At 41.5% G+C, this 72,089-nt stretch overlaps 1 protein-coding gene and 1 long non-coding RNA gene across 4 annotated transcripts; one reads left to right on the top strand and one right to left on the bottom strand.

The window, feature by feature from the left end:
• Window positions 1-11,975: 11,975 nt before the first annotated feature.
• Window positions 11,976-24,337, bottom strand: LOC129653952 (uncharacterized). Of its 3 annotated transcripts, none has more exons than XR_008715308.1 (3): window positions 23,671-24,337; window positions 14,137-14,354; window positions 11,976-12,092 (listed from the first exon to the last, which is right to left on the bottom strand). It is a non-coding gene; the product is annotated as an uncharacterized LOC129653952 (long non-coding RNA). The 3 variants fall into 3 exon arrangements; XR_008715309.1 differs by having other exon boundaries at window positions 14,137-14,264; XR_008715310.1 differs by lacking the exon at window positions 23,671-24,337 and adding an exon at window positions 16,231-16,542 and having other exon boundaries at window positions 14,137-14,264.
• A 562-nt stretch (window positions 24,338-24,899) lies between these two features.
• LOC129654258 (uncharacterized) lies at window positions 24,900-58,122 on the top strand. The gene is made up of 8 exons (XM_055583765.1): window positions 24,900-25,589; window positions 49,223-49,348; window positions 51,890-51,960; window positions 52,413-52,437; window positions 54,078-54,148; window positions 54,583-54,607; window positions 57,187-57,258; window positions 58,097-58,122. The coding sequence occupies exons 1-8, from the start codon at window positions 25,355-25,357 to the stop codon at window positions 58,120-58,122; spliced, it is 651 nt and encodes a 216-aa protein (XP_055439740.1). The 5' UTR covers window positions 24,900-25,354.
• The last annotated feature ends 13,967 nt before the right edge of the window (window positions 58,123-72,089 follow it).

The following is a 72,089-nucleotide window of genomic DNA, read 5'->3' as shown; positions in this document are numbered from 1 at the left end:
ATGACTGAAGAATTCATATTCTAAAGAAAACTATGATTCTTACACAGAAGTCAGCCACGTAAAATTGTTTATCTGTGTAAAGAAGACTAGACACAGTATGATGAGCTGTTTTTATAGAACAGCAATGTAATAGGACACATTTAATTTTAAGAGGAACAACCATCTTTTATGTCCATTGGGATGCACCAAACATAGATTTCTAGTTTACTTTCATAAAGCCTTCATACTTTTTAAAAAATTGGTTTCTACAACTTGCATCATTGTCAAACAAGGAAACGTCAAGTTTAAATTTTTGTGTTCTGATTTAGGTTTTCAAAACCATTCCATTGATGTCTTTCAAATATTAATAGGAGGGGTATCAACAAGCAGTACTTCAAATTTCAAAATACGCTATACTTCCAGGAGAATCTATTTTTTTAAATATGAGAGAACTGGATATATTCCAATCTAGTTTATTTCATGCCAGCAATGCTTTTTCTTTCCTAAGATCTAAAGTTGTTTCAAGCAACATACTTGGAGGGGGGAAAAAACAAACAAACAAACAGCTTATTATTTATTTTTTAAATCAAAGCTGAGTTTCCTCTCAACAGTCCTGAGCCTTGGTGTTGCAGATGCTGTTTTTTTGACTGGGCTCGCTGTTGGGTAGGTAAGCCAGTGGATCTGGTTGGATTAAGTATCTAGTAAAAGAAAGCAAATGACTGCAGTAACAACTAAAGGCAACGCTCATCCACCTGACGCTCTGGACTGTTACTTAAAGTTTATTTGTTTAGTGTTTATGGTTATCAACACTTGTTTCTATATAATGTTGGTGGAAGGACTTGCTGATTATTTGGTCTGTGAAGTTTTGCAGGGCTTGTATTATTTCTATATCTAAAAATGTTGTGAAGATGAATATGGATGAATGATGAATCATTATCGTTCAATTACAATCCATCACCATGTTCACCTTATCAAGCATTTATGTTTTATTCTAGTATTTTGTTGATCTATTATTCTTTTTTTTTTCTTTTGAACTTTTTATTTTGTATTGTGGTATAGTCAATTAACAACGTTGTGATAGTTTCGAGTGAACAACAAAGGGACTCAGTCATACATATCCTATTCTCCCCGAAACCCAGCTGCCACCCAGGCGGCCACATAACACTGAGCAGAGTTCCATGTGCTATACACTAGGTCCTTGTTGGCTGTCCATTTTAAATATATTGATTTATTATTCTTTATTTTGGCTATTTTTCTATCAAGGAGACCTAAATTCTAGCCATGGATATATCACTTGATTGTTCTTAGTTTTATCATTCATAACTATTAATAATTTGATCAAATTATTTCTACAGTCTTTTAATTTAAATATTCTATGATTCTAAAAAAAATTAATGATTTGAGAAATGCTATGAAGAACATTGTGCATAGATACCAGTTTAAATTAATTAACCTAATATTCAGGTTGTGCTATATTAAGCAATTAGACAAAAACATTATCCTTAATTCACTCTATCAATAAATAGGTAAATGTTCATCTGCCAAGCTTACACATTTCCATGTTAGAATTTGTTTCAAGAAGGATGGTTTACTTCAGACTGCCTAATGATATGAGTGTCTGTTTCTTGAGCTTCTCTAGACTACAAGCTGGATCTGGGAATATGAAAAGCCATACTCTCTGACCCCTGCAGAGGATTTAATTTATGAAGCAGATAAAAGCATGAAAAAGAAATTCCAAACACCACAGAAAGATGAAAAGAAAAGCAGAAAATGAGGGAATGTTTTATTGAGGGGCTTAGGTTGATGTCTCTCCAGGTAGAAGTGGAGTGGAAATACGACTGAAAAAAAAAAAATTCCATCCCAGGGATGGCCTTGGCATGTTCAGAAAATGAGTTTGACTTCAGAGGACTGGTTAGACCAGGAAACAACAGGAGATAAATTCATAAAAGAACCTAGAAAGATGCTAATGAAGGACTTTCAGCTTCAGGATAAGTTTCCATTCCTGTTCTAGAGGCAGTGGGAAGCCATGAGCACTTGGAAGTGAGGTGGAAAGTGAATACATGTAACACAGCTCCTAAAATGTCTTGTTCAGATGCAAATGCAATGAGTATTTCATCACTTTGTAATAATGTTACGAGTCACACAAATACATGGAGAAACTGGGAGCTAAATTGAAGATTTTTTCTTCTCTTAAAGACCAAAAGGAAGATATTCATAAATATGTCCGAATTTACATCCTGGGCCATAAAGCTAGCCTTGGTAAATTCAAAAAAATAGAAATCATTCCAAGCATCTTTTCTGACCACAATGCAGTAAGATTAGATCTCAATTACAGGAGAAAAACTATTAAAAAATCCAACATATGGAGGCTGAACAACACGCTGCTGAATAACCAACAAATCACAGAAGAAATCAAAAAAGAAATCAAAATTTGCATAGAAACGAATGAAAATGAAAACACAACAACCCAAAACCTGTGGGACACGGTAAAAGCAGTCCTAAGGGGAAAGTTCATAGCAATACAGGCACACCTCAAGAAACAAGAAAAAAGTCAAATAAATAACCTAACTCTACACCTAAAGCAACTAGAAAAGGAAGAAATGAAGAACCCCAGGGTTAGTAGAAGGAAAGAAATCTTAAAAATTAGAGCAGAAATAAATGCAAAAGAAACAAAAGAGACCATAGCAAAAATCAACAAAACCAAAAGCTGGTTCTTTGAAAGGATAAATAAAATTGACAAACCATTAGCCAGACTCATCAAGAAACAAAGGGAGAAAAATCAAATCAATAAAATTAGAAATGAAAATGGAGAGATCACAACAGACAACACAGAAATACAAAGGATCATAAGAGACTACTATCAACAATTATATGCCAATAAAATGGACAACGAGGAAGAAATGGACAAATTCTTAGAAAAGTACAACTTTCCAAAACTCAACCAGGAAGAAATAGAAAATCTTAACAGACCCATCACAAGCACGGAAATTGAAACTGTAATCAAAAATCTTCCGGCAAACAAAAGCCCAGGTCCAGAAGGCTTCACAGCTGAATTCTACCAAAAATTTAGAGAAGAGCTAACACCTATCCTGCTCAAACTCTTCCAGAAAATTGCAGAGGATGGTAAACTTCCAAGCTCATTCTATGAGGCCACCATCACCCTAATACCAAAACCTGACAAAGATCCCACAAAAAAAGAAAACTACAGGCCAATATCACTGATGAACATAGATGCAAAAATCCTTAACAAAATTCTAGCAATCAGAATCCAACAACACATTAAAAAGATCATACACCATGACCAAGTGGGCTTTATCCCACGGATGCAAGGATTCTTCAATATCCGCAAATCAATCAATGTAATACACCACATTAACAAATTGAAAAATAAAAACCATATGATTATCTCAATAGATGCAGAGAAAGCCTTTGACAAAATTCAACATCCATTTATGATAAAAACTCTCCAGGAAGCAGGAATAGAAGGAACATACCTCAACATAATAAAAGCTATATATGACAAACCCACAGCAAACATTATCCTCAATGGTGAAAAATTGAAAGCATTTCCTCTAAAGTCAGGAACAAGACAAGGGTGCCCACTTTCACCATTACTATTCAACATAGTTTTGGAAGTTTTGGCCACAGCAATCAGAACAGAAAAAGAAATAAAAGGAATCCAAATTGGAAAAGAAGAAGTAAAGCTCTCACTGTTTGCAGATGACATGATCCTCTACATAGAAAACCCTAAAGACTCCACCAGAAAATTACTAGAGCTAATCAATGACTATAGTAAAGTTTCAGGATATAAAATCAACACACAGAAATCCCTTGCATTCCTATACACTAATAATGAGAAAACAGAAAGAGAAATTAAGGAAACAATTCCATTCACCATTGCAACGCAAAGAATAAAATACTTAGGAATATATCTACCTAAAGAATCTAAAGACCTATATATAGAAAACTATAAAACACTGGTGAAAGAAATCAAAGAGGACACTAACAGATGGAGAAATATACCATGTTCATGGATTGGAAGAATCAATATAGTGAAAATGAGTATACTACCCAAAGCAATCTATAGATTCAATGCAATCCCTATCAAGCTACCAACAGCATTCTTCACAGAGCTAGAACAAATAATTTCACAATTTGTATGGAAAAACAAAAAACCTCGAATAGCCAAAGCGATCTTGAGAAAGAAGAATGGAACCGGAGGAATCAACCTACCTGACTTCAGGCTCTACTACAAAGCCACAGTTATCAAGACAGTATGGTACTGGCACAAAGACAGAAATATAGATCAATGGAACAAAATAGAAAGCCCAGAGATAAATCCACGCACATATGGACACCTTATCTTTGACAAAGGAGGCAAGAATATACAATGGATTAAAGACAATCTCTTTAACAAGTGGTGCTGGGAACTCTGGTCAACCACTTGTAAAAGAATGAAACTAGAACACTTTCTAACACCATACACAAAAATAAACTCAAAATGGATTAAAGATCTAAACGTAAGACCAGAAACTATAAAACTCCTAGAGGAGAACATAGGCAAAACACTCTCTGACATACATCACAGCAGGATCCTCTATGACCCACCTCCCAGAATATTGGAAATAAAAGCAAAAATAAACAAATGGGACCTAATTAACCTTAAAAGCTTCTGCACATCAAAGGAAACTATTAGCAAGGTGAAAAGACAGCCTTCAGAATGGGAGAAGATAATAGCAAATGAAGCAACTGACAAACAACTAATCTCGAGAATATACAAGCAACTCCTACAGCTCAACTCCAGAAAAATAAATGACCCAATCAAAAACTGGGCCAAAGAACTAAATAGACATTTCTCCAAAGAAGACATACAGATGGCTAACAAACACATGAAAAGATGCTCAACATCACTCATTATCAGAGAAATGCAAATCAAAACCACTATGAGGTACCATTTCACACCAGTCAGAATGGCTGCGATCCAAAAGTCTACAAGCAATAAATGCTGGAGAGGGTGTGGAGAAAAGGGAACCCTCTTACACTGTTGCTGGGAATGCAAACTAGTACAGCCACTATGGAGAACAGTGTGGAGATTCCTTAAAAAACTGGAAATAGACCTGCCTTATGATCCAGCAATCCCACTGCTGGGCATACACACTGAGGAAACCAGAAGGGAAAGAGACACGAGTACCCCAATGTTCATCGCAGCACTGTTTATAATAGCCAGGACATGGAAGCAACCTAGATGTCCATCAGCAGATGAATGGATAAGAAAGCTGTGGTACATATACACAATGGAGTATTATTCAGCCATTAAAAAGAATACATTTGAATCAGTTCTAATGAGGTGGATGAAACTGGAGCCTATTATACAGAGTGAAGTAAGCCAGAAAGAAAAACACCAATACAGTATACTAACAATACATGGAATTTAGAAAGATGGTAACAATAACCCTGTGTACGAGACAGCAAAAGAGACATTGATGTATAGAACAGTCTTATGGACTCTGTGAGAGAGGGAGAGGGTGGGAAGATTTGGGAGAATGGCATTGAAACATGTAAAATATCATGTATGAAACGAGTACCAGTCCAGGTTCGATGCGCGATACTGGATGCGTGGGGCTGGTGCACTGGGACGACCCAGAGGGATGGAATGGGGAGGGAGGAGGGAGGAGGGTTCAGGATGGGGAACCCATGTATACCTGTGGCGGATTCATTTTGATATTTGGCAAAACTAATACAGTTATGTAAAGTCTAAAAATAAAATAAAATTAAAAAAAATGTCCGAATTAAAGGACATATTTATTATGAATATTGGATCATAGATGTTCTCTGCTTTATTGACAAAGGCCAAAGCCTTTGACTGAGTGGACCACAACAAACTGTGAAAATTCTTAAAGAGATGGGAATACCAGACCACCTGACTTGTATTCTGAGAAATCTGCATGCAGATCAAGAAGCAACAGTTAGAACCGGGCGTGGAACAATGCACTGGCTCCAAATAGGAAAAGGAGTACGTCAAGGCTGCATATTGTCACTCTGCTTACTTAACTTATATGCAGAGAACATCATGTGAAATGCCAGACTGGATGAAGCACAAGCTGGAATCAAGATTGCCGGGAGAAATGTCAACAACCTCAGATATGCAGATGACACCACCCTCATGGCAGAAAGCAAATATGGATTAAAAAATCTCTTGATGAAGGTGAAAGAGGAGAGTGAAAAAGCTGGCTTAAAATTCAACATTCACAAAACTAAGATCATGGCATCCAGTCCCATCATTTCATGGCAAATAGACGAGGAAACAATTGAAACAGTGAGTAACTTTATTTTCTTGGGCTCCAAAATCACTGCAGATGGTGACTGCAGCCATGAAATTACAAGACGTTTCTTCCTTGGAAGAAAAGCTATGACCAACTTAGACAGCATATTAAAAAGTAAAGCCATTACTTTGCCAACAAAGGTCTGTATAGTCAAAGCTGTGGTTTTCCCAGTAGTCATGTATGAATGTGAAAGTTGGACCATAAAGAAGGCTGAGCATTGAAGAATTGATGCTTTTGAACTGTGGTGTTGGAGAAGACTCTTGCAAGTCCCTTGGACTGGAAGGGGATCAAACCAGTCAATCCTAGAGGAAATCAATCCTGAATATTCATTAGAAGGACTGATGCTGAAGCTGAAGCTCTAATATTTTGGCCACCTGTTATGAAGAACTGACTCATTGGAAAAGACCCTGAAACTGTGAAAGAAAAGATTGAAGGCAGGAGGAGAAGGGGCTTACAGAGGATGAGATGGTTGGATGGCATCACCAACTTGATGGACATGAGCTTGAGCAAGCTCCAGGAGTTGGTGATGGACAGAAAAGCCTGGCATGCTGCAGTCCATGGGGTCACAAAGAGTTGGGCAGGACTAAGCAACTGAACTGAACTGATGTCTTTTAATGAAAATGAGAAGAGCAATTTAAAGCACTGTAGTCTATGTTTTTCCATCAAATGAAAGGAAATCGGTGTCCTTGGATCTATCGACTGGATTTTGTTATCTATGTGCCTGCTTTATAATTACTGTGAATATTGATAGCATGGTAGATCAATGAAGAAAACTAATAGTGCCCATTACATTTTTTATCGCCATATCATCTAGTGATTTATTGTAATTGAATCAAATTAATATTGTGCCTTCAATTAAAATGAACTTTTGCATGCAATTCTTTAGAAAACCATGTGGGTTTTCTATTTAGAAACCATTTAGAAAAAGTTTAGGTATAATCCATTATCCCCTAAATTCATTGATTTAGCTGCAAAAGTCCCCTTCCATATTATAATCACTACTAAACTTATGAGTATAATAAAAAAATACTTCTTGAATGTCTTTTTGTACATCTTGTCATGGTAGCTTTTTTTTTTTGCTCCAGTTATACTAAAATTTAATTATCTCAATGCCCAAAATACAGAGCATAGCAAAGGAGTCTTTTTTTTTAATAGTAGTCAATTTGATGTTTTAGCTTAAAACTAATACACATAATAGTATCTAAAAGGCATAAAACCCCATGCCTATTTTTCATGTATATATTGTAACATCCATATTTTATTTTTATGTTTGAGTTTTAAAAAGTTTCAGGAATTATTTTGAGTTACAAAATCTATTTGATGGAAGGCTAGGTACATATACTCACAAGGTTAACATGATCTTACCATTTCATGAAAAATAATCATGGAAAAGAATCATATTAGTCTCAAAAAAAAACACATGATTTTTTATGAAATAAGGTACAATCAATTTAAAACTATATATAATTGAAACTTTGAAAAAGAGGCATGCAGAAGTTGGGACTACAAGGGCAGACTGGATACCTAACAGAAATTGCCTGATTTTATGGGTCAAAGGAGGAAAGATATGTGTAAATATAGACACAAGAAAAACAGAGCAGTTTTATCATATTTTAATTATATATGAAGTGCAGTCTCCAGAATGGGCAGTTGAAAGCCAGGTGTACCACAAATAAGATATTTTAATCGAACTTAAAGTGTTCCACTTCATCATCACCACTGGATATAAATTTTGACAGCTGCCTTAAGAACATTAGCAGCTGGAATTATCATCATCTGATTCCTCAAAGTTCTAACATTTTAACTCTCTGCTACTGCTGCTGCTAAGTCGCTTCAGTCGTGTCTGACTCTGTGCGACCCCATAAGATGGCAGCCCACCAGGCTCTCCCGTCCCTGGGATTCTCCAGGCAAGAACACTGGAGTGGGTTCCCATTTCCTTCTCCAATGCATGAAAGGGAAAAGTGAAAATGAAGTCACTCAGTCATGTCCGATTCTTAGCGACCCCATGGATTGCAGCCTACCAGGCTCCTCCATCCATGGGATTTTTCCAGACAAGAGTACTGGAGTTGGGTGCCATTGCCGTCTCCAATTTTAACTATCAGATGGCAAAAAAAAAAAAAAAAAAAAAAAGGCATTATTATACTTGCTAGTTGTATCTTTGATGCCTTATATAAAATCTTTTCACACTGATTTTGGGTCAGAGTTACTCCTGCTCATGTTATTTTTCTGAGGAGTGTTTGAAGAACATTCATCTTTTGGCCCTAAAACTGAGTACTACTACTCAATAGGCCAACATTCATTCTTCTACTTTTTCTTCTTTAAGTATCTTTTCTTTTAAAAAATAATTCGTTTAAGTTTCATTCATTTAAAAGATGAAAAAATAACTAATTTCTAAGTAGAACTAGCTTCTTTCCAAAGCTCAGCACTATATCCCCATAAGCTTTCTAGACATTTCCATTAGCGCATTGAACAATGTACTGAAACCCCAGCTCCTCACCTCTCTTTCCTCCCCACCCAAAGACTGCTCTTTTCTGCTTGGAAAAGTGCCTCACCTTCATGACTTGTTTCAATTAGAGAGGTGTTTTTTTTTTGTTTGTTTGTTTTTTGTAACCATAGATTTTAACTCTTAAAGCCATGTGAGAGCCATTCTTTTCCAATTCCCAGAACAAAGAACAAGTCTTACACTTGGCCTCCATAAATTTATTCCATAGGCTTTTGTCTTTACAACCCTCATCTAGATGTTATGACAGAATCTTATTTCCATCCTGCCAATCAATTCCATTCCTTCATAGACAGCTCTTTCAAAAAACTGAACCCTTTCAATCCCAGCTGAAATCTCCCAGAAAACTGGCAATATCTACAAGTAGACTTCTAATTGCTGGCATATTACTAGTATCAACTTTAGTTCTAAACAACTTGCATAGATCCACTGTATGCTCTGCATCACAGAATGTCCTCACCCTTCCGAGTCACTGGCCTTATTGCTTATTTTCCTGGTTATAGACGCACACACACATCCTGTGGACCTAACACCCACCAATTCAAGTTAATCTTTGGCATTAGTTTTATGTCACTAATACAATCTGGAGTTAACTATCTTGTGTAATCAGGCCTTGGTCTAGAAAAACCTTAGAACCATGGGTCTCGGTGGTAGCTTCTTATCGGGGTCCTGCCTTGGTTGAATCCAGGGATTCCCTCAGGATGACGGTGTCGGTGATTAGAATAGCGACAGCTTAGTTAAGTATTAACTAGAGGTATAAAGAGTGGTTAAATAGGGATAGCTCAGTGAGAAAATTCAGTGGAGCAAAGAGGCTGAATAACTTGGTTTATATGGAAAACCAATAAAACTCCAAGACAAGGAGTTTGTGTCACCTACGTAGGCCACAGGCATCCTCCCATTCTCCCAAAGGAGAGGAGACAGTATGCCCTCCCCAGTTAGATCTTAGAAGCCCAGGCAAAATTAGTAGGCTTAACGAGCCTCCTTTCTCCAGATGGGAATTCAGCCAGAAGGTGAGAGAAAGAACGACATGGGGAGACCAAGCTTCGGTGAGCAAGGCCCCTAGCTTTATTTTCAACAGGGGCTTTTATACCCTAAGTTGCACATAAAGGATAACGGGGGTATGAAATCATGCAAAGTCAGCAGTCTTTGATCCTTATCGAAACCAGGGTTTCTTTTCTGCAAACTTACCATACACAAATGGTTTAGGTGATTTACATCATCTTCTGGCCAGAAGGCCTGTTAACATTTCATGACTCTGACCAAGGTTTGTCAACCGTAAGACTTATTTTCTCTAAGAGTAATAATTTTAAAGTTTGACACCATCCTCCAAAGGTGTTAGATAAAGTTGCATTCCTATAGGGCAAAGGTGCAATGGGTTTACAACAAAGGAAAGAATTTATTACCTTAAGGGTCTAAAGTTGTTAACACCAAGGCCACTACTTATTTTTTCTACATAGCAACTATATTAATTAATACACTTCCAAGGGTACAATACAGGGGATGTGGAAACTTAGCAGCAAGCATATGCTCAACAATGAAATCTTCTACTAGTTCTATTCTGACAATTTCTAACTCTCCGAGAGGCTCTATACTATTTGAATATCTTAAACTTCCCATGCCTCTTGCGGTTGGGAGACTGTAAACAATCGTATGTGTAGCTGTAGGAGTCCGGGTAAACCTGTCAGGCAAGTTAGAGAGCCATCTGAGGGGTTTGTGAACTAAAACACTCTTGTCACGCCCAGGAACTTTATTAACTAGAGCTGTAAGTTAACTCTTTTTCAGAGGGAGAGATGGTGGTGGGGGATGGCCCCCCATAAAGTCAGAGGTGTAGGTGAGAGCACAAAGCAGTAAAGTAGGCAGACTCTGGTTTTGGGGTAGATGCTCAGGCAGGCCCAGAGGGGCACCCTTGAGATCTGGCTTGCCTTGCCCACCAAAACTCTCCCACATAACTTTGTTATGGGTCGGGACTCCCCTGCTGGCTCCCGGCAGCTTCTCATAAGGAATTTCTCTCCTAGGCTTACATCAACAGCTTCAAAACGACTTTTCTAACTTTTTGCCACTTTCTTGCTCATATATCCAAGTGCTCTTATTACCTAGAAGATTGAGCATAAATCCTTTATTTTCTAATCTAAAATCCTTCCAAAGTCAGGTTTAATATGTTTCCAATACTGCAAAGAATTAACTCATTTGAAAAGACCCTTATGGTGGGAAAGATAGAAGGCAGGAGAAGAAGGGGATGACAGAGGATGAGATGGTTGAATGGCATCACCGACTCAACAGACATGAGTTTGAGGCGGCTCTAGGATTTGGTGATGGACAGGGAAGCCTGGCATGCCGCAGTCCATGGGGTCGCAAAGAGTTGGACACAACTGAGCAACTGAACTGAACTGAATATCGTGTTTAACTAGTTATTTGCAATGCAAATGCTAACAATACAAAGCTTTTACTCTGGTCACACTAGGCTCTGTAGTATTGCCAGCTGGCACACATTATGCGATGCCTAGGTACTGCATTTTCTCAAGCCATTTCCATGTTCTGCAATGATCTCTCCTCTCCACCTGCACAAATCCTATCTACCCTAAGAGTCTAGTTCAAGTCCTCCATCTTTAGAATCAGAGTAACTCACAATGATGCCTTTTTTCCCTGAGTTTAGAAAAACACTATCTCATTTAATGCATGCTTAACTCATGTGACAGTTATGCTATAGAGACCACACTTTTAAAGCAGCACTTTAACACTTTTATGAACATGAATAATACCAATTCCTACTATAGACCCTTTCCTAATAAAGATTTTGACCCATTTACCTTGGCTTTGAAAAGTCTAAGGGATTTAGAATTAGCTAGTGTGGGATATTTTAGGTTTTCCTTTGAACTTCTTTCTTCTTTTTATTCCACAGATTTTCTATCATTTGTCCAAATGTATTTCAATATATTGAATATATTGAAATATATTGAAAACAAAATTCAAGTTGTCTTCTATACCTCTACCATCCTAGGATGCTTTTGTATAGTATGACACACAGCAATACACAATGCAGTACACAAAATGCATTTGTTTATTGAACACCAAAATTAGACTTCAATTTTATAAGTGTTTCTATCACAAAAACAATATGGGGCTTTATGGGGAAATAAAAATATAAAAATAAATAAATGTGTGGTTTTCTGAAAATACAGGCCTTATGTGAGACACATCAACTTACACAACATCATTCAGCTCCCGTGTGGTGTCTGGAGATGGGTTTATCCCCATGTAGGACAGGGTATTTTGATGATCATTCATTTCATCTACAAGATAAATAAATGCCAAGTTAGTTATATCCCTCTGGGCCTGCCTGAGCATCTACCCCAAAACCAGAGTCTGCCTACTTTACTGCTTTGTGCTCTCACCTACACCTCTGACTTTATGGGGGGCCGTCCCCCACCACCATCTCTCCCTCTGAAAAAGAGTTAACTTACAGCTCTAGTTAATAAAGTTCCTGGGCGTGACAAGAGTGTTTTAGTTCACAAACCCCTCAGATGGCTCTCTAACTTGCCTGACAGGTTTACCCGGACTCCTACAGCTACACATACGATTGTTTACAGTCTCCCAACCGCAAGAGGCGTGGGAAGTTTAAGATATTCAAATAGTATAGAGCCTCTCGGAGAGTTAGAAATTGTCAGAATAGAACTAGTAGAAGATTTCATTGTTGAGCATATGCTTGCTGCTAAGTTTGCACATCCCCTGTATTGTACCCTTGGAAGTGTATTAATTAATATAGTTGGTATGTAGAAAAAATAAAATAAAAAAATAAAAAGCAGCAGTAATTGAAATTCAATTGCAAAATGTCATATTCTGATTGTAAAATACATATACTTATCAAATTATGTAAATCTTTCTCTCCTTTACATATATTACTTCCTTTTCTCCGGATACATCTACATGTATACACTTACTTATCTCTCAGTCTCCGCCAATTCATTTAACAATTTATCTGTTATTGTGTGTAAAGCCTGGCTATTTACTGAGCAAGTAACAAAAAACAATTCATTGTGTCTTCAGCTGTAGGTTAGGTGAAAGTGTAGGATTACCCAATTGAGATATGAACCAAGTGTGGACTGTGAGGAAAGCTGAGCGCCGAATAATTGATGCTTTTGAACTGTGGTGTTGGAGAAGACTCTTGACAGTCCCTTGGACCGCAAGGAGATCCAACCAGTCCATTCTGAAGGAGATTAGCCCCGGGATTTCTTTGGAATGATGCTAAAGCTGAAACTCCTGTACTTTGGCCACTTCATGGGAAGTGCTGATTCACTGGAAAAGACTCTGATGCTGGGAGGGATTGGGGGCAGGAGAAGAAGGGGACGACAGAGGATGAGATGGCTGGTTGGCATCACTGACTCGATGGACGTGAGTCTGAGTGAACTCCGGGAGTTGGTGATGGACAGGGAGGCTTGGCGTGCTGCAGTTCATGGGGTTGCGAAGAGTCGAACATGACTGAGTGACTGAACTGAACTGAAATGAAATGAACAATTTTAGTGCTTCCCAGCTTGATGGAAAATGTGTGTGTGTGTGTGTGTGTGTGTCTGTGTGTGTGTGTGTGTATAAATAAGCAAACTGACAAATAAAAATTAAAAAAAGAATTAGGGAATCTATTTCTTTTTTAATAATATTTTTAAAGTATGTATTCAATCTGTTACAATATTGCTTAGTTGTTTTTTATGTTTTTGGATTTTTGGCTCCCAGGCATGTGGGATCTTAGTTCCCGACTAAAGACTGAACCCACAACCCACTCCCCTTACTTTGGAAGGGCAAATCCTAACCACTAGACTGCCAGGCAAATACTGCCTAGGGACTGTATTTTCAAATATATTGGAGGAATATAATTCAAAAGGGAATTGAGGACAGCAGTTCAGACACCCAATTTTGGAAGGAAATCAGAATGAAGCAGAAGACTTCCCTTCCAGTTACCACCTGAGAACTCATGGTGAACGAAGAACAAATGAGTAAATGTAGGTACAGCTCTTAGAAACATGTACGTCAGAGTGTCAGCACTATCTGATAGTTCCATTAATAAGTCTGGAAAAAATAACAGTACTTCCAGAGACAGCATCTAGAAGGCTATAGACTACGGAAGGAAGGAAAGAGATTTTAATATACATTCTGTTGTAACCTGTGAATTTTCCACAAGTGTGTTATTCTCGATGCTTTTAATATAAAATATTTTTATAAACTAAGCCCCACGTCATGGCACGTGACACCCACTTTGGTCCCAAGGTGAGGAATTCAGACAGGGTGCAGTGGGGATGGCTATTTCTGCTCTAGGATGTTGGGGTCTCAGGAGAGGAGACTCACCAGTTGGGGTTGATACTAACACTAGGGGCTGGACTCCTCTGGAGGTGACGTCACTGCCACGTCTGCAGCTGAAGCCGGGCTTGCTGGCGGAGATTCAGGAAGCCTTCCCACGAGGCCTGGGCTTCCTCCTAGAAGGCAGAACCGCCGAGTTCATTGTGGGTGGTGGACGGCTCCAGCAGGAGGTTGACCTGAGTGGCTCATGGCCTTTTCAGGCTTAACTGTGGACATTACACAGTGTTATTTCCAGGACATCTGTCAGTGGTAAGTAAGCCCTCATCACTCTGTATCAACTCTTGTTAAAAGAAAGGGCACTGGGACGACCCAGAGGGAGGGTATCCGGGGGGAGGAGGGAGGAGGGTTCAGGATGGGGAACACAGATATACCTCTGGTGATTCATTTCAATATTTGGCAAAACTAATACAATATTGTAAAGTTTAAAAATAAAATAAAATTTAAACTTCCTACTGTAAAAAAAAAAAAAAGAAAGGGCCTAGACCCACATCTAAGTGGGTGAAACATAAAAGAAATTGCATAGGTGTTAAGATTTATACCTGTACATATCAGTTTAAAAATCATAGCAACACATTAAAAGATGCTCAGCATCATTAATCATCAGGGAAATGCAGATTAAAAAAAACAACCAATGAGGTATACAAAAAACAAATGTTGGTGAGGATACTGAGAAAAGTGAACCCTCCCACACTGTTGGTGGGTATGTAAATTGCAACAGACACTACAGAAAACAGTATAAAGGTTCCTCAACAAAATAAAAATAGAGCTACCATATGATCTAGCAGTTCTACTCCTGAGTAGATATTTGAAGAAAACCAAAACCACTATTTCAAAAAAGTACATGAAGCCGACTGTTCAAAGCAGTATTATTCACAGTTGCCAAGATATGAAAGTAACCTAAGTATCCAGCAGCCAGTGAATGGATAAAGAAGATGTTATGTGTGTGTGTGTGTGTGTGTATGTGTGTGTGTGTATTCATATATATATATATATATATATATATATATCTTCACAGACATACAATAGAATACTACTCATCCATAAAAATTAAAATATGCCATTTGTAGCAACATGGATAGATTTGGAAGGTATTATGCTCAGTGAAATAAATCAGAGAAAGACATATACTGAATGATATCCCTTATGTGTGGAATATCAGTAACACAATAAACTAGTGAATGTAACAAAAAAGAAGCAGACTCATAGATAGAGAGCCCAAACTAGTGGTTACCAGTGGTTACCATTTCTTTCTCCAGGGCACCTTCCCCACCCAGGACTTGAATCCTCATCTCCTGCATTGGCAGGCAGATTCTTTACTTCAGAAGGAAAGCCCAGGGAAGCCCACAGATACGTATGAAGATATATATAGATATAGATATAGATATAGATATATAACTGAATCACTTTGCTGTATACCTGAAATTAATACAACATTGCAAATCAACTATACTTCAATCAAAGTTAAATATTAGTTCAAAAAATAAACACACTTTTAAATGGCCTACAGGTAATTTGACTCAAAGCAGAGTAAGCAATAATTTCAGTATCAGCATTTATATATCTCCACTACATAAGACTGTTCAAGTGACCCCTGCTCCCTTCCCACTGTATGCTCCTACCTCTATCTCTAGTCTCAGGCCTCACTCTGATGTCAAACACTACACGTGCACAGCTTGCATTGTGCAGTCTGGGAGAAGGAAAATCCCAGTTTCATTGTTTAATAGCCATGTGAGTGTTCTGAACTTAATATTATCATCCGACACTTATCTGTTGCAGTCTTAATTCTGTATCTACACAGAGAGAAAGCCATGAGAGAACCCTAGGAGAAGGCCGTCATCTCAAAGCCAAGGATGGACTGCTCAAGAAAATCCAACTCGACCTTAAATCCCAGCCTCCAGAACATGAGAGAATAGTGTTCGGTCTTTTAAACAACCGGGTCTGTGGTATTTTGTGATGGCAGGCCTAGTAAACTAAGATAAGACTCTAAAACATCTTTGAATCTAAATTACTTTATTTATATAGCTTGTAATTACAAGGTATTGACGAACGAGTGAAATAATCTAGAGACAATGGTGTACATACCTATGAATTTTATTTTCTCTTGGTATGTTTTTCCTGTGACTTCCAATTCCAATGACCTACTCATTGAACTCATTCTCAGGGCTTCCCTGGTGACTCAGAGGTAAAGAAACCACCTGCCAATTCAGGAGATGTGGTTTTGATCCCTGGGTTGGGAAGATCCCCTGGAGAAGGAAAAGACAACCCACGCCAGTATTCTTGCCTGGAATATCCCATGATCAGAGAGGCCTGGTGGGCTACAGTCCATGGGGTCGCAAAGACTCAGACACAACTTTGCACCTAAACAGCAAACTCAATCCCGTCAAGGTTCATGTTATACAGATAGGGGCAAAGACAATGAGAAGAGAAAAAGTTAATAGTCCAAGGCATTTAGAGAAAGTTCGCTTGCATAAAATTTACAAAATATTATTCAAATAATTTCTCGTTTTATTTTTACTTTCCTCTCATTCTGGTAATACTATTCTTCGTGAATATGTCTGTTAGAATATTATTGCTTTTCTTGAAATGAAAAATTTTGAATTGCATAACACCCTTAGAAATTCTCACAGTATTACAATGTAAGTAAATAGAAAATGAAAATGACTTCATCTTGTTGTCTAAGCAATTAATGCATTTTGGTTTCCTATTTCAATGCCAATTTGTTGGGGCTCCCAAATCTTCTGCCTGGAACTTGTGAGTCGTATTCAAGTGTGCCATCAACTCAAGAGAAGGGATCTTTCTCTGCTGCAATCTGCCTCACTTCAGAGTCCCATAGACTCCTTACAGTGTTTTCTTGACAAAAAGCTGATAATCATGATTAATCCCTCACTTTCTTTCACTTCCCATTTCACATCTGCTAGTTCAACCTTCAGACCACCTACCCAACCTCCACCTCCACCAATTCTGAATCAAATCTCCCCTTACATTAGTTCTTTCCAGTCCTTGAACCACAAACCATAAAAAGGATCAGACCTCACATCTCAACTCTCCTCCAGCAAGGGGGCTTTGCCTCACAGGGCAGTCCCACACATGCTCTTTTTCTCCATCAATTTCCCCGATCCCCATTATCTCTAATTAAAGGCAGGGAGAAGAAAGGAACTGGTATTACCTACATCTGGTGATTCTAGGCTAGCTCCCTTTTTAATTGTGTGTGTGCCCGTAGGGTCCACCTCTTTGCGGTCCCATGGAGTGTAGCCCACAAGGCTCTCCTGTCCATGGATTTCTCCAAGCAAGAATAATTCGGAGTGGGCAGTTATTTCCTTCTCCAGGGGATCTTCCCAGCCCAGGGACTGAACTTGAGTCTCTTGCTTCTTCTACATTGAAAGGCAGATTCTTTACCTCTGTACCATCTGAGAAGCCCATCTTTACATACATGACATTATTACACTCATTTCATAGACAATGAAACCAATGATTATCTGAAATATTTGTGTAGCTCTGTGAATAAGTGTCAATTTAGCTAACTAGTAGTGACACTGGGATTCAAACCCAGATAAATCTGGGGCCAATGTCCACACCCTATCTACACCATCCTGCCTTGAAGGCCTTCTTTAGCACTTCTCATTGGCCTCCCTGGGATCCTAGAAAGACTGTTTTGGCAGGTGGTAAGAGGATGTGGTTTAAGAAACAGAAAAAAAAGAATCTGAAGACCATTTCTTCACATGTAAAAGAGAGAAAATTTCTAACACGGAGAGTTATTTAATGAAATCAAAAGTGAAAGTGAAAGTGGCTCATTCATGTCAGACTCTTTGTCACCCCACGGACTATACAGACCATGGAATTCTCTAGGCCAGAACACTGGAGTGTGTAGCCTTTCCCTTCACCAGGGGATGTTCCCAACCCAGGGATTGAACCCAGGTTTCCCACATTGCAGGCAGATTCTTTACCAAATGAGCCTCAAGGGAAGTCCAAGAATACAGGGGTGGGTAGCCTATCCCTTCTCCAGCAGGTCTTCCCAACCCAGGAATGCAACTGGGGTCTCCTGCACTGCTGGTGGTTTCTTTACCAACTGAGCTCTCAGGCAACTCCAAGAATCAGATAAAGAATCTAGCACTGTTACTGCTGCTAAGCTGCTGCTGCTAAGCTGCTGTTGCTAAGTCATGTCAGTCGTGCCCAACTCTGGGCGACCCCATAGACGGCAGCCCACCAGGCTGCCGTCCCTGGGATTCTCCAGCCAACAATATTGGAGTGGGTTGCCATTTTCTTCTCCAGTGAATGAAAGTGAAAAATGAAAGTGAAGTCGCTCAGTCGAGTCCGAGTCTTCGCGACCCCATGGACTGTAGCCTACCAGGCTCCTCCGTCCATGGGATTTCCCAGGTAAGAATACTGGAGTGGCTTGTCATTGCCTTCTCCTTAGCACTGTTAGTAGGGAAGAATAAGATCACACACAGATATATACCTTGCTACTTTTCCTAACCCCTTTCTGATTAAACAGATCTAAACACACACACACACACACACACACACACACAGTAATTCAGGTCAGGCCATCTGTGTTCTTGTTGACTTCTGCAAATTCACCACCTAACACCTCAGTTTATGTCAACTTCCTTGACTTCCTCACTGTTCCTGGCAGGCACATCCACACAGGGGTGCCTTTGCTTTAGACATCTTCTCTGCCTGCCGAGTTCATCCCCAAGACTTATATCTGTCATTGAGCAAATAAAGATTTTAAAAACTAAGATCAATCTCTGGCCATTTTGTTGGCCAATTGTATCTTCTTTGTCAGTCATATTAAGAGTTTTTAATATGTCTCTGCTGATTGATCATTTGCAATAGAAGTCAAAATTGCAATTAGTTAATTCCACAGGTTGCTTTGGAGGGCAATAAAACAGAAATTTGATACTGTTTGATCTTTTTCACAGTTCTTCCTTTATGGAAGCTTACCTTTTGTAATGAAAATGTACTACTAAACCACTTTGACATTTTCCTTAATGTGCACAAAAACAGATATACACAATAGATCAGAATAGAATGGAAAACAAACTTAAAAATGTCATTGTGGAATATTGTGAAGTGCTCTGAATATTTACCATTGTAAGAAAATGTCCAAGAATAGCGTATATGGAAAGTATTTCTAAATTGTACAGAATTTATTAAAAAAAATAAACCACCATTCGCTATCGTTTGAAAAAAGAAAATATCCAAAAAGGTGTTAGTAATTTTTCTTAATCTGTTTTCAATATTGTTTGAAGCTAGGGTTTGAAAATTTAACAGAAATATAGATCAGTGGAACAAAATAGACATGCCTTATGATCCAGCAATCCCACTGCTGGGCATACACACTGAGAAAACCAGAAGGGAAAGAGACACGTGTACCCCAATGTTCATCGCAGCACTGTTTATAATAGCCAGGACATGGAAGCAACCTAGATGTCCATCAGCAGATGAATGGATAAGAAAGCTGTGGTACATATACACAATGGAGTATTATTCAGCCATTAAAAAGAATACATTTGAATCAGTTCTAATGAGGTGGATGAAACTGGAGCCTATTATACAGAGTGAAGTAAGCCAGAAAGAAAAACACCAATACAGTATACTAACGCATATATATGGAATTTAGAAATATGGTAACAATAACCCTGTGTACGAGACAGCAAAAGAGACACTGATGTATAGAACAGTCTTATGGACTCTGTGGGAGAGGGAGAGGGTGGGAAGATTTGGGAGAATGGCATTGAAACATGTAAAATATCATGTATGAAATGAGTTGCCAGTCCAGGTTTGATGCACGATACTGCATGCTTGGGGCTGGTGCACTGGGACGACCCAGAGGGATGGAATGGGGAGGGAGGAGGGAGGAGGGTTCAGGATGGGGAACACATGTATACCTGTGGTGGATTCATTTTGATATTTGGCAAATCTAATACAGTTATGTAAAGTTTAAAAATAAAATAAAATTAAAAAAAAACAAAAAAAACAAAAAAAAAAACCAAAATAGAAAGTCCAGAGATAAATCCACGCACATATGGAAACCTTATCTTTGACAAAACAGGCAAGAAGATACAATGGAGAAAAGACAATCTCTTTTTAACAAGTGGTGCTGGGAAAACTGGTCAACCACTTGTAAAAGGATGAAACTAGAACACTTTCTAACACCATACACAAAAATAAACTCAAAATGGTTTAAAGATCTAAACGTAAGACCAGAAACCAGAGGAAAACACAGGCAAAACACTCTCCAACATAAATCATAGCAGGATCCTCTATGACCCACCTCCCAGACTAATGGAAATAAAAGCAAAAATAAACAAATGGGACCTAATTAAACTTAAAAGCTTTTGTACAATGAAAGAACCTATAAGCAAAGTGAAAAGACAGCCTTCAGAATGGGAGAAAATAATAGCAAACAAAGCAACTGACAAAGAATTAATCTCAAAAATATACAAGCAACTCCTGCAGCTCAATTCCAGAACAATAAATGACCCAATCAAAAAATGGGCCAAAGAACTAAACAGTTCTCCAAAGAAGACACACAGATGACTAACAAACGCATGAAAGGATGCTCAACATCACTCATTATCAGAGAAATGCAAATCAAAACCATTATAAATTTAAAGAATAAATAAACTGGAAAGTATATCATAAAAAATAAAATTTATTATGATAAATATAATATCATTTATGAGATGGCTTTGACTTACAGACTACAAAAGTAGGTTTCACTCTATTTTATATATTAGTTTAATATTTAAAAAAAAAAAAAGAATCACTTGCCCTTTGGCTCTGACCAATCAGATAAAAAATTCTAACTTTTTTTTTAAATCTATCTAGTTTTTGTATGGTTGTATGATAGGCAAGTTTACGGGAAATATTTACCTTAAAGATATTACTGTTGTTGAAATTAACTTTTCTTAGAAATGTGTTTTTCACTGCCAAGATAAGAACCCAAAGTAGTACAGGGAATTATTATCTGATTTTTTTGTTTGTTTGTTTTTTTCCAGTGGTATTCCTCAGAATAGTTGGAAATTCCCCAGATTTATAAAATATCAATATGAAAAATATAATAACTATTCTATAAAATCTAATTGCATAGGAATTGAAAAATATCCTCTGTTTATTAAAAGGTTTTAGGAATGGAGAGTTTATAAGGGGTTCTCTCTTGAATGTGGGAGAAAAAGTATGCCCCACATTCCACAACCAAAAATAACATTATTGAAGACACACAGCATTACTCAGTGTCATGATAAGGCTGAAAATTCACAGGACAAATTCTATGAAAAAGTTAAGCCATTTATGATACTTATATATAGTAAACCTATATATGTAGTAAATATATATATAGTACAAAATCCATTAGCTCTAAAATTTGGTAGTGCCAATGAAAATTTTGACGTGATAGAAAAACTCCTAAGTATGATGTCCGTGACAAGCACAACTTAGTTCTGAGGTTTAACAATGTTTCAGAAGGGAGGTGGGGTTATTTTCTTTTTTTGCCACACCTTGTGGCTTGCAGGGTCTTAGTTTCTTGACCAAGGATCCAATCCTGGGCCTGGGCAGTGAAAGTTCAGAGTCCTAACCATTGGACCACTGAGGAAGTCCTGTAATGTCTTAACAATGCTCATATGAAACTGGCCACATTTAGGACATCTAACTACTGACAGTTCTCCCCAAATGGTCAAAGCTGTTAGACCGTTAATTTAACTGAGGTGGCAACATTTTTCAAGGCCATGAAACATAAGTCAGTTCCCTGCATAAGGGTCTTAGAGTTACTCTCCGTTAGAAAATTAAAACAGAAGACATACTGTTTGTAATAATTAAGTCTCTGAACCTTGTGTCCTCTTAGGGTCAGGCCACAGGCTATTCAGTTGTGGTAGATGAATCAGAGTACCAAGAACAATCTTCTTATATTGAAATTAAGATGCTTAGCTATGGCATCTTCCAGAGAGAATGGAAATTTTAAGATTTCATTTTATTGACTTGTTTTTTTTTTATTTTAATTTAATTGCAGGACAATTATTTTACAATATTGTATTGGTTTTGCCATACATCAACATGAATCCGCCATGGGTGTACACGTGTTCCCCATCCTGAACCCCCCTCCCATCTCCCTCCCCATACCATCCTGCTGGGTCATCCCAGTGCACCAGCCCCAAGCATCCTGTATCATGCATCGAGTTTACAGAAGATCAAGAAAGGGTCTGATATTTACAAAACTAGTTTTATATTTCTCATTTCATGTTACAATAGTGTTGTGAATTTATTGCAGAACATTTTTGGAAAATAGAAACAAAAAACCAAAAATTAAATCACTGACACATCTACTGCATTAAAACAACTACTGTTAACATTCTGTTTTATACATATTCAACATTTTGTATGCATTTTAAAATATATACTTTACTTCTTTTTGAGAATATTATTTCATTAGCATCTTGGGAACCATCTTCTCATTGTTTTTCTGCCTCACTGATTGCTATTTTTAATGTTTAAAATTTTTTTAACTTAACATGTTTATTTATTTTTTACTTTACAATATTGTATTGGTTTTGCCATACATCAACATGCATCCGCCACAGGTGTACATGTGTTCCCCATCCTGAACCCCCCTCCCACCTCCCTCCCCATACCATCCCTCTGGGTCATCCCAGTGCACCAGCCCCAAGCTCCCTGTATCCTAAATTGAACCTAGACTGGCGATACGTTTCTTATATGATAGCATACATGTTTTAATGCCATTCTCCCAAATCATCCCCCTCTCCCTCTCCCATGGAGTCCAAAACACTGTTCTATACATCTGTGTCTCTTTTGCTGTCTCGCATATAGGGTTGTCATTACCGTCTTTCTAAATTCCATATATATGCGTTACTATACTGTATTCGTCTGTTTCTTTCTGGTTGACTTCACTCTGTATAATAGGCTACAGTTTAATCCACTTCATTAGAACTGATTCAAATGTATTCTTTTTAATGGCTGAGTAATACTCCATCGTGTACATGTACCACGGCTTTCTTATTCTTAAAGAGAAATTTATTAATCAGTTGGCTCCAGATAGTCAGAGGAAACTCCTAAAACTGGCCTTTCTAGGTCCTCCTCACCATTCTATGCAAAACAAAGAACTCTGACCTGAAGAAAAAAAAATGGACAATAAGGTTGATCACACCCAGCTCCTAACTGGTCCCAGCTGGTCTCCAGAATTCCTTGCCCCAGCTGTTTAAGAAATACCTACTCCGAAGACTTCCCTGGCTTCCCTGTGGCTCAGACGGTAAAGTGTCTGCCTACAACGCAGAGGACCCGGGTTCAATCCCTGGGTCAGGAAGATCTCCTAGAGAAGGAAATGGCAACCCACTCCAGTATTCTTGCCTGGGAAATCCCATGGACAGAGAAGCCTGGTAGGGCTACAGTCCATGGGGTCACAAAGAGCTGGACATGACTGAGAGACTTCACTCACTCCAAACAACCTTGGAGAAGAACAGGCACCCGTAACAGTAGATGTCCACATATATGCCTATATATACTTACTCTTTTCTTGGGTTAGTGCAGCAGGTCATTAATCTGATGCTGCTCCTTCTTGTCTCATTAAAGGTGAATCCATTCCGTAAAGTGCCGGTCTCCTTCTTTTTCCGAACCTCGCCTCCTCTAACTCCCTTACCCTACACTGGTAAGAGCTGCCACATCAGTATTCTTAAACAGAAATCAGGAAGAACCTAAAGAAAAAGGGAATAGAGATAAGAGAAAGGCCAAAGCTCTCCTTATGGCCCTAAAGGGAGTTAACTTTAGGGCTACAAAGGTGGGAGGATACAAGCAAAAACCTGAAGTCTTTTTTTGTTGTGGCAAGAATGGACACTTTAAGAGACAATGCCCCCAAGGCAAGCAGAGGCCACCACCACGGCCCTGCCCCACTTGCAAGGGAGATCACTGGAAGAGTAATATCCCCAGGGACGTAGGTTTCAGGGGTCAGAAACTCAGACACAAGATCAAGATTCACGGGGCCCAGGGCTTCCCACTTTGGCTTCTGTCCTCATTACCACACAGGAGCCTCAGGTGACTCTAACTAGAAGAGGCCATCCTGTTAAATTCCTACTGGATACGGGAGCCACTTTCTCAACCCTCCTGTGTAATCCGGGTCCTCCTTCTACTAAGTCAGCTACTAAAGGTGGCATTTCTGGAAAGCCAATTACAAAACTCTTTACACAACGGTTGAGTTGTAACTGGGATTCTCTTTTTTCTCATGTGTATATGTGCCTGTGCTCAGTCGTGTCCACCTCTCCGACTCTACGACCCCTTGGACTGCAGCCCGCCAGACTCCTCTGTCCAAGGGATTTTCCAGGGAAGAATACAGGAGGGGGTTGCCATTTCCTCCTCCAGGGCATCTCCCCCACTCAGGGATCGAGCTTGCATCTTTTGCAATTGCCTGCATTAGCAGGCTGATTCTTTTCTACTGTGCCACCTGGGTATCCAAGTGAGCACAGGGCGCCTGGCATGCTTGGCGTGGGGTGAAGGGCCGTGGCAGCAAAACTCCACGAATTGAAGAAGGGGGAGGGTGATCAGCCGAGGCCGGGTGATCTGCTCCTCCCATGGGGAGGCCGAAGGATCCCCCACACTCCATCCACTAGGGATGCAGCATCCTTCCCCAAAGTTCTGATGGGGAGACCCTCCTCGAGGGCCCGGGCGCTGGAAGTGGGGCTAAGGACACCAGTCGGGCACATCAGGGACGGCCGTGGCCCCTCACTTCCACCCCCCCTCCCCAGGGGTGGCGGTATAGGCATGGTAGCCAGCCGGTGACCTGTGCACACTTGGACGAGCGCACCGCAGGGGGCTTCGCGCCGGGGGCTTAGGCGCTCTTCCTGGTCCAGCACGCGACAACATCAGCGGACAGAAGGAGGCAAAGGGCAATGGAGACGGGGCAAGGCGGGCCGGGGAAGCGAGAAGCACCAGGGCGCAGGCCCAGGGATCAGAGGATAGGACGAACGAGGCACAAATGGAGTGCTGCCACGTAGCCCACGTGGCATAGATGCAGCAGAGGCATAGAACCGACAGTGGAGGTGGGGTGGCCGCCAGCTACTGCGAGGGGCCCGGAAGCCATTCTGAATGACCTGGAAGCGAAGCTGCTTCTGCGTCACGCCACGGAATCTGACCGCAAGAAACCTCCAGCGCAGGAGCGCTCCCCTGGCACCCAGGATGTCTATTGCCCTTCCTGGCCCCCATGGAGCTCCCCTATCGGGGCTTGAGCCGACCACCGCCAACACCCAGAGCCACAAGTGGCCCGGGAGAGCACTCTCCAGCCATGTACCGGTGCCTCCACAGCCCTCACGTGCAACTTGTTGTGCCCAGCTTCCCCCCTCGGGGACCGAGGGCACTTCTGTGCCCGGAGACACCACCAGCCATGGAGGCCAGGGAAGGACACCACATGAGGCGAGACGGGTTAGGTCCTAAACAGGGTAAGGGGGCACTGGGCGGTCACCGGTGTGGGGCAGGCCGGGAGCGGGGAAAAGCTGGAAGTGACGGGGAAGAGCAATAAACACGCACAGGGAGGGCCGGGGGACAGGGGCACGTGCGCTGTCTGGTGATCACAAAGACTGAGTCACGGCCGGCCACCTAGTTTTCAAGTAGGAATATTGCTATTTTTAAACAAAAACACGTCCACACCTGTTAAAGGATTTTGAGAGGCAGGTTGGAACCGCTGACCCTTATGTATACTATCAGCTGATTGAGTAGAATGATTTGAATTTGTTTCATGAATATAAAGATATTTTGCTGCATTGTTTTCCAAACATATACTACAGATTTACACTCCAAATAGTAACAGAGATGAATTTCAGGTGTTTAATACATTCATCACCTTTGGGTAATTTTTTTTCTTTTTTGTTTTATTCATCCTGTTGAGTATGTAATGGGTCCTAATTTTCTTGAATACATATGTTTCCTGATGACTAATGATATTATGCAAGTAAGCTTTTGGGTCATCACTTTTTTTGGCCAAACTTTTGTTGGGTTATTTGCCGTATTAGTACATTAAACTTCTTAATAATTGGGACTATGAGTCTTTTCTTAGAATAATATATATTTCAAATAAGTTTCTTCATACTTTGGCCTGTGTATTTACTCAGAAAATGCATTTGGTAAGCAGAAGTTCTTATTCATAATATATTTCAGTTCCTTTTATTTTCCTGTGTAGTTATTACTTTTCAAATCCTGGATAAGAAATAATTCCTACTCCAAGATTTTGAAAATGTTTCCTTATGCTTTATCTTCTAAGAGACAATTCTATTTTTATTTGCACTTATCTCTATAATCTATCTAGAATATATTTCTGTGTTCAGGGTGAGGTTGCTGTTGTTGTTAGTCACTAAGTCCAACTCTTTGTGACCCCATGGCCTATAGCCCTCCAACCTCCTCTGTCCATGTAATTTTCCAGGCAAGAATACTGGAATGGGTTGCCATTTCCTCCTCCAAGGGATCTTCCCAACCCAGCAATAGAACCTGTGTCCCCTGTCTCCTGCTTGGCAGGTGGATCATTACCACTGAGCCACCTGGGAAGCCCTTAGTATGAGGTAGGTGGTTACATTATTATTATTTTTTGTGTGTGCTTATTTAAACAAACTCATTCAATTTCTTAAAAATAGTAGAATTTCCTCTCACTTCACTGCAGTGGAACATTTCTTACACATAACATAACTTTGTAAAGTATTAATATATGTTTGTCTGTCTTCTGTTTTACTGGCCATTTGTTTTTCTTCCTCTTTTTATACTAAGGCTTCACAATCTTATTTACCAATGGTTTATAAGAGCCTTGATATCTGGTGGTAAATGATGATGATACCAGCAGTTGATATACCAGGCTCCTGTGTCCCTGGGATTCTCCAGGCAAGAACACTGGAGTGGGTTGCCATTTCCTTCTCCAATGCATGAGAGTGAAAAATGAAAATGAAGTCGCTCAGTCGTGTCTGACTCTCAGCCACCCCATGGACTGCAACCTACCAGGCTCCTCCGTCCGTGGAATTTTCCAGGCAAGAGTCCTGGAGTGGGGTGCCATTGCCTTCTCCGAAAATTGTGTTTACTAATCTTGATAATAAAAAAAAACTACTTAATCAGATGGTTGTATTGACGGCTATGATGATGTATGTTAATGTTTTGCAAAATACAATATTCTCTGAAAATGTATGTATGTATATACACTCTTGAGAGTCCCTTGAACTCTCAAGATCTTGAGAGCTCAAGGAGATCCAACTAGTCCATCCTAAAGGAAATCAGCCCTGAATATTCTTTGGAAGGACTGATGCTGAGGCTGAAGCTCTAATACTTTGGCCACCTGATGGCGGAGCACCGACTAATTGGAAAAGGCCCTGATATTGGGAAGGATGGAAAGCAGGAGGAGAAGGGGACAAAAGCGGATGAGATGGTAGGATGGCATCACTGACTCGATGGACATGCGTTTGAGCAAGCTCCAGGAGTTGGTCATGGACAGGGAAGCCTCATGTGCTGCACTCCACGGGATTACAAGGAGTTAGACATGACAGACAGAGAAGGCAATGGCACCCCACTCCAGTACTCTTGCCTGGAAAATCCCATGGATGGAGGAGCCTGGTAGGCTGCAGTCCATGGGGTCAGTAAGAGTCTGACAGGACTGAGTGACTTCACTTTCACTTTTCCCTTTCATGCATTGGGGAAGGAAATGGCAACCCACTCCAGTGTTCTTGCCTGGAGAATCCCAGGGACCGGGAAGTCTGCTGGGCTGCCGTCTATGGGGTCGCACAGAGTCGGACACAACTGAAGCGACTTAGCAGCAGTACCGGCAAACATGACAGAACAACTGAACCAAACTGATACATCAGTTCGGTTCAGTTCAGTCACTCAGTCGTGTCTGACTCTTTATGACCGCATGAACTGCGGCACGCTAGGCCTCCCTGTCCATCACCAACTGCTGGAGTTTACCCAAACTCATGTCCATTACACAGGCCTCTAGGGTTTCCCAGGTGGTTTAGCCTGCCAAGCAGGCTGACCCGCTTCAGTCTGCGGGTTGGGAAGATCCCTGGAGAAGGAAACGGTAACCCTCCTCAGTCTTCTTGCCTGGGAAATCCCATGGACAGAGAAACCTAGGGGGCTGTAGTGCATGGGATCACCAATGAGTTGGACATGACTTACTGACAAAACAAGGAACGGAAGGGTCCTCTAATCTCCCCAAAGGAGGGAGAAGGGGTGGAAGAGAGATGGGAGGTAAGCAGGTTGACAGGAGTCTATCAAAGTTACAACTCATTCTCAGGGCCTTCTTTCCCAATCCAAACTAGAAATTTCAAGCCAATGATCATTTGAAATTACATTATAATATTGCTACTCTCAGGATTAAAATGGAGAACTTAAATTCAGATAGATGTGTTTTCTGCATTTCCAAGAAATTAGAGACTCTGAGCGTGCCCACAGAAGATGTTCTTTGGCCCAAAACCTATAGCATGATTCCAGAAGAGTACAAGGGATAAGTTTTGTGGTTGTTGCTGTTGTTTGCCACTGAATTACATTGACTTCCACTCTCCCAGTTCCGTGCAAAATAAACCATTGCCATCCTCTAACCTAACCAGATTAGACAACGTATTCCAGATTCCAGCTTTAAGGGTCTCTTTCCTGGAATCACTTCTGTAGCATATGGTTTCTATTTTTTCTCTTTTTATCCTGGATTAATTTTTCAAGAAAACAAATTATTATATACTTGGTCATATTCATTCTCATATAACTTAACATCCATGTAGTTGTGTAATTTTTCTTCTCATTACTCCTTCAAATACAAATTTAAATGTAAATATTTATGGGGTAAATCTTCTGAAGAGGAAAGTGTATGAGAAACATACATATACACACACACACACACACACACACACACACACACTCACATATGTATATACAGATGTGTAAAGTCAAAGAAAGAAAGGGAAGTCACTCAGTCGTGTCCGACTCTTTGCGACCGTATAGACTGTAGCCTACCAGGTTTCACCGTCCATGGGATTTTCCAGGCAAGAATATAGGAGTGGGTTGCTATTTCCATCTCCAGGAGATCTTCCCGACCGAGGCATTGAACCCAGGTCGCCCGCATTGCAGGCAGAAGCTTTATCGTCTGAGCCACCAGGGATAGACAGATGTATATATATGTGTATATTCACACACACAAATATATGAATTATCCCCTGATATTTGAAGGTGATCTAGTTGATAAAAATTTTTATCCTAGCCTTCTTTTTTTGTGATTTTTCAAGAAGTTTCATTGGAATGTGGTTGCTTTTCAATGCTGTGTTAGTTTCTAATGTATAGCAATGTGAATCAGCATACGTATATATACATCCCCTCCCTTTTGTACTTCCTTGTTATTCAGCTCATCCCAGAGCATTAAGTAGAGTTCCCTGTGCTGTAACATTCTCACTAGGCATGTTTTTAAAATACATAAAATATTGCATTATATAACTACTGAGCAGTCTGATGGCTAGCCCAATCCTTGTCAGAGTCTCAGATGCAGTCCTTGGGAATATCAGCCTGTTGTGTAAATTTGTGGGTGGGGAAACAGTTGCAGGCAAGACCCGAACTTGTACATATCTTTTCTAGTTTATGCACAAATGAGTGCCCAATAAAAGACAGCTACATGATGTCATGAAACTGATAAAGATCATTTTTCATTACTTCCATGTCCAGCTTCCCCAAAGGGCAATTCCATTCATGGGACTGGAGAGATACTGAATTCATGGTGACTTAGAAGGAAAGGAATAAGAAAGTTGAATGTCCACAGACGTGTGGTTAGTTGAAACCAATATTCATCTCTTCTGATAATGACCTGTGAACACATAGGCTAGGTGTCAAATCTTGTGAAAGAAAAAGATCACAATTATCCTGGGGAACCAGAGAGAAATAAGAGGTCAATGGAAGCATTCCACACTATTCTATTTAATGCATATTCAGTATTCACTGCAACACTGATGCTAATTTTTCCGACCTAAGAGACTCTTTTGTGAACATTTTTGTCCTTAAGCCTTTATATAAAAGCAATTCTAGGGTATATACCTGAAAGTGGAGTTTTGGGATCATGTACAAGGGCATCTTAAACTTTCTCAGATATTAGCCAAATGTAATCTAAAGTACCGTAAAATATTTCTATTTAAATGCAAGCAGTGTGTTAGAGTTTCCTTTACATTTTTATAAGAGAATAATATTTTAGACTATTTTAAATCAATATTAAATAAGTGTATAGTGGTATCATCGTCCTTGTTGTTCAGTCGCTCAGTTGTGTCTGACTTTTTGCAACCCCATGGACTGCAGCATGCCAGGCTTCCCTGTCCTTCACCATCTCCTGTAGCTTACTAAAACTCAGGTCCATTGAGTTGACGATACCATCCAACCATCTCGTCCTCTGTTGTCCCCTTCTCTTCCTGCTTTCAAACTTTCCCAGAATCAGGGTCTTTTCTAAGAAGTCAGCTCTTCACATCATGTGGCCAAAGTAGTGGAGCTTCAGCTTCAGCATCAGTCCTCCAATGAATATTCAGGACTGATTTCCTTTAGGATTGACTTACTTGATATTCTTGAAGTCTTCTCCAATGCCACAGTTCAAAAACATCAATTCTTCAGCACTCAGCCTTAACAATTAGTATTTTAGACTATTGTAACTCCATTTTATAGGTGGACAAAGGTATCATATAATCTTTTAATTTGAATATTCCTGATCATCAATGCAATTGATTATTCTTTTATTTGTTTTCTGACTATTTTGATTATTCTTCTGCAGATTACCTGCCAGTCCAAAGTTTTCATCAATTATGCTCTTGGTCTTTTCCCTTTTTGTGTGTGCACATTTAATGTGTATCTTTGAGACTAACATTGGTGATTTAGTTACATTGCATATTTGTCATAGTATTTAAGGTCAATTTAAAAAAAAATAAAATCTTTTCTTCTGTGTGTGTGCTTAGTCACTCAGTCGAGTCTGACTCTTTGTGACCCCATAGGCTGTAGCCTGCCAGGGTCCTCGGTCTATGGGGATTCTCCAAGCAAGAATACTGGAGTGGGCTGTCATGCCCTGCTCCAGGGGATCTTCCCAAACCAGGGATTGAACCCAGGTCTCCCGCACTGCAGGCAGATTCTTTAGCATCTGAGCCACCAGGAAAGCCAGTGTTGTTTTATATTTTAGATGTCTAGTAGGTGGAGTCCCCCTTTGTACTTCTCTCTTTTTGATTGGAATGATGTTTATTTTGGAGATTATTTAGGAAAAATAATTTCTATCAGTGATATTGTTACTGTAGACTTATCACCTTTATTTTTGCATGAGCACATTTTTGTTTTAAACTTCAATGTTACTTCTGAGCAATTTCAAAGTGGTTTATTAATATTTTCTGTGTTATATTATTCTTATGATTTTTCATTTTCTGATCACTTTTTTCGCGTTTTTATATTCAGAATTTATAGAGAACTAACTTGGCATTTTTATTTAATTTATTTAATAAATCTTTTTATTCCTTAACACATTCTATCTATCTATCTATCTATCTATGTATCTATCTATCTAACCTTTTGGCCATACTAAGTGACATGCGGGATTTTAGTTACCCAACGAGAGATCGAACCTGTGCCGCTTCAGTGGAAGCTGAGAGACCTAACCACTGGATCTCCAGGGAAATCCCTAACACCTGGCATGTTTTTAATTTGCTTGTTTATTTAATTAATTTATTTTTAAAGACGGATATTTGCTTTTCCGAATTTGTTGGTTTCTGCCAAACATCAACATGAATCAGCCATAGGTATACATATGTCCTTTCCCTCTTGAACCTCCCTCCCCAAACCACCCCTCTAGGTTGATGCAGAGCCCCTTTTTGAGTTCCCTGAGCCATACAGCAAACTAGCTATCTATTTTACACGTGGTAATGTGAGTTTCCATGTTACTCTCTCAATATATCCCACCCTCTCCCTCCTCCCTTCTCCCCATTTCCATAAGTCTGTTCTCTATGTCTGTGTCTGCATTGCTGCTCTGAAAATATTTCCATCAGTACCATCTTTCTAGATTTCATATATATGTGTTCAGTTCCGTTCAGTTCAGTCGCTCAGCAGTGTCCGACTCTTTGCGACCCCATGAATTGCAGCACGCCAGGCCTCCCTGTTTATCACCAACTCCCGGAGTTGACTCAAACTCATGTCCATCAAGTCGGTGATGTCATCCAGCCATCTCATCCTCTGTGGTCCCTTTCCCCTCCTGCCCCCAATCCCTCCCAGCATCAGAGTCTTTTCCAGTGAGTCAACTCTTCGCATGAGGTGGCCAAAGTACTGGAGTTGCATCTTTAGCATCATTCCTTCCAAAGAACACCCAGGACTGGTATCCTTTAGAATGGACTGGTTGGATCTCCTTGCAGTCCAAGGGACTCTCAAGAGTCTTCTCCAACACCACAGTTCAAAAGCATCAATTCTTCAGCACTCAGCTTTCTTCACAGCCCAACTCTCACATCCATACATGACCACTGGAAAAACCATAGCCTTGACTAGACGGACCTTTGTTGGCAAAGTAATGACTCTGCTTTTGAATATGCTATCTAGGTTGGTCATAAATTTTCTCCCAAGGAGTAAGCGTCTTTTAAATTCATGGCTGCAGTCACCATCTGCAGTGATTTTGGAGCCCCCCAAAATAAAGTCTGACACTATTTCCACTGTTTCCCCATCTGTTTCCCATGAACTGATGGGACCAGATACCATGATCTTCGTTTTCTGAATGTTAAGCTTTAAGCCAACTTTTTACTCTCCTATTTCACTTTCATCAAGAGGCTTTTTAGTTCCTCTTCACTTTCTGCCCTAAGGGTGATGTCATCTGCATATCTGAGGTTATTGATATTTCTCCCGGCAATCTTGATTCCAGCTTGTGCTTCTTCCAGCCCAGCGTTTCTCATGATGTACTGTGTATATAAGTTAAATAAGCAGGGTGACAATATACAGCCTTGACGTACTCCTTTTCCTCTTTGGAACCAGTCTGTTGTTCCATGTCTAGTTCTAACTGTGGCTTCCTCACCTGCATATAGGTTTCTCAAGAGGCAGGTCAGATGGTCTGGTATTCCCATCTCTTTCAGAATTTTCCACTGTTTATTGTGATCCACACAGTGTTAGGATACCATATTTATCTTTCTCTTTCTGACTTGCTTCACTCTGTAATAGGCTCTAGGTTTATTCACTTCATTAGAAAGGACTCAGGTGTTCCTTTTATGACAGAATAATCTTCCGTTGTATATATGTACCACAGCTTCTTTATCTAGTCATCTGTCCATAGACATCTAGATTGCTTCCATATTCTGGCTATTGTAAATAGTACTCTAATAAACAGTGGCGTACATGTGTCTTTTTCAATTTCTCTAACCTGGCATGTTTTTAATAAGCTTTATTTGTGGTAAATAAGAACTATAAAATAATTAATAAAACGTATTCAGAGTTTGTTACTTTTTACAGTCTATTTTTAACTCTCATGCAATATATATATATATGTATATATAAATATTGAAGCATAGTTAGAAAATGAACATTTACCAGTAATTTCAAGAACTACCAAAGTATTATTAGTATTGAATCTAGATGTCTGATCTAGTGTAGTTTAATTTCACTCTATTTTATTCCATAGTTTATTACTCATTTAAATGTCAGTTATGCTTTCAGATATAATTTTGAACATCATTTTTAGACTTATTTCAAGACTTTGAAATGTTGCTCTTTACAGATTAATTTGATCAGAAATCAATTTTTAGCTGTCAACTTCATTTGGATTTTCAAGATTGCCTTTCTTATTGTTTTGTTTTAACTTTTGTTGAGAGTTCATTGTCAGCAAGAGCTTTTGGATTTTTTATTTTTCTTTTCTTCTGTTTGGCATTTTGAAATTAAGTAGCTCATAAGGAATTCCAGCTTTAAGACATGTTTGAGAGAGTGATTGCTAAGTCACACAGTCGTGTCCAACCCTTAGTGTCCCCATGAACTGTGCCCACCAGGCTGCTCTGTCCATGGAATTTTCCAGGCAAGAGGACTGGAGTGGGCTGACATTTCCTCCTCCAGGGGATCTTCCCAATCCAGGGAGATATGTTTAGTAGTACTTAATTATTTTCCCTTCTTTTATTCACTGATAGAAGTGGAAATACTGACTTCGAGTATTAAGTTAACCTGAGGTCCCCATAATCCTAACAATAAATTGGCACACCAACCAAGAAGGAGCAATACTCATGTGATAGTCAAACTCCTTGTTCTCGGATTTATTTCATATATGAACCCAACCGTCCTTGTTAGCTTTCTTCATGTTTATAGTTGCTCTGATTTTAAATAAAGGGCAACATCAAAGCTAGAAAAAACTTTCTGTACTGTGCCAGTTGTTTGGGCTGAGTTTCAGAACGGCTTCAGAATCCGATAGAAAAAGCAATTTTCAATTATTGGAAATAAGTACGATATACTTTCACAATATAATAGGTAGCCTACACTGTATACAAAGGGTCATTCTATGTCATATTGCCTTCTAATTTATGATTTTGAGGAACCACCGAGAATTTTTATGCAGTTAATGACATTTTAATCTATGCTGATTTATTTAGATTAGAAAATGTTACGTTTTCTAGTTTTGTGGATAACTTCTCAATAGCATTGCTTGTGTGATCATATGTACTCGTATGTATAGTATATCAGCAACTTCATTTTTTAGTTTGAACTGTTTCTGTTACATATATTTTATTTCCTTTTTTCTTTTGGAACAATTACAGTGACATAAAAATTAACTTACTTAAATTTACAAAATGCGTTATAGGAACCAGAAAACTGGTGCCTCTCACTGTGGCCTGTACAGACAGGACTGGAGATTGAAATGCTATGAGGAACTGATATTCTTTGGGAAGATTCAGCTTAAGCTTTTATCTATCATTAGTGTTCATGTCATAAGTGTATTCAGCTATTCATGAATTCTGTGTTTGTTCCACAGTAAGAACTACCTAGTCAAATACCTTACCTTTATGACTAAGAAACACAAGGATCCGACTTGTGACATTTGTTACAAACTGTCACAAGTTGGAAAGCATTCTTAAGATGATAAAAATTTACAAGTAAATGGATACAGTTCTTTGACATTAAGCATTGTAAAACTGTAAACTTAAACTGTAAAACTCCTACATTACCAGTTGAAAAGTATATTCGAGTTTAAGAACTGTGTTATAATGTTAACCTAATTATTTCTTACATAATCCAGTGGCCTGTAGTTGGATTACTTCCATCAGATAATTCAGGTTTAAGAAAACATAATTTAGCAATGGACTGGAATATATAATGGCTGCTTCTATGTACTATTCTGCTTGAGTGCATGCTGTGTGTTTGATTGTGACACCAAGGACAGCAGCCTTCCGGGCTCCTCTGTCCGTGGATGTTTCCAGCAAGAAGACTGAAGTGAGTTACCACTTCCTCCTCCAGGGGATCTTCCTGACCTAGGGATTAACCCCAGTTCTCCTGTGTCTCTTGCATTGGCAGGCAGATTCTTTACCACTGACCCACCTGAGAATTTCGTTCATTACTTGCAACAGTGCCGATCTACGCAAAACAAATTACACACCCTCATTATCCTAAACTAATGTCAGCCATGACGTCTCCGGAATAACAGCGTTTAACTTTCTTAAGGAAATTAGGTGTGACAGCAATGCAGCTTTCCCTTACCAAGCAATAAATAAGAGCTTGTTTTATTTTGGTTAGTCTGTGTGACTTCAAAAAGCAAAAGTTAAAAATATTCCATAAAATGATTATTTTCTACATTATATAGATGTTCTGAAATAAAAGTTCTAGTCAGTACTTTTTATGCATATCAGAAGATGGAATGTAAACAAAATTTGCACTTGAAGGTGGAAGATTAACTATATTAATTTAGATCCACAAAATGTGTTTTCTAAGTGTGAATGAGTGTTATCCAATTTTTATGTTTCTTTCTATAAAAATGAGATTTCTTGTTTTAAAATCTGCTCTTGGATACGTGCCTTACTCCTTTTCATAGAATTAATGTGGTTTGCATCATTTCTCAGACAGGACTCTTGGTGTCTCTTTCTTTCATCTGGACTGGTGTGAGTCCATACCTTTTGTAAGGTCTGTATGGACACAGGACTCTTACAGAAAAGTACAGTCTAGTTCGCTCTGTAGAGAAAAACAAGTGATGTTCTTTCTGTTCTTCTTGGTCACATTTCTGTCTTATATCAGAAAGTTTGGGTTCATATTCTGATCAAAAGAAGTGATATTTATTATGTCTTATCAGTTATTTTATTCTTTACTATAAAAGTACATTTAATTACACTTAACAAACTTACCTGCTCACCTATTTTCTGTATTGAAATCGAATTCTGTAATTTCTTTTGTATATTTTCCCTTGTGTACAGGAATAATAAGAATTACATTTACACTCATTAGATGTAGCAACTAGTTGAAACACACACACATAATTTTTTCTTCACAACAGTTTTATGAAATAGATGTTATTATGTCTCAGTTAAGGAAGACAAGATAGGAAAAGGATGACTAACCACTCCTAGGATACAGACCAAGTAAATGGTAAACTAAAGATTCATCCTCAAACAGCCTAATTTCAGAGTTCATATCTTTTAAAATTTATTTTCTATCTCACATAGCATTTTTAGTAATTTCTTCATTAAAATTGTATATAACATAAAACAAAGTAATTGTTCCAAACAACTGACCGTGTACTTCAGTTCAGTTCAGTTCAGTTCATTTGCGCAGTCCTGTCTGACTCTTTGTGACCCCATGAACTGCAGCTTGCCAGGCTTCCCTGTCCATCACCACCTCCCAGAGCTTGCTCAAGCTCATGTCCATCGAGTCGGTGATGGCAGTGGCACTGAGTAACCTCTCTCTCTGCCAGTAGTGCTTCGAGCCCCATTAGATCTGCTGACCCGTGGGACTTTAGTGGCAGAGCAGTTGCAGCTGGTGCCCCTGGGCGTCCAGTCCGCTGCAGTCTTCCTGTCTGACTGCTGCGTGTAGACATTAAGCTTCAGCTCGGTGCTGAATATTCTCTGACTCTTAATGAGTATTGCTTGTACATGTGAGTAGAAATAGGATGTTTAAATTATTTTGCATCTTCTTCTTCTTCTTATTTATACTTCTATTCCTGTTTATCATGAGGCAAGATACTCTGACCTACCAAGGCACAAAGTCAGGCACGTGTGACAGTGCTCCATTATCAAATGGAAGTGGGAATGAAGGAGACAGGGCTTGAGCAGGGCTGAGGAAAAGTAGCTTGTGTGAAGGAGGTAGCTCACATCCCCATGGCTCCAACTCATATATCACATTCTTGAGCCCAGGAAAGACAGTACTGTGGGATATAAAGAGACCACCTAAAGCTGACAGCTGGGGCCATCTAGTTTCTGTCTGGGGGTACCTCTAAAGGACAGGGCTGAACGGAGGCTCGACCAGGAGACTTGTCACAGAGCACAGCCAAGAGCAGACCTCAGCACAGCCGTACCTGTGAGCTATTACTCTGCACCCTGTTACCAGGCAGCAAGTCCTGTTCAGCCATTTTCAATGGGCTCCTCCCCCCAAGGAAGCAACTGTCAGTGAGTGACTGTTAGTGGGGACAACCAGGCAAGGTCAGCGGAGCAGGGGTTGTCACGTGGATAGTGAGGTAAGAGTCAATCCTGGCCTCCCCTCCAGGATGCTCCAGTTCATCCAGCCTCAGACCAATGGTGATGTGGGGGCATCAGGGCACATGTGGGGGTCTGTGTCCTGTTGACCCTCCAGAGCCCTCACTGCGGCCTCTACTGGCCGCGGCCAGGCCTTGAGGAGGCAGTGACCCTCTCCCCGCCTCTGCCACCTCCTGGCAGCACCATCTGCCCTGGATACCATCTGCAAGACCTGCTCCCACACCCCCCACATGGCTGGCCTGAGGAGCCGGAGGGCCAGTTGCGTTTGGCGCCTGGCTCCCTCAGCAATGACAGCTGAGCAGGGTCTGAGGACCCAGCGCTGAGGGCGCTGCCAGCTGAGCTCTCACTCTGCCAGAACTGGACCCTGGAGGGTAAGCCGTGCCTCAGGACCTGCCCTTTCTTGTCAGAACAGAAACTAACACTCATGAGGTATTTACGGGAACAGTTACCTGACCCTGACCTGGCCCCCAGATCTAGAGCTCTGACAGCAAGATGTTTAAACACCTCACCATGCTCCTGCCTCAGCTTTCTAGGAAAGGGCTTCCCTGAGAGCTTTCAGGCAGTTTGGGGTTTTTAAGGCATGAGCCACTCCTCTCCTTGCAGGGCCCTCAGTACGTCTTTCTGGGCTCCACACCCTGACCTTCTGTTGTTGTTTAGCCTTCCTGTAAGTTGGGCATAGGGACTTGTTTTTCAGTAAAAGGCAGAGCTTCAGTCAGGGTAATTGCCTGTTTGCTTTTGCCTTTAAGGCGAAATGCCAAATGACCAGCTCGATACCAATTCATGAAATGTGGCCAATGGTTTGGTGGAATGATTAGCGGCACAATTGTAAGATTCATGGAAAAAGAATCTTGAAGATGGTCTGTAGGTAGATGTCTTTAGAAACAGGATAGGAAGATATTTGTGTTCCATGTGAATTAGTAAAAAGAAAACCAACCAACCAAACAAACACACACACAAAAAAGAGGTACTTTAGCAATCAAGTGACTAAGATGGCTTCTCCTATGAATGTCTGTGAGCATCCTGCTCAGCCACCTCTGTCTTTGCTCAGTGACTCATGAACAAAGCAGCTCTGGTGACAAGGATGGGATCAGCATGAGGTTACCAACGCTGAATTCTACCCCCAAGGCTGGCCTAGCTGTTGACTCTGTTGAGTGTCCTTATCCCCAAAATGGAGACTGACCCTGAGTTCACTGAGGTGATCAGCCAGCTACCTGGTGGCAGGCTGACTACATCAAATCCCTTTCTTTATCCAAGTGGGTAACATCTTGCTTTCCTTACTCAGAAAATGAATTTGCTTTCCTTGTCCACAGTGCTTCCCCCTAGACTACCATGACTGCTATAGCCACGGTCATGGTTTCCCACACAGCTTTGCTTCTGAAGTAAATCCTGCAGAATTCCCTTTCTAGTGTGTTTCTCCATCAGGTAGGCTGTAAGAGCTACAGTCCTGTGAAACTTCAAGGAGGCTTTGAAATAACTATTTTATAGTGCACACAAACACACACCTCCTAATGACCTAGTTACACACTCATCTTTGCACTGCTGTGTAGGAGTTTTGAGGCTGCAATGAAATTTATTTAATGAATCAGGCCTAAGAAGTCAATTTGATTAAAAGATATATCATCTTGGGTGGGCCAAATTTAATTAATCCAAAGGCCTTTAAAAGACGGTGTGTGCGTGTTAGTCGCTAAGATGTGTCTGAATCTTTTGTGACCCCATGAATGAAAGCCCACCAGGCTCCTCTGTTCATGGGGTTTCCCAGCCAAGAATCCTGAAGCAGATTGCTATTTCCTTTTCTAGGGGATCTTCCTGATGCAGGGATCAACCCAGGTCTCCTGTATTAGCAGGTGGCTTCCTTAGCCTTGAGCCACATTGGAAATTCTGTTAAAAAAGGATAGACCCTTTTTATGTCCAAAGATTCCAGGCTTCATTTCATATAGTTTCCAGTCATGAGTTTTAGCTCCTGGCTATATGCCTTGCCAAAGTTCTCTTCTTTAATCAGCTACCAGAAATGGGTGAACCAGTCCCTTGTAATAAGTATTGCTTCTTTTATTGAATTTCTGTGCACAAAAGTAATTCATGTTATTAGAGATTATTTCTAACCCAAGAAGCACTTTTGTTAATTACATTTCTTTATTTTTGATTATAATTTTTACAACTGATGGACCAATGTTGTCACCTGATGATTCAGTAAGCACCATAATTTATGTTAGGCATCACTCTTCCTGTTGCACAGTTTTGTGGGTTTTGACAAATGCATCATGCCATGTGTCCACCATTGTAATATTGTATAGATAGTTTTAGGACCCTAAAGACCCCTGGGCTCCACTTATTCTTCCTCTTTCTCCTCCCCTTGCACCAAACTTCTGGCAGTCCCTGATCTTTTCAACACCTGTAGAGCTTTGCCTTTTCCAGAATGTCATATAGGTGAAAGCATGCCTTTTGATTCAGGATTTTGAGAATGACTTCTTTCACTTAGTAATAGTTCTTTAAACCTTCTCCCTTTCTTTCAAGGCTCAGTAACTCATTCCTTTACCTACCAAATACTAATCTGTTGTATGAATGCATCACAGTTTATTCACTTACTGAAGGACAACTTGATTCCTTCCAATTTTGGGCAATTATGAATAAAGTTGCTCTGAACATCTGGGTGGAAGCTTTCATGTTTTCAGTGCATTTGGATAATTAGCTAGGAGTGTGATTGCGGTATGACATGATAGGTAGCCTATATTTAGCTTCATAAGAAGCCCATAAAGTGCTTGTACCGTTTTACATTCCAACAACAGTTAATAACTTGAGTTCCTTTTGCTCTGTATCTTCACCAATATTTGGGATTTTCTGTTTATTGGAGTTTAACCACTCTGATAATTGGCGTAGTGGTATCTGCTTTTAAAAGAAATGAATTTTTCATTCTTTCTTACTTTACTTTAGACCTTATTTTTGTATTTATTTGTTTATTTAGTAGTGTAGCTGTAGTGTAGTACCTGAAAACGTTAATCCTAGAACCTGGTTTCTTAGGTTCAAATTCCAACTCTACCTTTTACTCCTTGGTGACATAGGTTAGCTATTTAACATGTGCTTCAGTAACTTTATGGGTTTCCACAGTAAAGAGCTCAGATGCTAAAGAATCCACCTGCAGTGTACAAGACCTGGGTTTGTACCCTGGGTCTGGAAGATCCCCTGGAGAAGGGAATGGCAGCCCACTCCAGTATTCTTTGGTGAATCCAGTATACAGAGGTTTTAGTCCATGGGGTCACCAAGAGTTGGACAGGAATAAGTGACTTTCACTTTTTTCAGTAGCCTGAATGATAAGCTATACCTCACAGAGTTGTTACAGTAATTAGGTTTAGATTATTCTGGAACATATAAATAGCAATGAGTATCTGGCCCGTCCTAAACTCTTTTATTATTTAATTGTATAAAATAACTTCATTTTTTGTCAAGAGGAAGCCATTTAGAAGGTAAATAATTCCAAATATAGGTAGAATAATGGTAATTATTTTAATTTTAAATTAATTTTAAGGAAAACTTTCACATACTGAGAACATTCCTCCATTGCTGCAGCATTACCATATTCAGTTATGACTCCACTATTTAAATTGTAATTCAGTCACTTCACAGTTGTAGGTCTTTTCACAAACCTTCAATATTGAGAAGGGCAGCCTAAAGAGTTCTTCTTTATTTAATGAAGGGGAAAAGGATGCATTTTAACCCCCACTATTTTGTAATTTTGTTTGATCATGGCTTTGACTTGATGAAACTGAGTTCAGTATAATAAATGAAATTGCAAGTTCAAGGTTTTGATCCTATATTTATTGTTAAATTTTAGCAATCAGAATCCAGCAACACACTAAAAAGATCATACACCATGACCAAGTGGGCTTTATCCCAGGGATGCAAGGATTCGTCAATATCTGCAAATCAATGTAACACACCCCAACATTGCAGCTCAACAGACAGGAGGGTCATAGGTCTCTATCATTGAAAGCTGACGTGAGAAATATGTGATGCCAGGTACTCACTAATGGATTTAATTATGATACAAATACCATAATAAGTGAAGGAGTAGGAAATCTCGCGTGTTGCAGTCCATGGAGTCACAAAGAGTCCGACATGACTTAGTGGCTGAACAACAAGAAACTGTATTTTAATAAGTTTTCTTCAATTTTACTCTGGCTAATGCGCTTGCAAATAGGAATACGCACATATCTGTATGTGTTCAGGGGTCTGGGTGTCTCAGGGGGATCCCAAGCTGATAGCAGTCTGGCATGACTTCTAGCCCCTCACACTGTTACCATTACAAGATTAGTCATTATAATATATACTCTCATATCATTGAGCAAAACATCCAAAAGCTTTGATTTGTTGTCATTGTCGTATTTGTCCTTCATTAAAATGTAGAATTGTAAAGTATGTGTTAATAAAAGATATTATCAAGAATGATGAGGGATTCTTTTTACTGCTTGGTTTATTCAGAGTTTCTTCATGAATAAACCACAATGTAAAATGATTAGCAGTGCATGTCTACCAGATCAAAAGATTTTCTTTTGTTTATTTTTGCCTTTCTATCAAGAGTTAATAAGCAAGAACTAGGACTTGACGAAAAGGGCCTTAAGAGTCCCCACACTTTGTATAAACTTCAGACATTTTTAAAAACTAATTTGTCTTGGAGTACAGTTGCTTTACAATGTTGTGTTAGTTTCTGCTGCACAGCAAAGTGAATCTGTTACATATATACACTCATTTTTGACTCTCTCTCTCTCTCTCTATATATATATATATATATAAAAATTATGGAGTATTGACAGAGGAGCCTGATGGAGTACAGTCAATGGGGTCACAAAGATTTGGGCACGACTGATTGACTAAGCACAGCACATAGAGTATTGAATAGAGTTCCCTGTGTTGTATACTAGAGCCTTATTAGTTGTCTACTTTGTATATAAGTGTATAACTATAAATCCCAATCTCCCAATTTATTCCAGACACTTTTTCTTGATCTCCTTGTTCTTTGACCATCTACTTCAGAAGGTGTGTCAATTCCTTCTCTACCATGATGGTATGTGAACATTTTACAACCCAGGAATGTCTTTCTCGAGAACCTGTGAGCCCGCCTTCCTAAAAGTGATCATCTGAAAAATGGGTCCCTTTATCCCAGTCTGTGTAGAAAGGCGGAAGCTTCATTTCCACAAGTGCCAATGACTAAGCACAGATGGGAACCTTGAGGCTGAGGGCCTGTGTTATGTTCTCATTAGCTCACTCAGTGTTTACAAATCCCCCTATCCCAGTCACTTGTTTCAGGGGAGTTGAGTTCAATCTTTCTCCTTCCAGTAGTCTCAACCTTTATCACAATGTCTTGAATAAAGTTTTCCTTGCCTATTTAACTCTTTCCAGTGCAATGTTTTTGGGAGGATCTGTGGCTCCTTTCTATTAACTAAATAGCTAAAGAAAACTCTTACTCTCAAAACCCATAATGATAGGTGCTTTAGTCAGTTAGGGGTGCAGTAACAGAATACCTTGGATGAGGGTGCTTATACAATAATTATTTGTTTCTCATAGTCTAAAGGTTGAGAGTCAAGGTCAGGATTCAGCACGGTCAGGTTCTGGTGAATGTGTCTTCCTTAGATTTTGCCACCTTCTCATTTATCTTCATGTGGCAGAAAGAAAGGACGAGCTTTATTCCTCTTTTTAGAAAGATGATAATGTCATGGGGACTCCACCCTCATGATGTAATTACCTCCCAAAGGCCCCACCTCCTGGGACCCTCTCACTGGTGGTTAGGGTTTCAACATATAAATTTATGTGGGGACAGAGAGATTTAGTCCATAACAATAATAGCTCACACTACTTATAGTCAGCAGAATTTAGTTAGGATATTCGAGGTACTATGCGCTTAACAGAGTGATATTCTCTAAGTTGGTCCCATTTCCTTGTTTTACATAATTTATCCTGTTTAATTATTAGAAATATTCACCAACTTTTATAAATAGTTCTTGAATCAACTGTAGGAAAACTTGCAAAAAGTCCAATATGTTGCTTGGTCAAAGAAATACAAATAGACTTGGCAAATTGGAGCTGTAGTAAAACTCAGTGAATTCTCCATCATTGAAATCATTAATAGGACATACCAAATTTAATCACAAATTCTTTTAAAGTTCTTTAACTAACATGAATTGAACGTGCCCCTCTTTTCTCAGAAAACAACTGCAAGTTCATTATCTGATGAATAGACACATTGTAAATGAAATTTGTTAAAATGACTTAATCATTGATATACCACCATTATCACTTCCAAAATGTTTTCAGGTTTTTGAGACATAAATGATCACATGTGCTTTACAGAACACGCAGTTCCATTTATGACTTCATCAGGATATTTCTACTCTATATCATTTCTGGGGGAAATTTTCTATCATTACCCTAAAAAATTAATTAGTCCATTTTGACAAACATCTTTAGAAACATTTAGAATTGTTTAATAGAAAAGTTGTCTTTAAACACCTGCTGTTATTTTCCTAGTTATTAAAATATTTTTAAAGGAGTACTTGGCCCTTAATAAAAGTATTAGTCATACCATCCTTCCCCTTTTCCTTCTCACAACCAAAATAACAAAAATATTTAAATTACTGATGTTTTTGAAACTAAATGTCTTCATGATAGAAGTAAAAGTAACCATAGTACAAAGACAGTGATGGGACTTCCTTTGTGGCCCAGGGGTTCAGAATCTGCCTGCCAGTGCAGAGGACATGGATCTGATCCCTGGTCTGGGAAGATCCCACATGCCGCTGAGCAACTAGCCCGTGCACCACAGCTACTCACCCAGGACCCTAGAGCCTGCGAGTTACAGCTACTGAAGCCTGTGCACCTAGAGCCTATGCTCCACAACAAGAGACAGGTCCCTACTCAGGACAGCTAGAGACAAGACAAGCATGACAAGGAAGACCTAGCATAGACAAAAACAAATAAACAAAAATTAAAAAAAAAATTAAAGATAGTAATAAATTGAAAACATGCTTGCAACACACGACAGAAATGTTCATTTTTGTGAGAAGAATTTACAGGGATCCAAATAAAGAGTACAAGTGGATACATTAGGTGTGAAACTTAATTTTGTTTATAAGATTAAATCTTAGGCTTTGTTTCTTCTAGGAAAGCCTGGGGACTCAGAAGGAGTAGAAATGGGTAGAGGAGGCTGTACTAGGGGAGGGGTGGGCGCACAGTCAATATTGTAAGACCTTCAGTGGGACCCTTAGCCTAGGGTTAGAGGTCATGCTCCACCAACAGGAAACCTGTCAGCAGTCCTCACCAGAGTTTGATGAGTCTGGGACAGAGGCCTGTCCATGCGCTATCCAACCCTCAGGCCTCAGGGCAGATGGGTGAGATGGGGGCCCAGGCCAGTTTGGGGACTGTGTCCCACAGAGTCCCAGAGCCCTTGCCATGGGTGCCCACAGGCCAGATCCAGGCCACAAAGCAGCTGAAGTGAAAGTGAAAGTCGCTCAGTAGTGTCTGACTCTTTGCGACCCCATGGACTATACAGTCCATGGCATTCTCCAGGCCAGAATGCTGGATTGGGTAGCCTTTCCCTTCTGCAGGGGTTCTTCCCAACACAAAGCAGTGAACCTCTCCCCAGTCCCTGCCTCCATGACCTATAAGCTGCAGAGGACGATCTGGGCATGGTCCCCAGAGCCCTGGGCAGCTGGAGGATATGACCCTGGCTACTAAGGACAGAGTTTCCCAGCTCCTGTTCTCCATTCACGTTTCCACACTTGGTCCAGCATTGATTGGTTGTCCACCCCCAGGAGGTGGCAGGAGGTTAGGTTGGTGTGCAAGGATCTAACACGTCATTTCAGGCTTGCCTCTGTGGTTGGGACTTCTTTCAAAGAGAGTAATTGTTGTGAAGTAAAGATTAACCCAGTTGGAAATTGCTACAAGTGTGTCTCTGCAGCTTAAATGAAGAGCCTGAGGCCCGGCTGAGTCCTAGGCGCCAGGACCCAGAGAGATGAAAGTTGGATGGGGTCTGGGACTTGGCTCTGAGGTGCTGCCCGCTGAGACCTGCCCCCTCAGCCAGGGCCAGGCACTGGACATAGGACCCCGACTGGGTGCCGGATACCCTGCACGCCCAGGACCCCGTCCTCCTGGCCTGGGCCTGGACCCCAGAGGTAGAGGGTGGTGCCTGGGACCTGATGCTTGCTTTTCAGAACTGAGAGTAGCATTTGTTTGGGGGGGGAGGTTTACAGCAACATTAGGGCTTCCCTCTTGGCTCCATCGGTAAAGAACCTGTCTGCAGTGCAGGGGACCTGGGTTTGATTCTTGGGTTGGGAAGGTCCCCTGGAGAAGGCAATGGCAACCCACTGCACTATTCTTGCCTGGAGAATCCCATGGACAGAGGAGCGCGGCAGGCTACAGTCCATGGGGCCGCAAGAGTCGGACTTGACTCAGCGACTAAACCACCACCGCTACCACAAGAACATCATGACCTGACCATGACCTGACCTCAAGAGCAAAGACTCTGACCCCAGAAGTAGCCAGGCCACTCCCTCAGCGTTCCTAGAAAAGTGTTTTGCTGAACGTTTTCTGGGTGCTCAGCTTTTTTTGGTTGTCTGTCTTTTCTCCTTGTGTGGCCCTGCAGTAAGGCTTTCTCTCCTCCCTGTGTGTTAGGAGCACAAACTTGTGATCAGTACCAAGATGATATTCTCATCAATAATAGAATCTCTTTATTCTCAATGTGTTAGATTTGTCCCTCCTCACCCTGAAATGTTCACTATCAGCTATACTTGGGGACAGAACATTTTAATTCATATAAATTATTTTCATAATCAGAGAGGAATGTGTGAGCCTGAGATTCAATTTTTGAAATAAAATGGTTACTCTGAAAAGCCAAACTTGTCCATGAAATGACAGTAGCAGTTGGACAGTGGCAGTTGGACTCATCCTGTGCAGAGTCCAGTTAATTCTGAAGGTTCTGTGATGTGTGGTCGCCATGGTAATGTGGTGATACACATTCTGCATTCAGTGTGTTTTCGAGCTGAGAGCTTCATGTATGGTGGCAAAGAGAAATGGGTAACCTGAATTGTTTGGGAGGTAAGTTCCCACTGATCCTCTGAAGGCTGCTCCTTCAAATGGGCTGGTTAATCTTTACTGATGAACTTTCCTCATCTTTTTTTTTTTATTATTTTTCTTTTCCATCACTCTAACTTATCTACAGAGTTATAACTGTGTTTTATAGTTTTGTATTATTCCTTAAATTATATTTTGATTCTCCTGTCAGCTGGCTGCCTTAAATATCTTCCTAGATTTCCAATTTCCCAATGCCAGTTTTGTACACCAGAAACAGATGAAAAGAACTAACAGAGGAGACCCATGATGTCTCCCCAACATCGGACATTATAGTAAAGGGAATTACATCTCAACTGTTCTCAAATGCTGCTGCCCAAATCTACAAACACTAGCAGTGTAAATCTAGAGACTTAAAAAGGAAAGAAACTGGAATTTACTGGTAGGATTCCCATGGGTGATGTGGGCTGGATCATTGTTTGTCTGTTGCCAAGGAGTTTAGTGAGATGGCATAGTGCTATTGGGTTGGTAGGAATAACATTTGGTCACTGAGGGAAGAAGAGCCTGTCTGTTGATCCTCAAGGAGAATCTAGGGTTACGGTCTCCAGGCTGTGAGGATGGAGATGATTTTCAAAAAGAATATGGGGCTCTGTTGTCTTCCACTACAGGGTCTAGAGCATGATGAGAAGTTGATAGAGTCAGAATTTTAGTGGAGAAAGATTGAACTCCTGCCCATTCTTAGCTAGCACTTGGTCCAGGCTGCTCAAATAAGTGTTCAGATCAGCTGTGAGACTTGGAGCATCTCAGACTTAGTTAAGCCACCAAAGGCCAGCACAGAGCCCACCTCCCAAGTTAACTCACATTAACTGCTCATCCAGACTTGCTCAAGTTAAAGGGAAGTTAATTCTTGGTAGAACCATCATGTGGCCTTTGGTTTAGACGGTTCTGAGCTCTGAGCCAACTTGTTGGCCAAACAGACCGCTGGTCACTTAGCACGGTGAACTGGGCTTTGGGAAGGCTGCTCGTGAGACGGTTGAGTGTGTGAAGAAGCTTTGGAGGATGGACAGACTTGGAATCCTGTGGTCTTTCTGAGGGGCTTTGCTCAGAGGAAACTTGTATTTTGGATCAGGAACTGAGATATAGGCATGAGTGGTAGGAGGAGGATTTGAGCTCTTTTTAAGGCTGAGGCATCTTCTTCAGGGCATCAGCTCTTATCCACAGAAAACTAGGGGCAGGATAATTTGAGTTGGAGGTAGGGTTGAGGTCCTGGGTAAGGGGTTTTAGCACAGGTCTCAGGGGTGCAGGCATCTGTGTCCTCAGGGAACCATCTACAATCCTGCCCCAGGTTCACTATTTATTATTGTGTGACCCTTGGAAAATCACTTCCTCTCTCTAAATTTCAACACCATCTAATGTAACATATGGATTACAGCCCACACTTTGTCCACCCTTCCTCTTGAACAGGGCTGAGTGTCCGAAGAGGTGCTAATAGATACTCTCCATGAGCTATAAAAACTTGTTTCGGTGAAAAAGCTAAGGAATAAGCTTCCATCCCCACTTATTGGAGCCATCAAAATGTCCTCTCTGCTTTCAACCACTACTGAAGCTCCATCTTATTCTTGCCATCATTCAAGGTTGAACATTTAACAGAGAAATTATGAAGCACCAGTCATTTACTTTTGTATTTATTTATCTGTCTGTCTATCATTTATTTATTTGGCTGGATCGGGTCTTAGTTGTGGCATGTGGGATCTTTATCACATTGTGCAGATCTTTCGTTGCAGGGCACTGACTCTCTACTTGGGGTGCTTGACCTCAGTAGTTGCAACAGGTGGGCTTAATTGCTCAGAGACATGTGGAACCAGAGCTTGCCGAGCAGAAATCAAACCCCATCCCCTGTGTTGAGAGGCAGATTCTTACCCACTGGACTGCCCGGGAAGTCCCTCCTTTATGTTTCTAATATTTTACCTGTATTTAATCATTCTTGGCCTCATAATACTAAAAATAGGCCATGTTAACATTTCTCCAACTCAGGACAGGGAACTGAGGCAAAGAGGGATCCATATGTCTTTCCCAAGTACCTGCTTCTCCTAAATGTGATTTGAATCCAGTCCATCAGGCATGGTAACCATGCTTTGCTGAGCTTCTAGATCTCAGTTAAATAGAGATATTTGCACACACAGCCAGTCTGTTGGATGTTTTCAGTGCACATCAAACTGCAGAACTTCCTAAGTCCACCTTGGATTCAGGAGGCCTTGCGAGGCATCTGGTGAGGAAGGGGACCAGAGGATTGAATTATGGATCAATTATTATTAGTTCCTGGGTGGTCCTCTGCCGGCAACATGTCGACAGCTCTCATCATTTCACAGGAAGTCTCATCCAGAAGGAGAGAAGGAACACCCCTAAAATGTCAAGAACATCAAAAAGCAGCTGGTTGAAGAGAGTTTCGTTTTGGCCACATAATAGGGTGCACCCTATAACTGACTCAACTGAAGGTACTGTGGAAATTTTCTCATGAAGTTCATTCAAGAATGAAAATTGTAGTATGTTCAGGGCCTGATATTTAAGAAAAAAAAATCACCAGAAATATTAAGCAATGTCCTTTTATTTCATGTGTTCAAATGGAAACTATATCAGTTGGTACTGCTTTAACTATGAAAGGAAAGATGCATTTTAAATTCAACATTTGGTACATGCTTAAAAGTGGAAATGGTCTCTAGCTATGGTTTGGACATTAGCTAATGTTTTAACACTAGCTGTGATGTGTTCCCCCCGAAGTCATGTTTCAGGATTTCTTTAAATCATTAGACTTTATTTAAAGCAGGATTACATTGACATAAAAGTTGTATGGATTAGACAGAAAATTCCAATATCATATCACTTCAGTTTCGGCTATCAAATTCTACTCACAGATAACATATCTATGCTACATTTTTTACAATTAGTGAGAAAATATATTTTTAGTAATTCAAAGTCTAACATTGTTAGTTCACCTAACATTCACACTGTGTATTGTTATATTCAGTGATATTTTAAATACGCACATTTAAATTATAGGACCATACAGACATCTACACACTAATGTTCACAGTGTATTATTAGTAGTTAAATACTAGAAACAACCCAAAGACCATCATGTGATGAATGGATAAATGAAATGTGGTATGTACTCAGAATGGAATACTATCCCGCCATAAAAATGAATTCAGGATTGAAATATGCTATAAAATGGATGGACGATTAATACAAACATTTATTATAGTTAGTGAAATAAGGCAGGCACAGAAAGACAAATATTGCATGATTCCACTGGGTTAAGGTACACAGAATAGGCTAACTCATGGAAGCTGGAAATGGAAATTACCAAAGTGAGGAGGCAATGGAGAAGGTGGATTATGACTTAAAGGGTACAGAGGTTATATTGGATCTGATGAAAAAGATGTAGATGGTGTTGATAGGTACATTAAATTGTGAATATAGAAAAATCAAGATTGCCGCAAGAAATATCAATAACCTCAGATATGCAGATGAGACCACCCTTATGGCAGAAACTGAAGAAGAACTAAAGAGTCTCTTGAGGAAAGTGAAAGAGGAGAGTGAAAAAGTTGGCTTAAGGCTCAACATTCAGAAACTAAGATCATGGCATCCGGTCCCAGCACTTCCTGGGAAATAGATGGGGAAACAGTGGCTGACTTTATTTTTCTGGGCTCCAAAATCACTGCAGATGGTGATTGCAGCCATGAAATTAAAAGACGCTTACTCCTTGGAAGGAAAGTTATGACCAACCTAGAGAGCATATTAAACAACAGAGACATTACTTTGTCAACAAAGTTCTGTCTAGTCAAGGCTATGGTTTTTCCAGTAGTAATGTATGGATGTGGTAGTTTGAGTATAAAGAAAGCTGAGCACCAAAGACTTGATGCTTTTGAACTTTGGTTTTGGAGAAGACTTTAAACAGTCTCTTGGACTTGAAGGAGATTCGACCATTCCAACCTAAAAGAGATCAGTCCTGGGTGTTCATTGGAAGGACTGATGTTGAAGCAGAAACTCCAATACTTTGGCCACCTTATGTGAAGAGCCGAGCCACTTGAAAAGACCCTGATGCTGGGAAAGATTGAGGGCAGGAGGAAATGGGAATGACAGAAGATGAGACAGTTGGATGGCATCACTGACTCAATGGACATGGGTTTGGGTGGACTCTGGGATTTAGTGATGGACAAGGAGGCCTGGTGTGCTGTGATTCATGGGGGTCACAAAGAGTTGGACACGACTGAGCAACTGAACTGAACTGATGGAACTTTGTAATTCTTAAAAATTATGAGAAGAATAAATACAATTTATTTTTGATGACAATGCTGAGTCCCTAGTATATTTCTGTGAGCCCATGGACAGCAGCACACCAGGCTGACCTGTCTTTCACTATCTTCCTGAGTTTGCTCAAATTCCTGACCATTGAGTTGATAATGCTATCCAGACATCTCATCCTCTGTGGCCCCTTCTTTTCCTCCTGCCCTCAGTCTTTCCCAGCATCAGGGGCTTTTTGAGTGAGCCTGTTCTTTACATCAGGCGGCCAAAGTATTGAAGTTTCAGCATCAGTCCTTCCAATGAATATTCATGATTGATTTCCTTTATGATTAACTGGTTTGATCTCCTTGCTGTCCAAGGAACTCACAAGAGTCTCTTCAGCACCACTATTCTAAAGCATTAATTCTTTGGCACTCAGCCTTCTTAACGGTCCAAGTCTCACAAATGTACATGACTACGGAAGCCTAGTGTGATTTTTAGTGCTTCCCTCTGTCAGACCGAGTTTCAAGGCGATCAGGTTCCCCTTAGCCAGAAAGCTTAAGGCTCTCTGACTCATTTCTGAAACGTTCATCTCCTTTGCCTTCCTCCAGCCATGAGAAAGGTTGGCCAACAGATTTCAGCCCACACTTATTAACCACCCGTATCCACACACTCCCCCGATGTGTCCACATTAACAAGGTCTTCCCAATGAGCATCACAAATGTCCTGACAATTCCTCTATGTCCTCCTAGAGCTCCCTGAGAACCAGCTTGAGGGGCTACCCATTTCAACGCTGGAGGAAGAGGCTCTGCCCAACTCCATAGTAAGTGCCTCCGATTCATCTGAGATAAAAGTGTTGCTTCATGACTGTATTTTCTAGTGGAATTCAGATAAAGGTTGAAAATATTCAAGACAGTTCATATAAACAGTTTTTAATTTGATGGATGAATCTCTCCCAGCAGGTAACTGTTTCAAAAGGATGTTTTTCAAAAATGACAACATAAATTAAAAACTGGAATCGGGAGCAGTTTCCTCAGCAGAAACTATTCCTTCCTGAAATGAAAGTTTTAATTACTGGTGAAAATGAGCTGGAGTGCTCTTCCAGGAGGAGCTCCAGCCTTTCCCACAGATGTCCTCTATGTGTTCTTTTGGGACTACGGACTCAACGGCACATTCCCATTTGGTTTTCTGAAAAGAAAAAGAGAACAAAAGCCCTGAATGCACAGTACTCAAGATGCTGACACCCTCACACTGTTTTCTTCTTTCTAATTGCAGGCCTGTGAACAAGCCAGTGAACACGGTAATTATTCAGGGATCATCCCTCTGATGAAAATAATCTAGTTGATGAAGGTGGCAATCTCTTGCCGGCTCTATTTGGAGAGTCGCCCTGACACTGGATTCCTAAAGGGGGTGAAGGCGCAGGGTGCAGATAAGAGACTAATCTCCCGGGAAAGAAAATGTCTGTGCTCTATGGTACCTGGAAACCACTACATCATTTAGATGCGTGGGTTTGGGTCCCATGTGTGAGCCCATGCAGTGTGATTCTAAAGCTGTCTGTGTGTGTTTCCTCAGGAGATGTTTCCCTCTTATAAAGCACAAGTCAACTGTGAACTTTCTAAATACTTCTCAACACACTGTGCACTGGCTATAGATTCCCTAATTCTTTCCTCATCTCAGTCATTCCTCAAGTTCGGTTAATATTCATCTTGCTCGAAGGGAGATGGTGCTGAGAAAAATGGACCAAGCTATTGACCTCCTAAGTGGGAAAAAAATAACCTGAGAACCTTGGGGTGGTCCCAGTGTGTCTGCTGTGGACCCGTGACCTGCACTTATCACTCAACCATGGGATCCTCAGTCATGGAGCAAGGGGGTCCCTGCATCTACGTTTATGCCTGGAGGTACTAGAGCTCCAGAGGTCCAGATTGTGCCCATCATTGTAAGATGGGCTCAGTGGTCATGGAACCCAGGGCAAACGTAGGTGGATTATTGCCAACATTGTCACAGTCGTTATTGTGGAAGGCACCTTGGGATTCATATCCTCTTGGTGAGTTCAAAGCTCTGAAAGTTGTGTTCCCTTGTTTAGACAGTACAGGCCACATCTGTTGGTGCTAGTGTCACTGCTTAACCAAGGACAAAAGCAGAGTGTCAACAGAGAGATATTTCATTGTACTGGGTGACATTACCATAAGCCTTACATTGGTTAAACCCTGTAGCACACTTTTAAGGGAAGGTGTCAAATAGATCTCACAGTGGAACTTGACACTCTGCTTGGTGACCTTGACTCTTGCTGTAAACCTCCTGCATGCCAGGGTCCAAGAAGGTCAACGTTTACCCCATGCTTTCTCTCCATGATGAACTGTCCGTCTAAATGTATGGCTTCACTGAGTGTGAACAGACACTGACTCAGTGGACGTGGAAATATTTGGAAAATGAAGACTAGGAAGAAACATCACATGATAGATTATAGCTATTTGGCAAGGTAGGGTTGAATTCAGTTCTCTTAACAGAGATTGATTATAATGAAGAACAAAATCTCACAGAAAACTTAGTAAGTGCATCAGCTGAAACTGAATCCTGGGGAGGCAGTGATCTAGGAAGAAATCCAGAAGATAGGTGTGATTTACCAGAAGCTCTAAACAGAAAGGAGGGTCATGGGTCTCTGTCATTGAAAGCTGGCATGCATTGTAATGTTTCACATTTCCCCATTGGTTTGGTTATCACCAGTTACATGCAGCCAATCTCCTTCATTGCCTTCTTGCTTGTCTCCTTGGTTGTACTTCATCCAGCAAAGGGGAGGATTCAAGAGCAGCTCAGTCCATAGTTACCAGCCTCTCTCCTGTACACATTCCACCCCATGTCCCATCCAATAAACACACAAAAAATCTGAGATCTTTGTAAACAGCCTCATCTCTGTCCTCATGGCCTTCTGTTTCCCTCTAGCTCCCCAGGAGCACCTGGTGTTGGAACTGCCCCAGGCCGGGGCTGAGGATCCGCCTCTGCCACCCCTGGAGGTAAGCTCAACTGTCTGTGTCTCACAAAGGCTGCTGCTTCACCTCTTTATGTTTCATTCAGTGAAATACAGTTATAGTCATCTGACAATGTATATTAGCACTTATGCATGCAGTTTGTTGCTGGTGAAATATTGACGTTAAATCTGTTATCAAAACAGAACTGATCCAAAAGGACACTAAAAATAGCATCAATTCCGACTGTAGGTACATTCCTCAGTAGAATTTTTTCCTCCTGGAAACTGAAAGATCTTAAGTGAAAGAGCCCAGCCTTTGCAACAAGGGTCCTCTCTGTTTTCTTTTGGAACGATTGATTTTTTAAAGAGTTTAGGGGGTTAGTTACCTGAGGAAAACAAAAAAATCAGATAACATAAAAGTTACTGCAGAGAACACACGATGCTGCCACCCTCACACTGTTTTCTTCTCTCTAATCACAGGCAGCCGGAGAAGCCAGTGAACGTGGTAAATATTCAGCAACCATACCTCTGCTGAGGAACAGTTTAGCTGATGATTGTGGGGCTCTCTTGCCAGCTAGCTTTGCAGAGTCACCCTGATGCTGGATTCCTAATGAGAGTGAGGGTTGGGGGTTCTGAGAAAAGACTGATCTCACATTAAGAACAATGTCTGTGCTCTATGGTCCCTGGAAACAACCACATCTTTTAGATGATGTGAGTTTGTGTGAATCAGGGTTGGGGGCCCATGTGGAAGCCCCTGTGATGTGATTCTGAAGGTGTGTGTATGTGTGTTTCCTCAGGAGATTTTTCCCCCTTACACGGCACAAGTCAACTGTGAACTTTCTAAACACTTCTCATCACCACTGCCCACTGATTATACATTACCTGATTGTTTCCTCAACTCAGCCATTCCTCAAGTTTCATTAATATTCATTTTCCTCAGATGAAGATGCTGCTGAGAAAAATGGCCCAAGCCCTTGTCCTCCTAAGTGGAAAAACCAAACTGAGAACCTAGGGGGCTTCCAGTATTTCTGGTCTGCAAACCTCACCTGAACTGATCACTCATCCTTGAAATCCTAGTCATGAAACAAGGGGTCCCTGCATCTATGTTTATACCTGGAGGTATTATAAGCTCGAGGTCCAGACCGTGCCCATCATTATAAGGTTGGCACAGTGGTCCCAAAACCAGGGCAAGCAAAGTGGATTAACAGCTACCTTTGGCACAGTCTTTATTGTGAAAGGCACCTCGGGGTTTGCATCCCCTGGTGAACTCACAGATTGTTAGTTTGGCGGCCTTGTGTCGACAATGCTGGTCCTGTCTCTTGGTGCTAGTGTCATGCTTAAACAAGGAATAAAGCAGATTATCATCAGGGAGGTATTTCATTTTACTGGATGATATTACCACAAGCCCTACATTGATTAAACCTGGTAACACACACTCTAGGGAACGTGTCAAATAGATCTCACATTCGATTTCGATAGTTAGCCTCGGACCATGAGTCGTCGTAATCTCCTAAAGCGCTGGATCAGAGACAGTCAGCATTCACCCTTGGTTCCTCTCCATAATGAACTGTCTGTCCCATTAAATGTATCACTTCTCTCATTGTGGACAGCCACTGTCTCAGTGGACATGCAAATATTGTTTGGAAATTGAAGACTGGGAAAAAATATCACATGATTGATAATAGATATTTGTAAAGGCAGGATTGAATTCAGTCCTCTAATAGAGCTTGCTTTTAATCAAGAACAAAATCTCATAGAAACTTGGTAATTTCAATAGCTACAACTTTGCATCCTGGGGAGGGAGTGATCTAGGAAGAAATCCTGGGCTGATTTAGCAGATGCTCCAAACAAGCAGGAGGGACGTTCATCTCTGTCATTTAAAGCTGGAATGCATTTTAGTGTTTCTTTTTTCCCCACTGTTTAGGTTATCATTAGATCACTTGTTAAAATGCAGAGGCTCTCTTTCATTTCTTTCCCGTTCCTCTCGTTTGTTCTCCTTCATCCAGCAAAGAGGATGATTCAACAGCAGCTTAGTCCATAGCTACTTACCCCCTCATGCATACACTTCAGCCCTTGTCCCTATCAAAAAAAAAAAAAAAAGGCTGAGTGACTGCTGAGTAGCCTCACCAGTGTCCTAAGAGCTACTCTGTCTCTCTAGCTCCCCAGGAAGACCTGGTGGAGGAACTGTGCTTTCTATAACCAGCTGTCCCACTAAACAGATGGCCCCTGTGAGTATGAGCAGCTAGTGGCTCAGTGGGCATGTACACACTATAGAAAATGAATATTGTGAAGAAGCAATAAAGGGGACGAACTAGCATTTTATAATTCTATAATTTGAAAGACTTAAATTCCAAATGGCAATTTAGTTCCTGATCCAGAAAAAATAAAATTATAGTACCTTCACATAAAAAAAGAAAATATTGATAGAAAAATATTATTCCTAATAGCTATTTATAAATGGTAGGAATTCAGTAATATAAAATCTTGTGTATTTGATTTTCTCTAAGACAAGTAATTAGTGAATTAATAGAATAGCATACTTTACCCAGGATTGATTTCAGTCCTCTAACACAGTTTACTTTAAATCAAGTCCAAAGTTTCATAGAAAATATGATGAACAGAGTAGCAGCAACTGTGGATCTCGGAGGAAGAGTGATCTGGGAAAAATCAGGAGACAGTGGCGATTTAGCAGGAGCTCAAATGATGGGCTGCCGTCTATGGGGTCTCACAGAGTCTGACATGACTGAAGTGACTTAGCAGCAGCAGCAGCAAACGAGCAGGAGGAGTCATGGGTCTCTTTCATTGAACAGTACACCCATTTTAGAGTTTTCCATTTCTTAGATTGAATATTTCATGTTGATTAGATTCCTCTAGCTAGAAAGCCAAAGATGTGTTTTCATTTCCTTCCTCCTCTTCTTTACTTTCCTTCCTCCTCCAAAGAGGATGGAGGAACACAAGTTCAGTCCATGCTTATTAACCTCCCACATCTATACACACCACCCCATGTCCACACGAAGAGAAAAAACCCTGCATGATTCCTCAGCCTCCTCTCGAGCATTCTAACAGGTACTCTGTGTGCCCTAGGTTTCACTGAGGACCTGCCAGTCAACCCAACTTGTGACAGGACCGAAGAGACTCCATATGTCTCCAAGGAAAGTTCTTTTTTTTTTTTTCCTTCCTCTGGTCTGAGATAGAAATACTTTTTCCTTTCTTTTTCAGTAGAATTAAGTTATGAGCCTTTGAAGGTGTTTGTTTCAGATAGAGACAGTTCCCTTGGTTGGGATAATGTGGAGTGAGATACTTATTACCAAATCATGATGCCTCAGTCCACAGGATATTAAAATTGTTAGCATCCATTACATCCTGTTGAGTACCGATTTCTCTCTCCTGCAGTCAGATTTCCTCTAAGAAAAGAATTCTGCAGTTTCCAACCCAAACGATCTTGGAAGTTCCATCCTCCAGGCAAAGGTCTTGCCTTTCATCCTGAGTATGTGTGTTCTGATATTGCTGAACTCCACCAGTGTTCCTCATCAGGATCTGTCACTAAATGAACCAAAGAGTGTGCATCTATGTGATCTTATCCTCATTAGTGCCTTCTCTTCTGTACTTGCAGGTGGCCCTTTCAGAATGTGAAAATGGTATGTATTCTAGAAGCATTCACTTTGGGAGAAAAACTTTGTAGATGAGAAAGTTGGGGCTTTCTCTCTGGTTTTAGTGTAGAGGCCAAACTGATTCCAAATTCCCGCTGGCAATGAGTGTAGGGGCCCTAGTGACAGAAAGTAATGTATAAGTCGAGCAATGTGGCTGATTACTGTAGTTCCAGGAGGAACCTGTACTATGGTTAATAGTGTAGGTTTGTGTCCATGGGACTGGGTGTGTCTCTGTGTGTAATGAATAGTGTGATTCTCCATGTGTCTGTGAATTTTCTGTCTTGTGTTTTCCTCGATATTTGTCACCCTAAACATCACTGTTACTGGTGTCAACTTCCCCCCAGAATTTCCCATCACCGTGTACCATTAATGAGTATGTGCATAAAAATTAAACCAAGTATACACATTCACTGTATCCATTGATTTTATACCAAGTGAACATCTGATACCCTGAAAGACAAATCTCATCACTCCCCAGGAACATGTTGACCCCAGAGTCTTTTTAATTTTTCTTGAATTTCTTCTTGGCTCTGCTGGGTCTTCATTGCTGCACAGGGTTTTCTCTGCTTGTGGAGAGTGAGGGCATCTCTCTAGTTGTGGTGCATAGGTGTATCACTTTAGCAGCTTCTTTTGCTACAGAGCATGGCTTCTAGGGCTCTTGGGCTTCAGTAGTTTTGGAAGGTGGGCTCAGCACTCGTGGCTCCCGGGCTCTAGAACACGGCTCAGTCCTTGGGGTGCACTGACGGGTTTAGTTTCTCCAAAGCATGTGGAATCTTTCCAGACCAGGGATTGAGCTCGTATCTCCTGCATTAGCATGTAGATTCTTAAGCACTGAGGCACCAGTGAAGCCCGATACGATTCTTAAAAAACAAAACTGTGTTTTAGTATCCCCCTCCTGGGTCAATCACACCTTCATTTAGTCATAACTCCCATTTCTTACTAGGTCTTATAGAATTTTGATTGGTCATGATTCATCTGCCATTTCCATCATTCAACCTCTTTCCTATTAGAGCCTCAGAATGAGTCTTTCCCCCTCAACCAAGGCCCCCAGTACTGGGGAGGCTCCTTCCTTCTGCAGGGATCCCTGGTGGTACCCACATGCCACACCCAGGTCTAGAGGAATCTGAGAAAGGAGGAACCTAAAAGCATAGATGAAGTTCAGGCCAGCTTTGCCTCTTAAGCTTTGAAGTGTCCAGTCAGTCCTGTTAATTCAGTGCACTGTGTTGTTCAGCTTGTCTCTAGAACTTCTCCATCCTGCAACAAGAATGTTATACCCATTAAACAGACACTCCCTCTGTCAACCTCCTCCCAGTTCTTGGAACCACCCTTCTACTCTCTGCTTCTCTGAATTTTCCTTTAGAAACCTGAGGTAAATGGAACTGTGCAGTATTTGTCCTTCATTGACTACCTTATTTCACTCTTAGCAGGATCCTTGAGCTTCATTCACAGTGCTGTGAATGACAAGGTATCCTTCATTTTTAAATGCTGAAAGGCTTCCAGTGTATGTGTACACCCCATTTTCTTTTTTTATTTATCTGCCCGTAGACACTGGGCAGTTTTCTTGGATTTTGTGTACAAGATGGCAATGGATATGTGATTGTAGATATCTCCTGGACATTCTCATTTTATCTTCTTTGGACATAAACTCAAAAGAGTGATTTCTGGATCTTATGATCAGTCTCTTAATACTATTTTGAGGGACTTCCAAACTGTTCCATAATGGCTATGTCATTTCACATTCTTACCAACAGGTACAAAAGTTCCAGTTCGCTACTTTATTGCCAAAATCTTTTCTTTTCTTTTTAGAATACACAACCTGAAAGGTGATGTCTCTTTTTGACTTGGTTTCCATTTCACTGATACTTCGTGATGTTGAGGACTATTCCTATGTATATTGAGCACTTCTCTGTCTCCTGTGAAAAAATGTCTATTGAAGCCTTTACCCATTTTTAAAAGTCAGTTGTTTGCCTTTTGTTGTTTTGAAGCTGAGTTGTAGGAGTTGCTATATATTCTGGATATTGGCCCCTTATTCAGATGCAAAGTTTGCAGATACTTCCTTTCATTCCATCAGTAGCCTTTCTGTTGATTGTTGAAGAGACCATCTTTTCTTGATTTGGTCATCTTAGAACCCTGGCGAAGATCATTTGGCCTCACGTGTGTGAATTTATTCAAGATTCCCTCCTTATGATTCCTTGGTCTCTCTGCCTGTTTTGCTGCAGGTAGAACACAGCTTTGACTGCTGTGGCATCCTTACCTGTTTTGAATTCAGGAAGCCTGAAGGCCCCATTGTCGTTCTTTGCTCTCAGGATTGTTTTTGCTCTTTGGGTTTCTCTTCGGTTGCATAAATTTCAGTATTTGGGGATTTTTTCTTTCCATGTCTATAAAAATGACATGAGACTTTGTGAGTGGTTTCAATATATATGTACATCACTTTTAGGAGTATAGGAAGGTCAACAACACTCAGTATTCCAGTCTATGAATATAGTATGGTATTCTGATTACTTGTCTCGTCTTTCTTTCAAAAGCATTCTGTGGTTTTCAGTCCACAAATCTTTCACTTCCTAAGGGGCATTTTCTGTGGCCTTGCTTGGGACCTCCAGAGTCAGGGATGAGAAATATGGGCTCTTGAAGACTGTGAATGTCCCTTCCCTCCCCTCTGTACCTACTCTCTAGTTACTTGTCAAACAGGAACTCTGGGCCATGCCCTTCACCTCTGCCTACAAGTGAGCCCCCTACTGGGGATTTGCTTTGAATCTGAGTGTTCACCTTACTATTTATTGGAATGTTCACAAGCACTCTCCTAGTCCCTGGCCTAGGATCAAGAGCCCCAAGTATCCCTATATATGAATGATCTCATCAGGGCATCAAATTGTCTACAACAGAGAAAAACCTGAAGAGGCAATTAATTACCTTTTCCTCGTCTTTGGAGCTATGAGAGCGGAACTTTCCAACGTAGTAGGCAGTAGTCACGTCTCCCTATCTGTAATTAACATATTGAAACAATAATTAACATATTTTAAAAAAATCACAAAAAACACACATTTGTTGATCACAGTAGCCGTATTTCCAGTGTGTCCACAACTGTTGGAATTTCAGCTTTGTAAGCTTGAATGTAAGAGCTATATAGGGCCTGTAGAAGTGTAGTGTTACAATGTGATTCTGTCAGCATCTCTCTCTCATATGAAATTTTGCACTGGGATCGACATCTTGTTGAGAGGCTCTGACTCCACAAACACGGGGGAGGTCTGTGAACCTGGAAGAAAGACCAGGGCAGTGCTGTGTGAGCCAAGCTGAGGAGGAGAAATGGGTGGGTCAACTTGTATAATAACTGTATTATTGTTCCTGGTTGTCTTTCTGCAGACTGCTTCCTGGAAAATATTAGCAACAGTGATGCAGAAGACAACTCAGGTAGGGAACAACTCTCAGGTGGGCTTAACAGGGAGAGGGTTCCAGGACCACTTGAGTTACACTTAACTCTTTGAAGATGAGGCAAGGTGAATATCAACTGAGGAAGTAGAAGGAAATATGTGTAGAATTTTTATTTGTTCTTTTCATATTTTAATGATTTTATAGACCCATGTGATCATGTGCTATATCGTGCTGTGCTTCAAGACATCTCTTTTTATTTGTCCATTTAAAAATCTCCTTTCTGACAAGACTACTCTTTCCTTGCCCTTTCACTGCTAAATGTGAAAGCTTGGCTTCTGGTCAATACCTGCAGGGTTTTATGTACAAGGAACTTTGGCTTTTTGTTTAGATTTTCCTGTGATGACCACATGCTGTGGACACACAATTCTCGTGGTCACTTGACACTGGAGACCAAGTTCTGGCAGTGAGTGTCAGGTGGCGGGTGAGACGTGAACCCATCTCCCTCTGCATTTTCAGGACTTGTGGTTTCCCCTCATGTTGGTCCTCACTGTTTGTTCCTTGTATGAAGGGTGCTCTCAGAGTTGGATGAGTCAAAGCTCATGTGCTCTGGTGTCCCTGTCTGGGCTGAGTCTCCTGGAGCTCATCTCCGCACCACACCTCCCCAAGGACGCTGTGTTGCGTGAGAGCAGTCCATGTGCAGCTGCCCCTGGAGACCAGCATATCCACAGATTCTAGAGACTGTGAAGGGGCCGCTGGCTTTCTTTACACATTTGCTCTAGCAGTACTGCTGACCTGGTCTCCTGGGACTGACCAGACCTAGGTCAGAGACTCAGAGCAGCAGGACCCGGGGTGACTGCTCCCCTTAGGACCACTACTCCCTCCAGACCAAAGCTCCAGGTGGTTTTGATCACCGTCTTTGCACACTCCTCAACTCATTTGTTTACCTTTTATTTTTTTGTTTGTTTTGCATTTGAGCTTTGGGATTTTGTGATATATTTTGAGTATGAGTTCCTAATGTGATATATGGTTTGCAATTTTTCTGGAGGTTAACTTTTCATCCTACTGATTGTTGAAGAGACTACCCTTTCCCTATTTTGTTGTCTTAGAACCTTCGTGAATTTCATTTCACATTGAATCCATGAGTTTACTTGTTTCTTTGTTCTTTATTCTGGTATTTAGGGCTATGCATCTATTTCTATGTCAGTATCATACAGCTTTGATTCCAGTAACTTTGTAATGTGTTTTGAAATCAAGAGGTGAGAAACTTTGATCTTTGTTCTCAAGATCATTGTGTCTATCTGGAGTTCTTAGTGGTTCCATGCATATTTTTGGAATTGTTTTTTCTATTTCTATGAAAATGACATTAATATTTTGCTTGGTATTGCAATGAATCTTTACTTAGGTTTAGGCACTGCAGAAATGTCAGTAGTACTAAGCCTCCAGTCTCTGAGCATGGAATGTCATGTCAATTCCTCGTCCTTGAGTCACTCTCTCAGTGTGGTGCGTAGTGTTCAGTGTGCTGGTCGTGTCTCTCTGAAGGCCCTGTGTCCCTCCTTCCCTGATCTCAGAGTCAGTGGTGGAGGGATGGGCTTGTGAGGAGACACAGTGTCTCTCCCTCCCTCCTCACCTCTTCTCTGATGATGTTCAGCACAGGTGCCCTGGGCCCTGTATCCATACCTGTCCCCTCAAGAGGAATACCTGCTGGGAATTCCTCTAAGATCTGGGTGTTGACATTGCTGTTTCAGTGTCCCAAAGGCTCATGAGTACCTGGGATGTGTGCATGAGCCCAGGAAATACCTACAAATGAATAATCAAATCAAGCCAGGCGGATGGATGCTCTGCAGAAACTGTTGGGGTACAATTCACAGGCCTACAAGTCCTGTGCTTATCTAGACTTGAGACCAAAGAAAGATCCCAGAGTTGACAGAGATCCCAAAGGTTTAATAGATGGGGTGATTTCCATGTCTGGAGTAAAAGGATCCTGGAGAGACACCCACTGTGGATAGCAGGGGACCGGCAGAAGACAGCAGCTGCAGCATTCGTCACTCGGGGGGGTTGGAAGTCTACCAGTTACAGTGGGGATGAACAGCAGGTTGGCTCCTTGGTTGAATTGGTTACCATGGAAACCAGTGGAGCATCACATCCCTCTCCTAGCCCCTCAGGCTAAAGACTTTCATGGGGCTGAAGTCTTGTCTTTGTTAATCTGTCAGCAAACAGCCATCCTGAAATGGCCAGAAATTGCAGAGGGAAGAGAGAGGAGAGGGAAAACAACAGAGGGGTGGTAACATCCTATATATAGCCTTGCATGCTCAGTCACTCAGTTTTGTCTGACCCTTTGAGATCCCATGGACCCATATCCCACCAGGCTCCTCTGTCCATGTATTCTCCAGGGAAGAATATTAAAGTGATTCACCATATCCTCCAAAGCCTCTTCTCAACCTAGGGATCCAACCCATGTCTCCTCTATTGGCAGGCAGATTCTTTACTACTGAGCCACCTGGGAAGCCCCACATCCTCCCTTGTAACAAAGTACCCTGGCATTCCAAAAACTGTTCTACCACAATCTATCAGAAGTGTTAGAACAAGTGGTACTGATCTCCAGATTCATTCAATCTTCCCTGGTGACTCAGACAGTAAAGAATTCACCTGCAATGCAGGAGACCTGGGTTTGGAACTTGGGTCAGGAAGATCCCCTCAAGAAGGAAATGACCACCCACTCCAGTGTTCTTGCCTGGAGAAATCCATGACAGAGGGGCCTGGTGGGCTACAGTCCATAGGGTCACACATTGTTGAACATGACTCAGTGACTAAGCACATGCACGTGTATAAGCTTATATAGTGGGTGTTGTGTGTTATAGTGTGGTAGCCACTAGCCAGATATGACTGTTATAATTTGCTTAAAGGCATGTTTTACATGTGTCAAAAACACTTGGAATTTCAGGTTGGTTAGCATGAAGGTGAGAAGTCTAATGGGCCTGTAGAAGTGAGAGGTTGGAATTGACTCTTTCAGCATCTCTATCTTTAGGTTTGCAACTGAGATCAGTGTCTTATTGAAGGTCTCTGACTGCACAGAGCACAGATGACTGCCATCTGCTATCCACGGTGAAGTGTCTTTCTAGAATCCTAGGAAGACGTTCAGGGTGATGCTGTGAGAGCCAGCGGGGCCTCAACTGGAGCAGAAGTGGGTGGGTCACTCATCTAATCACCTTGTTGCTCCTGGTTGTGTTCCTATGGAATGCGTTGTGGAGAGCATTTGGTGCAGTGATGAGGAAGGGGACACGGGCAGGAAACAATATTCAGTTGGGATCTGATGGGAGAGGCTTCCTGGAACTTTAGGGTTAAATACCCTGCTTGGAGCCTAAGGAAGGTGAACATTAAATTAGGAAGAAGGAACTCTGTGTACAGTTCTGACTTACTATTTTCATATTTTCATGATATGATAGAGAAATTGTGTCCCGGACTTGCATCGTGCTCTGTTTATAAACACCTTTTGTTGCTTTACTCTTCAAAAATTATTTTGCCCATACGAGCTGCTCTTTTCTGCTTTTCCACTAGTATGGAAGCCTGGTCTCTGGTCAGCACATCTCGGGTATTGTGCACTGAAGTCTGTTTTCTATTGCATGTTGAACTCTGATGGCCATATCCTAGTGGGCACAAAACTGTCATTGCCACTTGACACTGGAAACCATGTACTTGTAGCGCATGTGAGGTAGTGTGTGAGATGTGAACTCTGTCCTCCTGAGCTTTCAGGACTTGTGACTTCCCCTCATGTTTGCCTTCACTGTTAATTCCTCATGTAGATGTCGCTCCCAGGGGTGGATGAGTCACAGCACACAGGTCCTAGTGTCCCTCTCTGGGCTCGGTCTCCTGGCGCTCAACTCAGCCTCCGCACCAGCCAAGGCTGATGTGCTTCCATGTGAGAAGTCCACGTCCAGCTGCTCCTAGAGAATGGCTGCAGATTCTAGAGTCTGTGAAGGGGCCACGGGGCTTCTTCACACAGTTGCTTTCACAGCCCTGCTGACCTGCTGTCCTGGGATTGAGCAGTCCCAGGGCAGCAGGTCCTGGGGTCACTTCTGCTCTCATAACCCACTGCTGCATCCAGAGAGTCCTGCCCCTTCTTCCCAGTCCCAGGCCTGCCCCATCCTCTGTCCTCTGTCCTTTCCTTACACCTTCCCAGGTTTCATCCCTCCAATTTTCCAAGTCTCAGTGCAAACCTGGAAGCTACCAGGTGTTTATGGAGGACCCTTGCCACATCATTCTGGCTAAATGAAATTGGAAGCATTTGCCTCTGTCCTCTCTAAGGGTTTGGGAAACTTAAGGTGTTGCTGTGAACATTAAGCATCTCCCAGAGACCTCAGGTCACCCCAGTCAACGGGAGAGTCTCTGTTGTGTGGAATTTTTGTCCTTCCCTCCCGCGGGGGTCAAAACCCTCTCAGATCCATGCCAAGTCCTCCCTGGGAGGGATGGATTGGTTAATTCAACAATGGGCTGATTGGAGATGTTGGTCATATACCCATGGTCCTTCTTCCAATGTGCCCCTGTTGGAGAACTCTAGGGTTGGTGGAGGTTCAAGGAGGAAGGAAAGGAGCAGGGACAAGAAGAGAGAAATGAGGAAGGAAGAGAGAGGAAATAGTGGGAGAAAGAGGCAAGCGAGGTCATGGGCAGAGATGCACGGAGACAGTGACCACCTGGAGGAGGAACAGGTGGTCACGGCCTCATTTCTGGTCACATGTAGACAAGTTGAGGGTGGCAACAGGATGTTGGAGGTCAGAGACCCACTTTTTCATTGCAGAGGTGAGACTCTGAGGCCCTGGGAGGTCCTTGAGGCAAGTACACCAGGGGTCCCAAAGCCAGGCTGTGAGGAGCACCAGGGTCCCCTGGTCATATCCTGACTCTAAGTCTCCCATTTGCTTTCCCACAGCCTCTGCATACGACGAATACATGGCAGATGATGAGGATTCAGAGACGGTGAGCAAGAATACTGAGGTCGCATACGACTGCTGCCTTGAGACACCAGACGAGTACATGGCAGATGATGAGGATTCAGAGACGGTGAGCAAGAATGCTGAGGTCATTTATTTCTTCTTTCATATCTTTCAAAAATTTTATCTTTCTCTGATCCATAGACTCTTCCTTGTAACCCTTCCCCATCTCCTCTTTCCAACTTTTTGTGATTAACCTTCTGGAGGACTTGGTCTCTTGTAGGCACTTAGGGTTCTGGAAGCTTATATAAAATCTATGAAATCTGTCTGCAGCCCTCTTCCCCCATTTTGTTAGCGTTGCCCTGGCTCCTGACCGCACGTCTACACCCTTGAACCTGGCTTGGTCACCTGCTGAGTGGCCTGAGCAGGAGTTGAGGCTGTAGTCAGTTGAGGCTGTAGTCAGCAGGTCTGGACCCACACAGCTGAAGGAGCCCCATGAAGTCTGCACTGCCCTGAGCTACTCCATATGATTGCTTTCCTGCTCTGGGACCTGCCTGACTGATCTCTTCCTTCCAGATGTCAGACAACTCTCTAATCAGCTCTTTGGAGAATGGCAAAAATGTGCTCAGTGATGACAAAAAAGACCAGGAGGAAGTGTGAACGTGGGGCCCGAGTTGAAAAGGTGAGGCAGACGAGGGCATGTGTCTCCATCATGACCCCAGCTCACTTGGTGCTTCAGAAACATGAGCAAAAACCCTGGGGTCTGCTGCTGAGTGTGACCACACAAGTGGAGACAAGAGGGTGGTAGCAATCTGCACCGATGAGTGGAGGATGCCCTTAGCACGTCTCCCCAGGGCACAGGTCCCGTCCACAGACACCCCCGAGGCTGCTGGGCTGGCTCCTCCGGCAGCTCTTACATTTGCAGGGAGGCTGGGGAACTGTGGGGCCACCGTGTGCAGGAGTCCAGGAGCTGCTGTTGCAGCGTGTTCCTTTTGAAGATCCCCACTGGGGGCTTCCTCATCTCCCTCTGCAGGACCCAGCTCTGCCCTCCAACCCCCCCAAGGCAGCAAGGGGAACCCCTAGTTCATCACCAGCTGCAGAGAGAGGTTCGGGCGGCCCCACCCTCCCCAGTCCTGGGCTCCCGGGAACAGAGTGAAAGAGACACGGGCGCCCAGAGCTCGTGCAGTCAGGGAGTCACCTGGCAGCTCTGCCTCCCTGTGTGTGCTCCGTGGCCCTGAGGGTCCCAGAGAGCCTGGGGGGTGTCTGAGTCTGGGGTCCCTCAGGATCTGGAACCCTGGGGTCCTGGGTCAGCTCAGGTACCTTTTCTCAACCTGAAGTTAGAGGTTGTGTAGATTCTTCTGTGTATGTGTCCAATTCCAACTTAAGAATCACCAGAAAGCAATTCAGTGCCGTGTGCACTTCAGATGGTGGTGCTGGTGGTAAAGAACCCACCTGCCAGTGCAGGAGACACAGGAGCCTCAGGTTCAACTTCTGGGTAGGGAAGATAGACTGGGGAAGGTAATGGCAACCCACTCCAGTATTCTTGCTTGGAGAATCCAGTGACTGAGGAGCCTGGTGGGCTATCATCCATAGGGTTGCACAGACTCGAACATGACTGAAGTGACTGAGCAGCATACTTGGGATGAGTGGCAGGATTGAACTTACTCATGTTCCTTTTATTTATTTTTTTTCCAATTCTGTCCTTAATAACATATCTTGTTTTATTACTGTTTAAAAAGCAGTGTCTTCTCTCAAATTTTAATGTTGTAATATGCTAAACAAATAAAATGCACCTTTATAGTATAACAACATAATAACAATTTAACATCATAAACCTCAGGAGAGTTTGGCTGGGGGTTAGAAATGATTACTCAGGAAAAGAGAGACCCTATGTGTCTGTCCATTTCCAGTGCTCAGGTCTCAGGAGCAGTTGTATTGAGTGTAGGATGGGTGAACAGGTTCTCCTACCCACTGTGTCATCTGATCCCCGCTCCTCCCAGGGCCTAGAGGGAAGGGGGGCCCAAGCTTTTAGTCCTGAATCCGAGTCCCCTGTTCCTCCACCTGAGTCTCACTGTCCAGGGGCCCATCAGTTGAACATCGCTGGCCAGATGCTCAGGTGCACTTGCTCCTGTGGGGCATTTCTAAACGCTTCCCACTCACAGACAACACCCTCAACAGGGAGCAGCAAGCAGACCCAGCGCCCTGAAGATCGGAGCCCCAAAGCCAAGGCTAGATCCTGGGAAGCCTTCTGGGTCCTGCTCACCCTCCCCAGGGAGCCTTCCTCTGTCTGACTCTGCACCTCCCAGGGACTCCATCACCTGTGTTGTCGTTGCAGGCTCTCAGCTGAATCCCTGAAGACCTGGAGCCTAGAGGCGGCGGAGCCCACACAGCACCAGGAGCCTCATTTGGATCAGATTAGGGGAGGCCTCACTGCTTCTTTCCTGAGGGCCCTCATTTAGTACAGCTTCAGTTGTTTTGTTGTATAGATTTTGTATTAGTTTTATCTACAAGTTCTGTATGTATCTGTATGTTCAATGTTTATAGGTAAGGTTTTTCATTAAATTTTTAAAATCTATTTGTTATTTTTACAAAATATTTGCTTGTAAAACACACATGTATAGAATAGCAACCTCAGCAGAGGTAGAACTTAATGAATTGTCGTGAGCCAGTCGCCCTAGCCTCTGCTACTAGGGTCACTGCCCCTTTCACTCAACTCAGTCTTCTTTGAGAAAGGAACTGCAGATTTAGTCCTTACATCTGTCCAGGGTCACCAGCTTCCTCTGCTTCCTTTAAATAGTCCCCCTGGCTTGATTTACTGAAGTGTGTCTGGACTGCTCTTTTCGTTAATCTGAACAAACTGTCGACAAGATAGCTGTGCACTTTCCTGGCAGAGGTCTGACTATCAGGACTCTGAAAGCATCAGAATCTAATTCAGGATGCACGCTTGGGGTCTCCGTACCAGTGAATCCATACAAAGTGTGTTTTGAAACAGACAGAAGAGCCACAGCGTCAGGCCCTGGCTGCGATTCAAAGACTACAGGCTAGTCATCTGCCCTGGGGCCTCGAGAGAACCCTGCTCCTCTGATGTTGCAAAGGAGGCTGCAGAGACCCACGCTGAGCAGAGCCTGGGGCAGATTCAGGGGTCCTACAGCATCAGTCAGGGGCCTTTCAGACTTGATGTTGATCCCATGCAGCTGCTCACCTGCCCATCCTTTATTTTGTATTTTTTAAATTAATTTTATTGCAAAATAGTTAACTTTATAGAGCTGTGTTAGTTTCTACTGTACAGAAAAATGAATCAGCCATATATATATGTATGTGTGGGTATATATATGTGTGTGTGTGTGTATATATACGTATGTGTGTGTGTGTGTGTATATGTATGTGTGTCTGTGTATATATATGTGTGTGTGTGTATATATATGTGTGTGTGTTAGCAAAGCTCCGTGAGTTTAGCTCATAGTGTGACTGGGAGAGTGAATCTCATTAATCTCCATTCCTCACTATTCAACCTAATGCCATATATGTGTGTGTGTATGTGTATATATATATCTATGTGTGTGTGTGTATATATATATATATATCTGTGTGTGTGTATATATATAAATGTGTGTGTCTGTATATGTGTGTGTGTGTGTATATATATCTGTGTGTGCATGTATATATATATATATATAAATGTGTGTGTATCAATGCCAAAGAATGCTCAAACTACCGCACAATTGCACTCATCTCACACGCTAGTAAAGTAATGCTCAAAATTCTCCAAGCCAGGCTTCAGCAATATGTGAACCATGAACTTCCTGATGTTCAAGCTGGTTTTAGAAAAGGCAGAGGAACCAGAGATCAAATTGTCAACATCCGCTGGATCATGGAAAAAGCAAGAGAGTTCCAGAAAAGCATCTATTTCTGCTTTATTGACTATGCCAAAGCCTTTGACTGTGTGGATCACAACAAACTGTGGAATATTCTGAAAGAGATGGGAATACCAGACCGCCTGATCTGCCTCTTGAGAAATTTGTATGCAGGTCAGGAAGCAACAGTTAGAACTGGACATGGAACAACAGACTGGTTCCAAATAGGAAAAGGAGTTCGTCAAGGCTGTATATTGTCACCCTGTTTATTTCACTTATATGCAGAGTACATCATGAGAAACGCTGGACTGGAAGAAACACAAGCTGGAATCAAGATTGCTGAGAGAAATATCAATCACCTCAGATATGCAGATGACACCACCCTTATGGCAGAAAGTGAAGAGGAACTCAAAAGCCTCTTGATGAAAGTGAAAGTGGAGAGTGAAAAAGGTGGCTTAAAGCTCAACATTCAGAAAACGAAGATCATGGCATCCGGTCCCATCACTTCATGGGAAATAGATGGGGAAATAGTGGAAACAGTGTCAGACTTTATTTTTCTGGACTCCAAAATCACTACAGATGGTGACTGCAGCCAGGAAATTAAAAGATGCTTACTCCTTGGAGGGAAAGTTATGGCCAACCTAGATAGCATATTCAAAAGCAGAGACATTACTTTGCCAACAAAGGTTTGTCTAGTCAAGGCTATGGCTTTTCCTGTGGTCATGTATGTATGTGAGAGTTGGACTGTGAAGAAGGCTGAGTGCCGAAGAATTGATGCTTTTGAACTGTGGTGTTGGAGAAGACTCTTGAGAGTCCCTTGGACTGCAAGGAGATCCAACCAGTCCATTCTGAAGGAGATCAGCCCTGGGATTTCTTTGGAAGGAATGATGCCAAAGCTGAAACTCCAGTCCTTTGGCCACCTCATGCGAAGAGTTGACTCATTGGAAAAGACTGATGCTGGGAGGGATTGGGGGCAGGAGGAGAAGGGGACAACAGAGGATGAGATGGCTGAATGGCATCACTGACTCGATGGATGTGAGTCTGAGTGAACTCTGGGAGTTGGTGATGGACAGGGAGGCCTGGCGTGCTGCGATTCATGGGGTCGCAAAGAGTCGGACACGACTGAGCAACTGATCTGATCTGATATATATGTCTCTGTGTGTGTATATACATCTGTGTGTGTGTATATATATGTACATACATGCATATATGTGTATATACACACACAGACACACACACATCCCCTCTCTTTTGGGTTTCCTTCCCATTCAGGTTGCCACAGAGCATTAAGGAGAGTTCCCTGTGCTATTCAGTAGGTTATCATTAGTTATTTATTTTCTACGTAGTTCTATATATATGTCAATCGCAGTCTTCCAACTTACCCTATTGCCCCTTTCCCCCTCAGTGTCCAAATGTTTGTTCTCTATGTCTGTGTCTCTATTCCTGCCATGAAAGTGGGTTCATCTCTACCATTTTTCTAGATTCCACGTATATGCACTAATACACAAAATTTGTTTTTCTTTTCCTGACTTACTTCACTCGGTTTGACAGTCTCCAGGTCCCATCCTTTAAAAGATACTTATGGACCACCTCTCAGGCACTGCTTTTTGCTAGACTTGCTACTGAAGATACCAAGTAACTCTGAGACTGGAGATGCGACAACTACATATTTGTAAGGAAATCGTTTAAATATGGAAGGGACATATGTTTTTAAATTCACTAATTTAATGATAAAGGAAATTAACTGCACTTCTTTAGCAATAGACAACACCTACAGATGACTAGACACAAACTCCAAGCTTTTGCTTACCCGAGACCCATGCCAGGATGTCAAGGGCACGTTGGTTAGCAGTGGAGTGAGAACGCTTGATATTTCGCTCAAGACTGGGCAGGGGCCACTGAAGAGTGTGACTCCCTGGGCTGCAGACACTGGGGGATTGTCTCTGTCTTGTGGGCTTTTCCTCCATGAACATCAGCAGGCATCTGAGGGGAAGCTTGTCGCGGGGTGGGGTGGTGTTCCTGGGAAAGGTTTACCTGTATGGCCACCCAAGGGATGCAAATGGTGGGCATTGCTGGAACTGTCCACCAATCCATCTCCTCCCTCTCCTCCACGGAAAGCTTTTGTCTACATGGAAAAGGAATATATATGTCCACATATATTTCCCCCTGAAGTCACGGTAGAAATCTGTAGC

The sequence above is a fragment of the Bubalus kerabau genome, chromosome 5, assembly GCF_029407905.1.
Source record: "Bubalus kerabau isolate K-KA32 ecotype Philippines breed swamp buffalo chromosome 5, PCC_UOA_SB_1v2, whole genome shotgun sequence".
NCBI lineage: Eukaryota > Metazoa > Chordata > Mammalia > Artiodactyla > Bovidae > Bubalus > Bubalus kerabau.
This window is presented reverse-complemented; position numbering and strand designations above follow the sequence as displayed.

Coding starts and splice junctions, on each gene's coding strand:
- LOC129654258 (XM_055583765.1), top strand. CDS start 25,355: ATGGAGCTCCCCTATCGGGGCTTGAGCCGACCACCGCCAACACCCAGA. Junction 51,961..52,412: donor AGGCTCTGCCCAACTCCATA/GTAAGTGCCTCC, acceptor TTCTAATTGCAG/GCCTGTGAACAAGCCAGTGA. Junction 52,438..54,077: donor TGAACAAGCCAGTGAACACG/GTAATTATTCAG, acceptor GTTTCCCTCTAG/CTCCCCAGGAGCACCTGGTG.